General features: G+C 34.7%; 1 pseudogene across 2 annotated transcripts; it reads right to left on the bottom strand.

The window, feature by feature from the left end:
• Positions 1–46,416: 46,416 nt before the first annotated feature.
• LOC112622973 lies at positions 46,417–69,809 on the bottom strand (annotated as a pseudogene). Of its 2 annotated transcripts, XR_003119064.1 has the most exons (3): positions 68,079–69,809; positions 50,350–50,354; positions 46,417–46,448 (listed from the first exon to the last, which is right to left on the bottom strand). The product of XR_003119064.1 is annotated as a keratin, type II cytoskeletal 8 pseudogene, transcript variant X2 (transcript). The 2 variants fall into 2 exon arrangements; XR_003119063.1 differs by lacking the exons at positions 46,417–46,448; positions 50,350–50,354 and having other exon boundaries at positions 68,073–69,809.
• Positions 69,810–72,089: the final 2,280 nt, after the last annotated feature.

Raw genomic sequence — 72,089 nt, 5'->3', positions numbered from 1 at the left:
AATTATGATTTATACGTGATAGGGAGTTTATTATTTTAACTCACTACCTGGATTGGGAAGAGAGCTGATTAGTTAATACAGAGTGTTTATATATCCTGGTATAGTCAACCTGGTTTGGAAACCAGAATGATTTTTGTTAATTCATGTTATCCCTACATCAATCTGATTGATCATTTGTCTTATTTACATTTTTGATAAACATTACTATTTGTAGTTGCATCACAATAAACTGGAATAAATGTCCAGCTTTCGCTACACATCATTAATAGTATGTGAGATACATACAGAATGAATGGAATTCTCACTCAAATGCATAGTTAAATCTCAATGACCCAACTCTCTTTTCTCAGCTTTCTCCAAAGACAGCAGGCACAGTTCTTGCTGATAAAATGCTGTTCTGGGATAGCTTGTTCTTCTGATACTGGCTGGTGGTAGGAGAAGTATTTAATGCTACTCCTTTTTGAACACTTAACACACGAGTGAGTTGTGCCTTTGCTACCATTGCAACCTGAGAGCTCCACAGATATGCAAGACCGTTAGTCAGTGGAGTCAAAGGAAAATAAAAGGTATTACAGTTCAGGTACATGATGAAAATGCTCAAGAAAAATAGTTCGAGCTGTCTGTCTGGCAATAGAGAATATTGAGAATGCCATTTGCCATTTACCATGTGGCATAAATCTATAATTATTTATCTTATTATTTGGTAATTTTTTAATATGCAATTACCACTTTTGGTCACCATAAGTGCATAAAGATTCATGTTTAATTAAAAATTAACAAGGGATTTCCCTGTCCCCAAAAGCTGATGATGAACATGACAATATATTGTCCACATTCACAAGCCACCATGTAGACTTATGAAAACCATTAATCATATTCAATACAGATGACACAAATAATCTGTGAAAGCTTCAGCACCTATTTAATAAAATTAGTCCTTATGGTAAGAACACTTTGTAAGTGGCAGATAATTATAACTCTGATAACTGACTTATCATTTGGATCAAATAGGTATTTTAGTCTAAACCCATTTTACTCATTTGATTTCAAGTTTTCTTGTGCATTTACAAATAATGAGACAATTCCTGTTCATGTTGGCTCTATTAGCAGAAGAAAAACTTCTCAAACAGTTAAGTGACACCAGTTTTATGTTGTCACCATAAGCTGCTAGAAATAGAAATTTAAAGTATGGTTCATTTTTCTCTATCCATTTCATGGAAACAAAGTAAATCATGCTGGCAGTCAATTCTGTCAAAAATGAGACATCTGATTTTATTGTGCATGCCATTGTATATTCAATAAATGTTTCAATACTGTAACTATATTTTTGTTTCTTTGTGGTAATAAGTTTAAAAATTTGGTGACTCATGGTATTATAGAGCAACAATATATTTACTAAATTACTCAAGAAAAATAGTCTGAGCTGTCTGTCTGGCAATAGTATTTATGCCAGAATTATTAAGAGTGTTTATGGAACTTGGTTGTAAATGCACTTGTTTATGAAGCACATGTAGCTCATGCTCATCAGATGTAATATTACACAAATTAAAATAAATCTGTAATTATTAAAATTTTTACAACTTTTTGTAAAACTATCACCAAATGAAAAAGAAAACTTTTAACTTGGCAATCTGCACCGTTTCTTTTTTGGTGGCTGCCCATCCAGAAGTTAATTTAGATTACATTTATGTATTTATAGATGCTAGACAAACAAGTTATTTCACAACATATAATTTTTCCATAGAACTCTTCTTATAATGAAATAATTGCTCAAAATAGAAAATATAGTCAGCAGAAGGAAGAAGATGGGATGAAGAGAAACTGTATATAAGTCTTCTTCTAGGGTTCTTAATTTTGAAATTCATTCATTCAGAAGTTAATTGTAATATCTTGGAACATACTTTGAGAGGCTGGGTTTTAAAGTAAGTCCTGTCTGGAAGTGAGCTTATACCTAGTTTTGGAAAGCAAAAGGCAGCTTAACTCATTTCGGGAATCCAGAGTATGGAGCCATTGCTGATCTCCTGAACTCGACTGACCAAAAGTGTAGCCACATGGCTTAATTCACAACAAAATAATATACCAAAAAAAATGTGTTTCTCTTTCACAGATGTTAGTATCCTTGTAGAAATGCAAAGTTTTAGATAATCGTATCTAGAAAACAGTTTCCTTCTCATCGTAGAATTTAGAATGATGAAGATTATCACCTAATGTCTGAAGCACATGATTTACAAAAATGATTGGAGAGCATAATAGTTTGACAGGCTGTATAAATCAATCTTGGGGGAAGAAACAACTCAACAACCAGTAGAAATCCTGATAGTAACTTTGATCTCGGGTGTTGTTCACATAGTTCTAATACCTTTCTGTTTTCTCATCATAGGTGTTGATGAATAGGTTTGTGGTTTTCTTTGTCAATAAATAGGTGAGAAATAAGCTATCTGTAGCTGTCCATCAAGTTTTTATTAGATATAATATTATTGACCTTTAAATTTACTAACCATGGAAGATTTTGATTCATAAGACATATAGGATGATAAAGACTCTGAAGATCCTAGGAGGTCTGTGTATAACCACATTGAATAGATATGTAAACAAAAAGTCCTGTAAGTTAAAATTAATTTGAACTCCTTTAAAAATTTCTTTCCAGGCACATATTACATGTATTTACTCACATAAACCTTTCTATGTGGAACTACTTTATATATAACAATTTAGAAATTCACATGTGAAAGGTCAAATAATCACATCCCTACCATCATACAGAGAAGAAAACAGGTATATGAAAATTATTTGCTGTTCATAAGATCACATATTTTTCAGTAATGACAATTCTAGAATCAGGATTTGTCTCTTCTGAATTTCTGTTTACTATTATTTTTCACTGAATTTAATATGTAGTTCTATATTTGTATTTAGTGTCTGCTTTGGGAGTAAGCAGATACATTGTTTATAAAGGTAGTTTACATAGAGTAAACAATAATTAACCACTACAGTCCATGACAAATGACATCTAGACCATTTATTTTGTTGTTTATTTTTTACTGCTTAACTACTAGATATTTATAAGTGGAATACAGCTTCCTTTCCATCCTAGACATTTAGAAAAATGATGAACAGATTGTACCACATAAATTTTAACCATGTTACTTACATAAATGAATGAACAGGAATACAGTTTGGCAGGTTTTATAAATTAAGTTTGAGGGAGAAACAATGGGTTAAAATTAAATCATGCAATAATAGAGAACAATATTAATTTCTTCTACTTTTTCCTTTGAATCAGTGCTCCTCATATTACTGTGTTCAAGTGACTACCTTTTCCCATAATCTTAATGACATCCTCAAACTATATTTACATGCTTTTCTATATATGTCACTCTGTTCCTCTCAGTATAATGTTTATTTAATCATTTTCTCCAATACTTTTCTCATGTTTCTGGTTCAACCTGTTCTCTTTTCCTTTCTTGAAATTTTTTGTTTGTTTTTTGTTTTGTTATGCAGTCTCGCTATTTTGCCTAGGCTGGCCTCAATCTCCTGGGTTTCAGTGTCCACCCACTTCAGCCTCCCCAGTAGTTGAAACTACAGGTGTGCCTCACCATGCTAAGCATCTCTGGACACTCAGTACTAGTTCCCGCTTAGCATTTGAGAGAATATTCCAGTTTATTGTCACCCTATGTGACTAAGATGCCCTTTAACCTATGAACTCTAAGTGGTACATTTATAATTCAGAAATGGAAAAAAATGTCCTGTAGTAACACATATCCCCAGGAATTCAGTTGCTTAGCACAACAAACTTCTTTCTCTCATGCTGCTTTTCTACTGCTGGTTGTAAGTAGGACTCTACTCATAAGTACTCAAGACGGAGGTAGATAGAGGTTTCATTTCAACACAAGGCTTCATAATGCCTAAGGCAGAGAGAAAGGAATATGAGTTGTGTGCTGGCTTCTAAAACTTCCTCATAGAAATGGCACATGCATTTCTACTCTTATTTCATTGTCAAGATTAAAACACATTGCTGTACCTAACTTCAGATGGGAATTGGTAAGGAAGTGAAATTCTACCCTTTGCCTGGAGAGAAAGCTAGATCATTTATGATAGAAGGTCATGTTCTATGTACTTCAGACTACTCATTTTCATAGGTAGAATTCTGAGAAGACTTCATCATCCCTATATCGGAGTATAATTAGCATAATCTCTTTTCCTAAAGTGTGGACAGGATCTATAAATATGATAAGATATCACTGCTTTGATTAGGTTTCTTTAGATGGTAAAGGTGAAGGGATTTTGTAGATGTAATTAAAACTCCAAGCAAGATGATTCTGAATCAATTGAAAGAAAGATGATCATGAGTGAGTCTGACAGTCAGGAAAATTTATTAAAATAGGGACTGGTCCTTTTCTGAAGGAAGAAACTATAGCTATGAAAAAAGGAGCTTCCAAGTTGTGAGATGGCCTGTAAGAAGAATGTTTGGGAGAGGGCCTTGTGGCAGGGAACTGCCTCTAGAAACTGAGAGGTGTCTCTAGGTGATAGCCAGCATATACTGCAACCTAGGGAGACCCTGAACTTAGAATCCAGCTTAGCCGTGCCTAGACCCTGGAGTCACAGAAACTGTGAGATAGTAAATGTTTGTATGTTCATTTAAACCACAAAGTTTGTGGTAATTTGTTATATAATAATAGAAAAATAATACATACTTTCATGTTCTCTTTTATATTCCCTCTATTCTATCTATTATATATTTTTTGGAATTCACTGGATTATATCTTTATGAATGTAATATATATAGTATCAATGATATAAAACATTCATAAAGATGTAATTGAGTAAATTAAAAAGAATGTAGAGCAATTAAGAGACAAGGTACTGTGCCATTGCCTAAACTACAGTGTAGGAATATGATTACAGCTTATTGCAGGATTGAATACCTGGGCTCAAGTGATCCCAGCCTCCTGAGCCTCAGCCTCCTGAATTAATAGGACTACAAGTATGTACCACTACACTTGGCTACTTTTCAATTTTTTGTAGAGACAGGGTCTTTCTATGTTGCCCAGGCTGTTTTCAAACTCCTGGTCTCCAATGTTCCTGCCACCTTGGCCTCTCAAAGCACTAGAATTACACGCTTATGCTACCATGTCTAGCCTGTGAGTCTATTTTTAACAGATATGTCTTGATTGAATAATCCATCATTAACTAAACATCAATGTATGCCTATTATCAGCCAGAAATAGTGATATTGGTGATATAGGGCTCAAAAAACCAATGGCTTAAAGTTTTTGTAGTGAACAGGGATAAATAAATGTGTTATTAATAAAATTACATTAATAAAAACATTTTCAAAATGTTGAGTCTTTCATAAAGTGGAGTGATGTATTCATGTGTTCATTTGTTTCTGCTAATACGTACTGAGAATCTACTATATTCCAGGATATAAGGAGCAGCTAAAGTTTTATAGAATAGGTGATGCGTGAGCTGGTCTTTAAAAGGAATTTGCATCTGCCATATATTAAATAAAAAGATGAAAAGTACATGACCTGACATGTACACAAATAATGCACGCCCTTTACGAGATGAAGGTCATGGTAAATACTCTATGTTCTGAGGATGGAAAAGGCCAGAATCTAAGTGGTTATGGGATAGAGGCCCTTTTAAATCTTGATGCATCAGTAACTTTGATGTTATTCTACCAGGATCTGAGAGCACCAATGAAGGTTAGTTGAAGAAGTGTGTTTTAAATTCCTTCTCAGGATTTAGTCATTATTCATTCTTCTGAAGACTTTAAATTTGAGAAAGATCTCCCTGAGGATAGCCCAGGTCCACAGGTAAGAACATGGCATGAAATTCTCTAGTGAATTTTATTCTTGAGCTCCTGAGGCTTAGAGCAAGGCAGATAAAAAGCAGCTGAGCAAAACATATCAGAAGACAGTAAATTTTACCTTAATTTTTTTTCAATTGTTTCTATAACTTTTAAGAGTGTAATAGGAAAGTTGGTGATAGGAATGAGAATAAGAACTAACCACCCTGTTTTATTTTTCACCTTCGGTCAATCAAGCGAAAACATGTTGTCAATAGCCTTCACCTCTGATATCCAGTCAAGCAGCCTCCACTAGAGATCAATTCACAATTGAACTACGTGTTCACGCGAACCTACTCATTCATACCTGAGCCACATTATAACTATGAAATGGGAAACTTTCACTTTTTCAGGTCATTATTACTCCTGTGAAAACGGGCCTCACTATAACATTGCTCTCAGTCTTACAGCTGTCTACTAACAGGAAATTAACTTTAGAAGAAAACAGCATCAATTGCTAATTCTATTATTTAACATTTAATTTTATAAACTTATTTTCATCTTTACATACACATTAACTCCAAATTATACTTTTAATTTTTAACACCTGAAAAAAATGAATGTATATTAAATTTAACAAAAACGATTTAAAATTCACATGTGAGAAAGTTATTTGAAAGAAATTAAATCTAGAACTTCTTCTTCTTATTGATATTTTTGGCATTCTTGTAGATAAAATGCAATGTGTGGCCTTCTGAATGTTTCTAACGTGGTAAAATATTAACCTCATAGAAAAATAGTTGTACTATTGTAGAACTTTCTGATTAAATGTTTCTCATCTGTCACTCAAAATTTTGGAAACTGGAATTTAGCTTCTCATCTAGAGTTGTCACAATGCTTTTGAGCTAAGTAAAATTGGCTAAATTAAAGATATTATACTTAAATTAAAATTGTACCCAAATTATAAGAATCAGCTGAAACATAATCACTTCACTTACTTTTATTATAGTTTAAAAATTCAATAGATGCAATATAATTTCGTTCAGAAATAGTATGAATTCAAAGTCATTTGTGGGTGTAATAGCATTATTCATTTTTTTAATTTTTAAAAGAAATCCCAATCTCTGAACTGTAGTTAGAAAAATGCAGTCATGAAGCATGCTGACATCAGTTTTAGGTCCCAAAAGAAAGACAACAGTAATCCCCCCAAAAGAAGTGCCATTTAATCTCCAGTGGCTGCACACTGTGGTATGTCTCCTCCTCCCCAAATGCCTACTTTGGTGCTGGTATTGCACCCTGGCTGAATTTGTGCCAGCATTTTGGGTCCAGTTTTATCCCTTTGGTCAAATGAATGTATTTTCTACTCTAGGAGCCAATCACACTATTTCAGGAGAACTTTAGACTTTTCACCACTACCTCTAAAATGTGACAAGGTCAAAGGAGTGTTAGAGGTAAATAGAAATAATGTGTGATGTTCAGAGTCTTCATAAATACAATGTCTACTAAGTGGCTAGTATTTTGCATTTTATGAAAGTTATGATATGTACACAGTGACGAAACTTTGAGGTTAAAATAGCAAAATGCAAAGTTAAGTGACAGGAAAATGTTACTAATATGCTTTGCAGGGTAGAATTTAACATAATTTTTACAGTGTACAATCATCATATTTTAGATAACATTTTGAACAGAAACTAATATGTATAAATGTATTACTAGCCAAGTTGCAATAGAAGAATACTCAAGTTGTATTTTTTTGTTTTTGCTTCCACTTAGTTATAGGTTTCTTACATACCTTATTTCATTCTCTAATAATGATGCTTCAACTTGGGGATCCCCCTCATCCTTTATAGATGAGTAGACTGAGGTTTAGTATGATTAGGTGTATTTGTACTCATTTATTTATTCAAGAAGTATCCTTATTTACTTGCTTATGATTTTTTTTTTTTTTTCAGGTAATGATTACCTAACTACTGGCAGGGTACAGTGTTAGGTGTTGCAGAACCCTGACAGAATTCTAAATCTAGTAAACAGTAGTCCAAGAATTGTGAAAAGAGAAGTGCTTTCCTCAGATTTGTGATTCTAAAATACCCTATATATTATGAAGAATAGGCTACATTGAAATGTTCATTTAAAATATATGTGCTTAAATTGCAGTATTCTTTAGAACCTAAGAAGAATCTCAGTAACCCATATAGCACTTTAATGAAATAACTGGAGCTCTCAGGCTGCTGACCAGCAGAGTGCATTGATTTGTCCCCTGTTCTTGGGATTCTTTGATCTTGTCATAGGATAGGTTGTGCTGTTTGGGTTGTGCTTGTCATACGTTGTGCCCAACGTAGATTTGCTTCAATAAAGGGCAAATGTGAAGGATCACTTGCTGTCTTTTGATATATTGCTATACTCAAACAATCACTGTGGTCACTGGGATATAGCAATGGGTCTGGAGAATTCACTGAAAAGTAGAGTCTTTGGACAGGACAGGTTCCCTTTTGAATCCATGTCTCTGGCACAATGTACAATAAAAGCTCCAATGTGAAATTATAGGTCTGCTGGGAAATTCACCAAGGACTTATGTTAAAATAAAAAAAATCTCGAATTAGTAAAGGCAATTTCTGTGAATAAAATAGCTAAATTGACCCTCGTTTCCTAGGTTGAGGAATTCTGACAAACTGCAATGTTGTGATAATACACTTTACAAATAAACAATACTGTGAAATGAAGCAAGACTTCTTTTAAAATGGTAACAAAATAACTAATGTTTTAATATAGTACAGATTTTAATGTATCATAAAAGAAATGATGTGATAATATATTTTACTAAAGAGCTTAGTGGTGGGAGTAAAACTCACTTAAGGCCAGACTCATTAACATTTAATGTCATTTGGGCCTTTATTGCTTGTAAATGTATAGTTTCTTAACTTTCTCCTTCACTCTTACTCCAAATTCTAGTGAGCCTTACATCTTTCATGGATGACAGTGCTTCTCTATGAAACTCCCACAGATGAATTTTTCATTTATGGGAGACGCTTTTTTTTTTTTTTTTTTTTTTTTAAGAACTGACACATCCTGATTTAAGAGAGCTAAGCTAGTAGGGAAGCAGATACTTGTCATTGTGAAATGATCCCAAGTGAATTGAGATAATGGAAGGAAGATGCAATTTTGACATGTACCAGTAGTTTCATACACGTGGCATAAATAATGCTTGCAATTTTGGAATAGGCAAAATACCACTGGCTCTAAGCCAGTCTAGGATTTTAGGACACCTGTAAGTAGTCTGACATTCCATGTGAAGTACCTATTTCAAAGTTGGAAATAGTACTATTTTTTTGAGAAATAAAGTATTATAACAATGTTTGTATTGAAGTTAGGAGAAGGTATGTGCTACTCTATTACTTTAGTATTTCGCTACAGAAAACTTAACGTTCCAATATTCCATAGATAAATAAGAAAAGCAATGTATTATTTTAGGCTCTTATTAAAGCATATAATTATTACATATATGCATAAAAAACCCAAAGCTTAATATTACAAATACCCTTGTAACAACAGTCTAAAATAAATAAATGTTAAAGCTTCATCCTGATAATTTCAAAATCATTTTTCAGTAAATAAGTGTTACAGATAAAGTTGAGGAGGTAATGTTCCCTTGGTACCTGTCTTCAATCCTATTCCATTTCTTCCTTCACGAAAGCAACCCATACGGTGAGACTGATTGGTATCCATGTTGTAACACATTTACTAGTGTTATTTGTATACATAAGTAACATTTTGGATTGTCATATATGCATATTGTGGATAGCAAGGACTCTCTACATAGAATAGGATATCTTTCGAAGTCTTGTGTTATGGTGTCATGATATATTTTTCATTCTACAGCTTGCTTATTCACCTTAGTGTATTCGAGATCTGTAAGTTTATATGTATAAAGTTAAAAAAGATAGGTCATTCTTTACATATTCTTCTAGTTAATTATATTTCCAAGTATACTGTTTTTTTGTGATCTTCTATTTTATGCAAATGTAGAATATATTATTACTAACATCTAGATTTTTATATTTACTATTTTTTCCTATTGTTATTCTCATCATATCATCCATTGCATTTTTTAGTCTCATTTTATTTTTATTTATTTATTTATTTTTGAGACTGAGTCGCGTTCTGTGGGCCAGGCTAGATTGCAGTGGCGCTATCTTGGCTCACTGCAACCTGTCCCTCACTGGTTCAAGCGATTCTCATGCCTCAGCCTCTCGAGTAACTGGGATTACAGACACGTGCTACCATGCCTGGCTCATTTTTGTATTTTTGGTAGAGATGGGGTTTCACCATCTTGGCCCAGCTGATCTAGAACTTCTGACCTCAAAGGATCCACCCCCGCCAGGCCTCCCAAAGTGCTGGGATTACAGGGGTGCAAGTATATACTTTAAATGGTTACATTTAAATGTTTTAATATAAACAATAAACACAATAAATTTACTGATTAAACATAAAAGTTTTTTATATGCATACTTAAAATGTACAACAGGGTTATCTTAATTTATTTTTCTGATTTTCAATATATTATTTTCAATTTTATTGTTCTTGCTTTAATCTCTTTTTTAATACCAGTGGTTTTTTTCCTAGTAGTAAGTACTGATTAAGATATAAAAAAAGTCTTAGCCATTTATTTGCTTACTATTGCTTTTTTTCATCTATAACTTTTTTCTTGGTTCTTTTTTGTTTCTTACTAACATATTTTCATTCATCATTTTTTCAGTGAGGGTTCGTGAAATGTAAGATTTCTGGGTTTTTTTGTCTGAAAATATTCATTCCGCTTTCACATGTCAATGGTATTAATTTTAGTATGGATTTCTAGATTGACAACTATGTTTTCTAAACATTTTTAGAATATAATTACTTCATATACTAGCTTCAAATGTTTTGCTGAAAACTGCAGTAAAATTGGTTGTAATTTCTTTAAAGAAGTTTTTCTTTTCTCTTTATTTTTTTCCTTTTGTACTTTAGAATTTTTTTTCTTTGTGTCATGTTATGCATTTTTACCACAATGTAAACAGATATAGGCTTATTATTTATTTATTTACCTTGGTTTTCTGTGTGCTGTTTCATTCTGCAAACTATTTTTTTCTCTCTTTCTTTAAATTCTCTTTAAATTTTTAATATTTTCTTTTATATTTAAATCTTTTCATCATGCTTTAAGAATATCTACTTACATATCTCTATTCTCTACTTCTGGAATTCATATCAGTTGTATGTTGAAATGACTTCATCTTTCTTTAATGTGTAATAGCTCCATTATAGTTTCTAAGTTCTTATTTATCTGCTTTTTTTATATTTCTGTAACTCTAACTTCTAAATATGTAATTCTTCCTTCATTTGTGTTTACTGTAGCCATGTAAATTGTCAACACATTGTATTTTTTTCTTTAATGTCAATGACTTTATTTATTTACTCTATAATTTTTGTTTGCTTTTTCCCAGTACAAGCAATTTTTCTATATGTATTATAGTCTTTCTATTCTTTCTTCAAACACTTGAAGTTGATCTTTCTATATATTTAATATGTAACATGATTTTAGACCCCACATTCACAGAAAGCACATCCTGATGTCCCAACTCATTTTCGATGTTTCCTTTTTGCCTTCCATAAAATTAATGATTAAACAACCAACTTCCTTAGAATATCCTCTAGAGAAATGGGAAAACATATTTTTAGAATGATTTCACAAGGAGGCTTTATGATATTTCCAGGTAATACCAGATAATAGGTACCATAGTGGACCTATAGGTCCACTTACAGCTGGGCCATAGTGACCAGAAGACTTATTCTTTTTACACTTAAAATTTGCTGGTCAAGAGGAAACAAAAGATTAGCCTTCCGTTTTGCATCAGTTGTAAAGAATAGTTTATTTTCAGGGAGGAAATGAATATAGAGTCATATATTAGGATGAGGTAGTTTCTAATCTCAAGACTTAATGTTTGAAATGCTTGAAAAAGTCTGAGAATGAGTATAAACCTAAGTAAAAAATACATTCAAATTTTTTCATCTATTACAGTAAATAAATTTGCCTTATTTCCATTTTTGTCACAGATCACAAAAACTAATTTGAAAATAAAGCTCTCTATCATAAATGGGAATAAAAATTCAAATTACATACAACTCACAGTAGAGATAATTAACAAAACAGTAATAATACTAATCAATTTGGTTTTGGTATGATAATCATTAATCATATAATTTCATTATTATGTATTGAGTACTTAATGCATATTAGACACAAAGTCATGCACTGAATGTGTAGAGATGAACAAGACTTAGAATTTGTCCTCAGACATCTGAGATTCATGTGGTGTAACTTGGAGTGGGTGCTAAGAATGACTTGCCTGAGAATTCACTTATTGTATTCAATATTCCTAGAAATCACCTCAAACCTATGTCTGAGAATTTCTGGAGATGAAACCTTGTAATATTTCTGTTTGAAATTCATGTTCTACTGGATCCAGAGTCAAAATGATTAGGTTTAACTAGTTTAATTTGTGTTGACTGTCCTTTAAAATTCAACATTTATATTTTTTAATCCATCTATGCCATTTTATTTTTTCAAAATGGGCGATTTGAAATAAAGGGGAAATTTCAAGAATCATGATTGCAATTTATTACATTACCTTAACTTCTATACCATAAAAGCCTCTCCCAGAGAATAAATCCATTTATATAAGTATTACAGTAATGATAATTATTCATTTAATATATAGTATGCACTAGGATCTGTATGTGTATTGCCTCATTTAATTCTCAACAACTCTATGAAGTAAAAATTATTACCTCAATTTATAGATGATGATATTAAGCCTTGGAAATTTAATTAATGCTTGAATCTTGGTCATATATCTCCAAAGCTTTTATCTTCACCACTAAGCTGTATTATACATTACATATATTCCCGCAGACCAGCAGGATAGCACCATCTTGATCACCAGATCAGGTCTAAACTCACCGCTCTTAGCCACAGTGTATCCTTTGCAAGATGAAGGAAGATTTTTTCATACCAAAATGACCCTAGAAATCTAATAAAGAATAAATTAAAAAATAACTTGAAATGTTATTTTGTCTAATAAATAATTATGTGTAGGCTTATAATTATGTTTATGATCACATGTGGCTAATTTTTGACATACTTTACTGTTTTCTATTTATTTCTAGTTTCATTAGAAAAGAATGGAAACTATTTTGATCATTTAGTAAATTATTATTCCCTAAGAAAAATGGAAGTTAAAGTAGATACAAATAATAATTAGGAATGCAATATGAATTATCATGCTAAACTCTAATAATTGTACATAAAGTTTTGTTAATTATAGAGGATTTTCCCTCGTAGTCGACGAAGTTGATTAGAATCACTTGTAGACATGAGAATGCTTACACAATCAAATGAAAGTAATGTGGTATTTTAATTACCCACACCTGCAAACATTCGAAGGCAAACACCCTAGTGATTTTTTTTTTCAAGTGTTAGAAATGAATATACAACTTGTTATCAGTCTGAAATTTATAAGAATGCTTCCAAACTTTATTCTTTTATGAACCATGAAAACTAGTATTTCCTCATAGTTCTAAGATTTCTTCCTAATAGTTCACTTTTTATCTAGTTTCTCCTCCATCTCTTTCATTCGCTACTTTATTGTTAGAATTGTCTTTCTCCAATTACATTTTTTAAAAAAAAAACTGTACTATTATTCAATTTTATATAGAATAATCTGCAATTTTCTTGGCATAGTTTATGCAGTCATTCATAGTATATGTAATTACTTAAAATGGATCCAAACCCATTAATGATTATTTTGCTTTAAGGAAAAGAAACCTATTAAAATTAGCTATGAAATCATTGAAAGATACAAAATTGTTACAAGACTCAAGTCCAAAGGCACACATTGGTTTCACAAACCAGGACTACCCCTCTGGCTTCATGAGCCCCAGATACTGCGACTGATTGGCTTCTCATCCTGACTACTCTTTATATCTTCTTTCCTCTCTCTTTCTGCAGTCCAGATTTTCTCCTTTAGTTTACAGAAAATAGCTTTTTTATTTATGAAGATATACTTCCCCTCATACTTAAATCTTACTGCTGAGACTCAGTTTTTCCTAAATCCTAATCCTTGAGAGAGGGAAAAAAAAGTCAGTTGGATCCATTTGAGGGCCAATGTCTACATTGTTCTAATTAGTTACAGCTGACTGGCAGGAAGTGGCATGGTCACTCCAAGCTAAAATGGAGGTGTGAGCCAGCATTTTAGAAAGAACTGCAGGTAGCAATCAACTCTCACAGAAGGTAATGCAAGTCAGACATAGCCCCTTCCCCTCAGTGTCCAGTCCCCAAATGTGTCATCTCTAGGAGCATTTTCATAGCACCATGATCCTGGATCTCCAATCCTTCTCATTTGACAGACAGATACATTTCCTCATGCAATGCCAGCCACGTCCCTGAGATGTGATGCTGAAGGTTCAAGTAAATGGATTTGGCTGTATTGGGTACCTGGTCATCAGGGCTAACTTCAGCTAAGTAGATATGGTCACCATCAATGACCCCTTTCTTGACCTCAACTACATGGTCCACGGATTCCAGTATGTCAACCCATGGCACATTTCATGGTATAGTCGAGGCTGAACATAGGAAACTTGTCATGAATTAAATCTCATTTTCATCTTCCATTAGTGAAATCCTGCTAATATCAAATAGGGTGATGTTGGTACTGAATATGTTCTGGAGTCCACTGAAATCTTCACTACCTTGGAGAAATCTGCAGCTCACTTGAAAGGTGAAGCCACAAAGGTCATCTCTGCCCCTTCTGCTGATGTCTCCATGTTTGTGCTGGGCACAAACAATATGAAGTATTCCTCAAGATTATCAGTGATGTCTCCTGCATCATCAACTTTTAGCCCACTGGCTGAGGCAATTCATGACAGCTATGGCATCTTAAAGGCACTCATGACCATATTTTGTGCCATCTTTGCCACCCGGAAGATCTTGGATGGCCACTCTGAGAAAATGTGAGATGGCAATGGAGCTGCCCCTAAATTATCCCTGCATCTACTGGCACCGCCAAAGGTGCAGGCAAAGTCATTCTTGAGCTGAATGGGAAGCTTGTTGGCATGGCCTTCTGTGTCTGCACAATGTGTTGGTTGAACATCTGACCTGGTGTCTAGAGAAAACTGGCAAATGTGATGACATCAAGAAGGTGGTGAAACAGCCATTGAAGAGCTCCCTAAAAGGCATTCTTGGCTACACTGAGGACCAGGTCATCTACTATAAGTTTAGCAGTGACACCTACTTTTCCACATTTGATGCTGGGCTAGTTTTACCTTCAATGACTGTTTTGTCAAACTTCTATCCCAGTGTGGCAATTAATTTGGTTAAAGCAATGGAGTGGTGGATTTTTTAGACCACATGGCCTCCAAGGTGGCCTCTGTACCAGAAGCCCCAGAAGGAGAATAAGAGACTTTCAGCTACTGGAGAGTTTTCATATTCTAACATATTGAAATCTCCCTTCCTTGACATGGTTTCCATCCCAGACCCTCTGAAAAATGGGAGGGACTTTGGGAGTCCTACCTTGCCATTCACCATTAATAAAGTACACTGTGCTCAGCCAAACAAACAAAATAGAACAAAAAACAAACAAACAAAAAGAACCTCAAATCAAAACACTTGGCATGATCCCAGGATCCTTCCCCAAACATAGCCAGGCATTTGTGTGAAGTATCTATACCCAGGGAAGCATGGTTGAGTCTCAGCGCCCAGGGATTTTATGTGAAGTTGATCATCTAGCATGATAACAGAAACTCAGGACCTCAACAATGAAAGAAGGTATATCATCAATCTGGATGTGTGTACAAAACAATCCTGATAAATCTGATAATCTGTTGAAGCATGTCTAATTGCTCTAAGCTTATACAACATAATCAGTAAGTAACAGAAAACAATTTAGGGTCACATTCCCTGGGGTTGACCAAGAGTCAATCAGGTTTGCAGATTCCCAAGGAGTCATTCAAGGAGTGACCAGTCAGACCTGCTACGTAAACTCTTTCCTCACAGTCACATTGTCACTAGGCAGTACTCCTGGTACTCCTCTAAGGCGTTTTTTCTCTGTGACCCTTTTCATCACCTAATATTGTTCATTTCTTGATGGTCTCACCTCAAATAAAAATGTAAGAGGGCAAGGATTTATTCTCTCTCTCTTTCTTTCTTTCTTTCTTTCTCTCTCTCTCTCTCTCTCTTTCTTTCTTTCTTTCTTTCTTTCTTTCTTTCTTTCTTTCTTTCTTTCTTTCTTTCTTTCTTTCTTTCTTTCTTTCTTCTTTCTTTCTTTTGTGTCCACAGGGCCCTGGAATAGTACATATATAATCAATAAATATGTGTTGAATGAGTGAATGAACATAGCCTTTTTTATCTTATTAATTTTAATTACTTTTTATTTTAGTTACTTATTTATTCACCTATCACCCAGGAAGACTGGACACTCTTAAAGTTGCAAATATATCTTCATCTTTTTATGTTGAATACCTAAGGAATGTCAGACATATTGTGGGCTCGCCACATAGATTTGTTAGATCATTGAAGAACAAATGAACCAATAAATGCCTTATTATAAGAATAAAATAAAAGCCATTTTGTAATCACAGAAGAAATATGTTATTTCATCAGAAGGGGATAAATAAGTACACTAGAACCTTAAGGCTGAGGGAAAATGGTATGGCTAGAATACATAAATTACTCATACCAGCCATGCTGATGTAACATCTATTCAATTAATTTAAATTGTGTCACATTGTTATAGAGACTTCATTCTTAAGTTTTGAATGACAAAAGGAAACTTAACAATTACTTATTAATATTGACCACTGAAAAAAGCAACAAAATTTATGTTCAAGTAATAAGTTATTCATTTTTAATAACATGAAAAATTCCTCTGAAATGCTTAAGTGGTTCTTATAAGGGTATCACATTTTATACTGCTAATGTATTGGGAATACCTTTATGTCTACACACTCAGTGGCATAAGGAATACATTTTTCTAACTATTTTAATAAATCAAAATTCAGTCCTATATTTGAGGAAATTTTTCAAAATGTCAATCTTGTTTATATTAATTTTCCTCTTTCAGCATAAAGAAAAGTCCCTGAAATTTAGGTTGATTTAGGCACTATATAACATAAGCTTTCCGGATAGAACTTGTTTGGGTTCAAATCGTGTGTTTGTTCTTTAGATACTGTGTGAACTCGAGCAAAAAATCTTGGCATTTCTTTGCCTTTGTTCTCTCAGTTTTGAAATGGGATAAACTCTAATACCATCGGGTTGAGAGGATTAGACATGTTAATGCATGTATAATGCATGGTAAATGTCAGTAGACGGTAGGTCTTTTGTCAGCCCACAGGTTACCAACAAGATATGAACTTCTCCGTTTGTATGGGCATTTATAATTTGGCAGCATAGCTACTTCTGCAACACTTTTGATTCATTGGTATCAGAGAAACCATAGTGACAAATATTTTCTCTTTCTTGATGAAACGTCAAACTTTGTAAGCTCTGTGGGTTGCTGCCACTAAGCAGTACAAAGATCTCAGCTATTCTAGAACTTCTCAACTCCTGTCTTTTACCTCATTTTAGAAAGCCAGCCTTTTACTTTGTTCCCCAAAGTACTTCTCTTTCTCCTACTCATACACATAGTATCATCTCTTCTGAGTCTCCAGTTTTTAAAGGAGTTCGACTGTCTCTGTGATTTTTTCTGCAAAACATCCTGAGGCATAGAATTTCAAAGGGCCTGCTTTTAATACCCCTTTGAACAGGGAGAAAGGGAAACTATTAAGGAAAATGCAGACACTGATATGTTGAGAATGATCCTGCCATGCTGCAATGTTCAACTTTATATTTTTCCCTACTCACATAGTTTTAGCAATTACTAAGTTAGTTATATCCATACTTTAGTATTATGTTTTAATTTACCTCACACTATAACTTACTACTTTTGATCATGTTAATTTAAAAACAAAATAAGCAAATTCAAAGAGCTTATTTAAGATCATTCATGAATTAATAAGGAAAATTACATTCTGAAGAGATAGAAGCATAGAATATTTAGGAGTAAGAGTTGCAGAGTCAGACAGCTGTGGAATTCAATATGGGTTCCAACACTTATAGCCACTTACTAACTTCTAGCCAATAAAGATAGGTATCAGATTTGTGGTTGCAAAGGGGTTGTGGGTGGCAGGAGAAATTGACTACAAAGGGGAACAAGAGAACTTATGGGTGTGATGGATGTATTCTATGTCTTAGTTGTGGCAATTTGAAAACACACACACACACACACACACACGCAACACTATATATCTAAAAAGGTATGAGTGTTACTGAATAAAAATCATACCACAGTAAGCCTCAGTGAAAAGAAATGGGATGACGCATTTTCAAGGCTGTATTTAACACCCGGTGAGCATTCAGTAAATATTAGCTTTTATTACCATTATTACTTAGTTTTCTCATAAGAAATAGTATTTTCCTTGGAGAGATATGTGCAACATTTTGTTACAGTATGTAAAAGTATAAATTGTGGGGAACTGAGAGGGAATAATATTGGATATATTTCCTACAGTCTCTCAAATCTATGGATATGGAGAAATGATTGGATTGACATGATGTTGAGGCTGGTTCAAAGGTGGAAGTGAAAACAAAAACAAACAAACAAACAAAAACCTGGAGAAAAACAGAGAGAAAGTCAGATCATTAAGCGCTTTGTCTCCTTAGTTTTAAGAATTGTTTCTGGTTTCTCTGTCGCAGGGATTTTGGGAAGCAGGCCACTTCCACCTATTCATATACAATGGGATTTTTTTTTTTTTTTTTGAATGTCCCGGTTAAGCTGCCTCCTAGCTTAAAACTAGAAATATAGAGCTTCATTTTAGAATGATTATACAATAAAAATGGAGTAATATTTTAATATTATACTAAGCTACTTACTCAGAATTTAACTGAAGTGTGTAATTGCAGTGTTATGGAATGTATCTTCAATGCTTGTAGAATACTAGGGGTTTTTGACAACTTTCTATAAATTTGGTATGTTTATTTCTGGATTAGTTTAGTAGAAATAGCAAAAAATGTATAACCTCTTCAGTAGAAATACAAATCTTTTATTTTTAGATAGCTTAAGGCTTCTTACTGGCTAACAACAAATTATATAGTTGGGTTTTGAATAGAAGAACAAGTAATAAGCCAGAAACTTTCATAGGCTCATTCCAACAACTCCTAAATTTCTCTTACCTGGCCATTGGGTATTAGATTATTCATCGTTACTTAGAAACTGAAGATCTTTAGGGATTGTTTGAATAGGGGAATATACACCTTAACTGAGGAGGGTTTAATTGTAACTATGTTTTGATTTCAGTTCTTTTAACTTACTGACCCTATGACGTAGGACTTATTACTTAACTCTGAGCTACAATTTTCTCTTCTGCAATAGTGCAAAAATTACTGTATCTCCTTCTATCTAAGGCTGGGAGGATTAAATCCTATAAATCAAGTAAAGTACTCAGGAAAATGCCTAGACATAATAACTCAATAAGTGCTACTTACGTTATTAATTTTCTTGAAATAATTTGGCACAGGTCAGAAAAAGCAGATCTAAACATAAAATTTGAAAGAAAAGCAAATGTTAAACAGCAATAATACTTTCCAAATCACATCTATTAATTTTTTTTCTTTCTGTACTTTTCTTTTTGTTTTATAGGGGCTAGAAGTTTGTGTCTCTAACTTGAATGTGTTTATGGGGGTGAAAATATTACAAAAGGTAGCAATAAGTAACATTTATGAAATACTTATTTATTCCAGGCCCTGCTTTAAGCACTTTCCATGTGCTTAGTAAGCCAATCCTCACCAGTCTTAAGAGTTAAGTACTATAATTATGTCCCTTTTAGAGGAGAGACAGGCCTTGTACTGGTAGTTTGCTCTGATTACACAAAAATAAAATGGTTCAAAGAGTCTTTGGTCTAAAAATGACTTTGGAAAATAAATAGAAACTTAAAATTGTGTTATGTATGTTTGTGTTCTTAACACTGGCATTCCAATCTTCTTTTTCTTACTCTCTTCTTCCTCTTTTTTTCCGTTGCTATTTATGACTTGCTCACTATATTCCCTTAATGGTACCAGACAGTTTCAGTATATTATCTCAGCTGATGTACATGAGGAAATAATGTTAAAATTGTCAAGTTTACAGCTGAGGAAACTGAAATACAGAACTTAGAAACCTGCCCATGCTTATTAAGAGGTAATGTCAGGTTTCATATAACATCTACTTGCTTGCATAATCTGATACCACTACTGGTAGGTCAGCGAAAAATATGATAGAAATCTGACCACTATTTTAAAATACTGTGACATTGAAGGCACAACTGTTAAATCATATTGCCAATTTCATTCATTCATAATATGCAATATAACATAGTAAGATGGTGGCTGAACCAGTCACTATTATAATTAATATTATAGAGACTATGCTTAATAATTTGTAGACAAAATACGACTATTTATCTTATCAAATTTACCACTAGAGAAGCAGATTTGTGCGTTTCATTCCATCTTTGCATAGTGTTACCTGTTTCCATCTCTGACTTTAACTTCTTTTTATATTATATTAAATTCATACACTGCTAAAGGGATATGGACTCTCAGGGGCTTATTATTTTCCTTTCGCCAATGCCCTCAAGGGTGCTGCAGAACGACTCCTGCCTCCTCATCATTACCATACACCACATATGACTGGGAGCAGCTGCACATCCTTACACGTACACACACACACACACACAAACACACACCCCTACAGGTACATTTGTCATACTTCTTTTTCAACTGAATAAGATAATATTAAGAAACTTTACTTCTAAAAATGGCTTCAGATGTTACTTTTCTCATGTATAATGAAAGAAGAAATGTCTGACAAAATGATTTCCATGTTCTTCAAAATTTCCCAGTCGTTCCCACCTTGACCTGAATTCTATAATCCTTTATCCCTTCAGTCATCTCTATTCATATTCTATTTGGTAGATAATTCTCTCAAATATGTCAAAAATATCTAAAGCCTTGTGTTTCATTACTTTGTTCTTGTCAAGAGAAACAAAGGACACTCTTACCTAATACCAGATCTTGTAGCTCACATTGTAGTCTGACGCTTGAATCAAATGAAGATTTAATTTTAGATTTTTTTGTTTAGCTTATTAACTTCATATAATACTTTTTTAAAATTAATTTTCTTATTTATTAACTTTACTTAGTATTAATAGGCTTATGTTATAAAATATTAAGTAATGAAATAATTTAATGTTAAACTATAAAAATTACATTAATATTCTTTATAATCTCAGTTTTTAACCTCCTATTTTTGTTTCGTGGCTGTCCCATTTGTGGTCATTGCAGTTTTCTGTCTTAAATGCATTTTATGTTGAAGAAAAATCTGTGGGGTCTTTTTTAGCTGCTATCTTGGCTCAGTTGTTCACAGGTGAGGTCCTCATCTTGGAAATTCTCACTCTCTTTTAGTAATTCTTATGTTCTCTACTCCTGGAGATGGCTGCAAAGACTATTTTCTATATATGCTTATTTTACTTAGAATTTTTCAGGACTTACATGGTCTTAGTAAAAACTTTAAGGGGTAGATAATTATAACATTTTTAATATTAAAATATCCATGAAGTTGTTGTGATTCCAGTGACAACAAAACAAGAAATTCTTAACAAGAGAGACACTAATTAGTGCTATGTTATTAGCACACATGTTTAAAAATTGTCCATGATATGTTAATTTAAGCAAACTACAAAATGGAAGTGCCTTTGTGACTCTTAATTTGAGGCATTAAAACAAAACAACTAAAATGATAGATCTATGAAGTTGTATATTTTTATTACCTGTCTAAGCTCAGAATATATTGGTTTACAAGAATAACTTTTTAATTTGGAGATTGTCACACAGTGAATGCTCAGTAAATATCTGTATAATATTTTATCATTACAGAAGGGATAATTTTGCTGCAATGTAAAATCTGATGACGGTGGACAATATACTCAACTTCCAATTGTTTCCCTATGGTAACTGAATTACATTTTAATATATATATATTTTTTCCCAGCAGAAGGGCAGTAATTCTTTCAAATATTAAACAATAAGAAAGAAATTATGTACTTCACATGAATAAAATTTTGGAATAAATTAGCTAGATAATAATCTCACCTTCTTCGCATTAGAGATAAAAGGCTGGTCCAAGTGATGTGGCAGCCCTATATATCAAACCTTATGATCTGCCATTTATATGTTTTGGAATTTTTAAGTATCTGGCATGAGAAAATTCAGTTGGTATAAATCAACAGAGAGAACAGGTGTCAGTGGGGAAGCTATGGAGGTATTTCCTACTTCTATCAGATGTGTAAGATCCTTTAATTGCCACTGTTTTCAATGAGTTACATGGGAAAGAACTGCAACGTACGGAAGAATTTTTTATGTTACTATAACTAACGAAAAGTCCACCATCTACTACACACTACTTGATGGAACATGTTTTATTTTGTGATGCTAGGAATGATCAAGAGTTACTGAATTTGCCTTTTGTGTTAAATATAGAATTAATTGTTTCCCTACTATTTACTAGATATTGATAGGCAAAATTTTGCTTTCTTAAATTGAAAGTGAATTAACATAGATTATCTTTATAACATCTATTATACATTTAATATAAGCACGTTTGTATGATTAATGAATATTGAAAATTTTTTTTTGTGCTAGACAAAGTGGTGGGTAAGTCAGCAAATACCTTTATAGTCAGCAAAGATGTATTGCTACATTTACAAGCAAAAGTGTAAAAGGAAAATGCAAATGATTACTCTTAACGTGATGCCTCTTTCAACCAGCATGTAAACAAAAGTAAGATATTCTTCCATCTACGTGTTTATTATTAGAATATTTTAAGCAGAATTTAGAAAAGCTAAAATGCTTTACTAACTATATACATTTCTCTTTTAAAGTAAACAAAATGGCTTATTTTAAAAAGAACACCAAAATTCCCTATTTGTATTAACAACAAGAATTTTGAATGTAGTATTCCAAAAAAGATAATATTGAGAAAGTAGTCTAAGACTGGGTATTGCCAAGAGCTAAAAATTAATGCTATGGAATGATAGTTTATTTTGTTGTATTTTTAAGTAAGAAAAATAGGCCAGGGAGAAGATGTAGAAAACATGAACAAGAAAAACAAAACTTAAATATTTGACATATTTAGGACAAGGTATTCTTGACGGATCATTGTCTTAGCTTGTTTCTTGACCCACATAGTGCCTAATATCAATCAGAGAGAAAGTCTTCTGACTACAACCCCCTTTACAAGCATTTCTCTCCAGTGCTCTGTCAATAGAAAGAAAAGCTTTGATTTATTCACTGACAATTATTGGCTATTCTATCATTCTTTTCCTGTTCAAAACATTTATTTGATATTTCTACAAATACAAATTTAAAATTGCACATAGGGACCTGAATGTACTGGCCTTGGTATGGGTGTATATTCTATACAGATGCATTCTACTGGCAAAAATTAGTGTTTTCACAGGAATTGAGTATAAAGATACTAAAAATACAGATCTTTGCTGAGGAATTCTGATGTAAGATAGGTATCTCATAATTCACAGTACACCTGATGCTAACTAATTTTGTGAGATAATGATTAATTTGTTGAATTAACAGAATGTGTTTATGTTGAACATTTAGTTTTGCCCAATTACGAAAGTGTCCCTATTCACGTGGGTATTTGGATGTTATGTGAATATAACCCAGAACATAATGTTAATTCTAAACATTATCATGTTTAATGCTGTGTGCTACAAAAGGGTTCAGATATAAACATTATAAATACCAGTAAATTATTAGATATTTCGTCTAATTAAATATAAGCATGCATGTATTTGCCAACATTCAATTAATAGTTCTGTTTTTAAAAATTTCTTCTCGATGTTAAATATTTAAATCCTGAAGTTTATATCAAATTCCTATAGTAGATTTTGTAAGAGAAAGGAAATGGATTAAACAGAAGTTATAATGCCTCTATTAGTTGTTTTCCATTACATTGACTATATCATTTGAATTGCTGGAAATGAAGAATAACTATTTTACCTTTAAATGATTTCCTTCCCGTAGACAAATTTTTATGTATCAATATTACCAGCAAAGAAAGTCCTGAAGGATGAGTTTTCAGTTTCTTGTGTTATAGTTTCCCTTTAATTTCAGTGTGAAAGGCCAGAATTCCATCTATAATACATGATCTGACAAGAAAAGAAAAACATCTGCAATGATTTCATCTGTGATTCCATTTCCTGCATTGCGTTAGATGCAATATAAAACCTTTTATACAAAACATCAAAAATGTTTTATTTTGATGATTAAAATAAAAAATAAAAAATAAAGCACTCCCAGGACGAAAACTGATCATGTTTCCAACAAGCAGTCTCTGTTTATTTTATCTACCTGAAACATTTGAATCTCCAGATTAAGTAGTTTTGCTAATCGGTTTACATCTCCAAGCAGGCTGTAGTTCCTTAAATATTTATACAGTCTTAATGTACATCATGCTGGTTTTATTAATTTTAACCCCAAAGCCTCTTCTACCAATTACTACTTAATTACTATATTGCTTTTCCTGTTGATCGCCTTTGTTCTTTACTACAATATTAAAAAAAAAAGAAAAAAAAAGGTTGGGGGAGGGTGGAGGCATGAGTCTTAAAACAGCTAAACAAAATACCTCTTGGAGTGATTCAGTATGCAGGACCTCACTCCTCTGACTCACCTGTCAATTGCAGGCAAACTTTATTGTTTTGGTTTTGTTTTGTTTTTTCTTAATCCAAAGGCATATGCTTTCTTTTATCCTAAGAAAACAAAATAAAAAAAAAAAATTTGTTTGATGGTGTTGAGTTTAGTCTTGATGTACCTTGATAAAAGCACATCAAAGTCATTGAATCATCCCATCTTTCAGCCCATCAGCCAAAGAAAACACGCCTCATAGGAGCTTACTAAAATACCTCAGCCAACAAAAATTAAAATATTACCCTGGTGAAATTCATTTAACATTTTATTTTACAAAATGTGTTTGTGAAAGGCGTTTGTTTCAAGTGCTAAATTTTTAAAAATTCTAATATCTTTCTAGAATGTGAATTATTTTAGAATGTAAAATTATACTTGTGAAATGCAACGATTAACACACACACATATGATTGGAATATTTGCCATTTAAAACGTTAACTTTATATGAAATAGTATCATTAAATATAACAAGGAAGTTTATTTTTTAAAATTTTGTATTTCCCTAAATAATCACAAAGAAATATTTTTTACTGCAAATATGAATCCATTTTTAAATCTACTCAAAGGATAAAATTCCATACTATCATATTTTAGACACTGGGAATTGAAATACTCAGTTCTGGTTTCTAAAGAATATAAGTTAAAAATTATACACATTTGATATGTTTACTTTTAGTTTAGTGATTTTAATCTTTTATACTTATCATTTATCTATTTCAAAGTGATATATATATATGCACATGTATATATATCTCACACACAAATCACACTTATTCTTTCATATATATGTATATATGTCAATGGAGGGACAGTCTGAAACAGTAAAAAATCACTTTTTTTAAAAAAGTGATTTATTATTTATTGTTCCTTGTCTTACTAGAAGTCACTGGTTGATATTAGTTGCCAAAGTTTTAAGATAATTTCATTTAATTTAAAATGACTTACACTCATTGTTTTTCATATCATTTCAATGCCTCACAATTGTTTTAGCTTTTTAATGGCAGTTCTGTTTAAGAAGTAGCAACTCAAACTAGAGTAAAAAAAATATTTTTAAAGTAAATTATACATAAAATATCTGAATTAGGCTTTGTAGTTAACTCTAAACCTTTTTTTTTCAATTTTTAATCCAAGTTTTTTACAATTATTATACTTTAAGTTCTGGGATATATGTGCAGAAAGTGCAGGTTTGTTACATAGGTATACACATGCCACAGTGGTTTGCTGCACCCATCAACCCATTATCTACATTAACTTTTAGAATACTTGAGTATTGATTCTACATTGTGCTTTACAGTGATGAAAAATATATATTCTTTATGTTGCCATTAATACATATTATTTTTCTAACATTTTAAATAGCATTTAAATGTAAACCCTAAATACTCATACCTGTCCCTAGCACATAGTAGATGCTAAAAGTATTTGATGCTTATATGCATGAGTCAATAAGTAGGTTCATAGCACAACTTTTCAGTTTATCCTGATCAACTAACTACTGCACGACTCTCATGGTTTTTATGTAAGTAAACAAGCTCTTAATAATTTTTTTCTTTCTAGTCACCTTGCAGGAATTGGCATGTTATATTTTCCCATATTTGTTTTATACCTCCAGTGAAAACTCATTTATCCAACCTCAGCTTACTCAGCTTTCTTGCGTGTCGAGGCATTCAGGACACTTTCTAGTCTGGTTCAAACTACTTTTCTAACTCTCTCCCACTGTTCCCTGGCATGAGTCTTCTCTATTCTTGAGAGAATAATCTGCTAACTTTCCCTCAAACATATCGAATTTGCTCAGAACTTAGCATCCTTGTTTCTGTTGAAGCCATGATCTTCTTGCTTCTAACACAAATCACACTCATTATTTAATCTTTAGATCAAACCCTATCACCCCCAGGAAGCTTTCCCAACCACTGTGGTTTCCTACTTCCCTTAGAATCCCGACACTATGTTATGACTAGACCACTCCTTTGTTTGGAGTTATGATGCATGCTTCTCTTGTCTGTTGAATAGTGACATAAACCCTAGATTTTTGCTGAACACCAGTATGGTATTCGTATGGAGACGCTCAATGTATTTTAGTGAGTAAAATAAGTAGATATGCTCTGCTGGATAATTAGCTCACATTTCTACTCACTGGAAAAGAGTGAGTAGTTATATCCAACTGCATAGATACTATGAGGATTTAATTATATTTGTTTACATGGAACTGGATTTCACCATTATACAAGGTTCCAATTAATCCAACATATGTAAATGTACGACATTATACCCACACCAAGCCACATGTTGCTATGCTAGGACAAGATTTAAAATCAAAACAAAACCAAACCACTTCCTTTTGCTGAAATATGAAATGGAATTTGTTTTCTTTTCAGTTTCTTTGTTTGTTTTTGAAAATCAGGTATCATTAACACAACCAATGCTATTCTAGTCTGCATTTTGGTACAAAAAATAAAGATTACATGATAAAAATTTTAAAGCATATCTTATTTTAAAAACTGACAGTCTTAATTTTTCTTTAACAAGGATTTGAAGAGATCAATCATCTATTTTTATACTCTGGAGTTCAGTTGTACACAGAGGACCTCATTGCTTGAACTTTCCTTCTCTTTATACATAGACATTTTTATAAAATATTCATAAGAGATTGTTGACTATAGAACTATGGCAATCCTCTTGAGTGATCCTGGGAGTTTTTCAGTCAATGAGCTCCATGCGGCTCTGGCAGCATGAGCTACGCTCCATAAATCAGACTAAAACCATTTTATGCTGCTTTTAAAATTACTGCTATCAACAAAACCCATGAGGCTGAATTACTTAATCTATGCAGATGTTGTTAACTGCATTAATTATTTAATTCTGACAATAAAACAGCAGTTCCATTTGCCTTAATGCAGACCATTCAGGCTGCTAAGTTTTGAAAGGAAATTTAACATTATGACCGCTAGATGGGAGTAGACAACTTTTTAAGCTATATACAGCCAGTTTGAAAATGGTAGTTGCTAAACTTAGATGTAAGGTAATTCTAGGTTACTGTATTACATTTCTAACCAAAGCTCACAAAATATCTTTTGTTAACTAGTGTAGGTTACATTAAGATTGAATTGCTTTCCTCAAGAACTAAATTGATTTGAGGGAACTTTCTTCTTTGTTGTTAGTATAGTCATTTCTATGATTTCATGATGAATACACAATATAGAAACTTTAGTGTCTTTATTGACATGAAAACCAATTTCACATACCGGTTAAATAAACACTAGTTCCATAAATTAAGTGGTCCTTTTGAAATCTGATGGTATTTATTTACTCATATTAATTAGAAATTGACACAAGGAATTGTATAGATTATTGCTACCTTCAGACTGCTAGTTAATGGATTACTTTATGCACATGTGTTGAATATTAAGCTTCTCCAATCAGGCATGAGCATGAAGCCAGACATGTACAGAAAGCAAAATTCTTATTACTTTTTTAACCAGGACATAGTGAACTATGGCAGGACAATGAAATTATAATTGGTTCTAATTAGCACTCTTCAAACTGTTGATTTTTTAAAAATTTCATTGTTTTTGTTGTTAACCTGAATCTAAATCACACAGGAAGAAAGGCAAAAGCTATCTTAGGACATAACACAAAGACGACCAAAATTCATGGATAGCTCCTTCAGTTTGAGTGAATATCTCTGAAGCTTATATTTGGGGTGTGTGTGTGTGAGTGTGTGTATGTGTGTGTGTGTGAAGGCTGGGGGTAGGTCGGTGGACGAACTCTGAAATAAAAGTTTATTTTAAATTGCAATATTTTTCTCAAGAAAAAGCATGTCACTGTAACAGCTATGCTCTTTTTGTTATTGTTGTTATCATTTATAGCTACATAGGGAGTGGGGTCATTAACTTGAGGCAAATGTCACAATTTCTGCAAAAGCTTTGAGCTTTCTTACTTTGCTTTGTTTCAAGAATTGCTGGAAATCTCTCTGATTCTAGCTCCAGTTGTCTTCAGTGAAGCCTGCCACACATGTGAGATGAACATGAAACTGATTATCTTCTTTGTACAATGCTAGTCGACATAAAAAAAAATTTAGATATCCATTTCTCTTACATATGTCAAAAATAAAAAAATTACAGTCTTTCAAATGCATGGTCATACTGTGTAACAAATTGAAATCTCTATGAATTTTTTTTTTCGTGTGCTCAGGTTCACCTCTATTTTTAAAATGTGAATTTTTCAATGTCAAAACTTTGCAAAATATCTGAACAGAAATGAAAATTGGAACTGTTCTTTCAGGCTTATTTTCTCTATAATGCCAATAGGCTCTTTAACAACCAATTTTCATCGAGGTATAATAGCATGTTTCACTTTATTTACGTTCGTTTCATACAGAATTTATTACAAACAGTTTCTAATAATGTTGTCTTTGTTTAAGAAATTGTTCATAAATATAATCTCTCACAGCAGGTTTCTTCCAGTTGATCCTTTAACCACAATTTTCCTCTTTCAGTCTCATCTCACAGTTATGTTTTCGTCAAGTTTGCACTAAATCTGCAAAATTACTTGATTTGCGCAAATGCTGAATTGTATTCCAATGTTAGTGTTTTTTTTTTCAAATTAAATATTACACATTTTAATCTAAGTAAAAATACCAAAGAAAACTATAAAAAGTTGTTTTTATGAAAATTGTGAAATGTTAAAGAATACAGTAACTATCAACTATGTCTACTATCCTATTAACTTGCAATAATATGTCTTTCAAGTGATGAACAAGAAAAAATGTTCTTTGTAATATAAATAAAATATGCAATTTCAGAAGAAAGTTCTAAACAAGTTTAAATGTCTTCAGTATTCCTCTTAAGAAACTTGAATTATATAGCATCATTTTTAATAGTAAAAATAATACTATGACTCTTCAATATATTTTAAAGTAAATATTTTCATTCATACACAAGGTGTAAAAAATGCTTATTAAATCAGTTTGGAGAACGAAATACATCTCATTAATAACACCTCATTTTATATGGCTTGAGAGCTTCAAAAGGTTGATAAATTTATTTCGGAAAAAAAATATAGCAACAAGACAAGTTGAAAAGAAGACATCAATTCAAAAACAGATCTAATTTAATTTTCTTGTTTTTATGACCCTGACGACATACTGGCTACAGAAAATATTTCAATTATAATTTATGTACTTCAATAGAATAAGTAGAAAGTAAAAGATTGTTATCAAATGATGATTGCTACTTCTTAGCCTTATTTTTCACTAAAATGCAAACAGATATTTTTCAGGTTACTGTGTCTTGTATTATTATGTGTAGGATCTTAAATGATGCTCAAATTTTCATCTGTTTATGGAAGCATGTTTTGGCACATTCTCTGCATCCTGTATTTTCCAGTTAACTAATTTTTATTCTTCTTTCTTAGTTGTAAATATCAATGAAGCAAATATATATATATATATATATATAGAGAGAGAGAGAGAGAGAGAGAGGTATAACTATTTATAGGATATATATTTTAATTTCTATGAAGTATTTCACTTTTTGCATTTATATAAAAGTTGAATTGTCTTAAAAGAAACTCCCCATTGTCTCTCTACGTGTGTTCTAATGCATTGCCTCATAGCCAATCATAAAATCTGCAGAAGATACCAAATTGAAATTGCTGGGGACAATTGAGTAATGCCACATGGGTTTTGACTCTGGTTTCTGCTGTTTGAAAGTGTCCAGTTTGTAAACAATGTGCTAATCCTGGAGAGAGCAAGCCATTTTCAATTTAACTATATAAAATGCAAATAAAGTCAGGTTATATTTTTCTGTGCAAATAAAAAGGTAAAAAAATAACAACGAGCTATGAGTGCTGCTAATTTTTTGCTTATGTTTTACTTATATTTTGTTTTCTTGACTTCAATGTATTATTGTCTGGGAAACTACATAAACTTCTGAATGTCTCAGTTTCTCTATAAAAATAAAGAAACCACCACCTGCCCTCTCTCTGTCACTCTTGGTTCTTTTTTAAAAATCACAGAAATATTAGAAGAATTAATGAAATCAGTTTTGCAAAAGCACATTCAGCCCTGGGGGAGAAAATGCCCTGAGGAAATATAACATGATAATATCAAAGAAAATGTCTCTCTAACAACAACAGAAAAGCTACAGGTATGTGTATGAGGTGAACAAAGCAACTAGTGCACATGCAAAGAAAACATGTCTTAAGGTATCTAACTTTACTGTCTGCAAACCTGAAGCTCTGGAGGTTCCTCTCTTGATTGCCAGTTAGTGCTAAGGATTATACCACTTCAATAACTGAAATAGCTTAATTGCTATAAATATTCTTTGCCAAAGCTTAACATGAACCTGTTTTTTTTCCAGTTAAACTAGAGCAAAATTTTGTTATGAAGAGGTAGAATAGACATTGTCTTCTGCTTTTGCTATTGGCAGTGGTAACAGATGTTATATGCTGTTTTGTCTTTTCTGTTTAATGATATGTGTGCGCGTGATTTAAATATAAGTTATATGTTTAAATATAACATACGTATCTTAGACGTGTGTAAACCTCAGAAAGTGAATATATCCAAAGCCCGACCTACTAGATTTTCAATCTATTAACTTTTAAACAAGAACTTAACAAAATTCAATATTTCAAAATAAAGTAAATGAAATATAAGACAAGTATATTTATTGAAATTGACAATCTCAATTAGTATGAACATCAAATATACATACCTATAAAATATTGTATAGGAAACATTTAAGATTTATACATATTGATCTAATTAGATATTTTAGTTAACCCAGTCAAGATACAATCTCACACCCTATTCTGTTAAACAAACAAAAAGTAGTGAAAGAGATTTCCCCTTGCCTTCAAAATAAAATATACTACTAATTTTTCATAGCTCCAGAATTTAATAAGTAAACACATATTGTGCATTGTATTACATTTTATAGTTACACTCAGCATATCTCATTTGTAGAGAAGTCTTATTCAAATTTCACGGAGTTCAGTGTGAATGAGAACATAAGAGTACATTACAAAAGTCACAGGGAACCAAGGTGGAATAAAGTTGTGGCTTCAGTATTTCTAAAGAGAGGAGAACAACCCTTTCTAAACAAGTTTATTTGATTTGGGAATTTTCCAAGCTTGCTTAACATGAACTACATTTTAATTCCAGAATAATCAGCCAGAGGGAATGGTTTTATAGTCGACACATAAGGTTTGAAATACTTGGACTTCCTGCAACTACAGGTTCAAATCCCTGTAGTGCTCCATTCTTCGGTGGTGGCTGAGTTAAGTACCACGCACGTGTATACACATGTGTGAGGGGATTTTTTACAGATGAGGCATCCAAAACGAGAGCATTGGTTGCACTGTGTGAGGATCCCAATGCAATTTTCCAAAGAACAGAGTGTGTGGCTCATGAATGCCTGCAGCTTCTGGGAATCTTGCCAAAAACCTAGGGCAACAGAGAGTGTGGCTTTGCTCTAAAGGAGATTAAACTCCCTATTTAAAAGCTCCCCATACTCCACCATTGTGAGGGTTACACGCATTACCTTTTCCATGTTAGATGGTGAGTTAATACACATGCCTAAACGCAATATCTTAATCGTCCTCTCTCCTTGTCTGACAGAGTTGGTAGACTTGCCACTACACACAGCATTCAAGGTTATTGATTTTCAACAGCACACACAAAGGCTATTGTAAGGGAAAATATTACATGCACTGGATGGATAATCATGTAAAAGGCAAAAAGTGGAGTTAGTTTAGTAAGAACATAAAAATAAATATTTTTAGTAAGCTAATGTAATGAGATTAATTTATCTGTGATTCATTTAGTTGCATGTTTTCTAACTACGGCCTGTGACATATCAATATCACTATTTTTCACAAGGATTAGATATGAAAATATGTATAAATAAAAACTTGATACCTAATTTTGAGGTTATCCCCTATTAAACACTAGTTAAAATACATTTACATATATATGAGGAATTAGACCAACAAAAAGTAGGCATCAGATCAACAAAAATACGTCTCTCTAGGTTATCCATCAGCTTACCAATAGCTTATCTATTTAGTGTCAATCAGTATAACCTCTTCCTCTCTCTCTCTATATGTGTGTGTATGTTAAATATATATATATGTGTAATGAATATTTATATAGCCCTTATAGATATTTAGTGGAGAAATTTGTTTTATTTAACAAATCATTTAATAAACCCAATTTATTTTACAATATTTAACCTCTAATATTTTTGAAATTATTCATAAGGATGTGAAATAGGAAATAATGAGTAACAAACAATGTTTCTCCTGCTGTTGTTTTCTTAATAAAATTTTTATTTTTGGGGTTGCTGTTATAATTTAATCATGCTGTGACATTGCAAATGCCTAACATGAAATAAATATGATATAGGCTTCTAACATCAATTTTTTCTTTCTTTCTTTTTTTTTTTTTCTTTTTGAGAGGGAGTTGGGCTTTTGTTGTCCAGGCTGGAATGCAATGGCACGATCTCCACTCACTGCAACCTCTGCCTCTCTGGTTCAAGCGATTCTCCTGCCTCAGCCCCCCTAGTAGCTGGGATTACAGGTGCATGCCATCACACCCAGCTAATTTTTGTCTTTTTAGTATAGACGGGTTTCATCATATTGTCCACGCTAGTCTCGAACTCCTGACCTCAGGTGAACCACTCGCCTCAGCCTCCCAAAGTGCTGGGATTACAGGCATGAGCCACCATGCCCGGCCTCTAATTTTTTATAATTTGTTAATAAATCCACTAAACTATTTACCTGAGAAGTAGTGTAATGACATCTCAGCGCACAGAATTCCTATGAATTGCAGTTGACGTAATGAATGCAAATATTCTCTGAAAAATATAAAGTATTGTGAAAATGTGTTTTTTCCCCTAAACTTGGAACTTGTATTAAAATTAGCAGTTTTTGAAGCAGCCAAAGAAAACAATAAAAAATGACATAAGATAGTGAACATACAAGTATTCCAACTGAATTATTACGTTGTAAAACAAATCATGGTAAATATAGTTAATTTATATTTAGCTTCAGGGGTCTTACTATTGGTGACACAATTTGATTTTCCAGAACGTTAGTTTTGTGATTTTTTAAAATCTGGTTGTGGATATAGACTATTATAACAAGTTTGGGTGTATATATATGTATTTTTTTTGGCGTTGCTGTTATAATTTAATCATGCCGTGATATTGCAAATGTCTAACATGAAATAAATCATGGAATAAATACGATATAGGCTTCTAACACCAATTTTTTCTTTTTTTCTTTCTTTCTTTTTTTTTTTTTTTTTTTTTTTTTTGAGAGGGAGTTCTGCTTTTGTTGTCCAGGCTGGAATGCAATGGCACGATCTCTGCTCACTGCAACCTCTGCCTCCCTGGTTCAAGCGATTCTCCTGCCTCAGCCTCCCCAGTAGCTGAGATTACAAGTATGTGCCATCACACCCAGATAATATATACACACACACACACATATAGTATACATATATATAAAACATACATAAATATATATGTATACATATATATGCGCACACACACACACACATATATATACACTTTTTTTTTTTTTTTTTTAACAGAGTCTCATTCTGTCACCCAGGCTGGAGTGCAGTGACATGATCTTGGCTCACTGCAGCCTCTGCTTCCTGGGTTCAAAAGATTTTCATGTCACAGCATCTGGAGTAGCTGGGATTACAGGCGCACACCACCACACCTGGCTAATTTTTTTAGTATTTTTAGTAGAGACAGGGTTTCTCTATGTTGGCCCAGCTGGCCTCAAACTCGTGGCCTCAAGTGATCTGCCTGCCTTGGTCTTCCAAAGTGCTGGATTACAGGTGTAACCTACCATGCTGGGCCTTAGTATTTTATATTACCATATTTTTTTTTTTTTTGCATGGCTATTTTTTCTTTTCTTTTTGTTTTTAATTTTTTATTATACTTTAAGTTCTAGGGTACATGTACACAACGTGCAGGTTTGTTACATATGTATACATGTGCCATGTTGGTGTGCTACACCCATTAACTCGTCATTTACATTAGGTTTATCTCCTAATGCTATCCCTCCCCCCTCCCCCCACCCCACGACAGGCCCCAGTGTATGATGCTCCCCACCCTGTGTCCAAATGTTCTCATTGTTCAATTCCCACCTATGAGTGAGAACATGGTTTTCTGTTCTTGCGATAGTTTGCTGAGAATGATGGTTTCCAGCTGCATCCATGTCCCTACAAAGGACATGAACTCATCATTTTTATGGCTGCATAGTATTTCATGGTGTATATATGCCACATTTTCTTAATCCAGTCTGGCATTGATGGACATTTGGGTTGGTTCCAAGTCTTTGCTATTGTGAATAGTGCCACAATGAACATACGTGTGCATGTGTCTTTATAGCAGCATGATTTATAATCCTTTGGGTATATATCCAGTAATGGGATGGCTGGGTCAAATGGTATTTCTAGTTGTAGATCCTTGAGGAATCACCACACTGTTTTCCACAATGGCTGAACTAGTTTACAGTCCCACCAATAATGTTTTCCTATTTCTGCACATCCTCTCCAGCACCTGTTGTTTCCTGACTTTTTAATGATCCCCATTCTATCTGGTGTGAGATGGTATCTCATTGTGGTTTTGATTTGCATTTCTCTGATGGCGAGTGATGATGAGCATTTGTTCATGTGTCTGTTGGCGGCATAAAAGTCTTCTTTTGAGAAGTGTCTGTTCATATCCTTTGCCCACTTTTTGATGGGGTTGTTTGTTTTTTTCTTGTAAATTTGTTTGAGTTATTTGTACATTCTGGATATTAGCCCTTTGTCAGATGAATAGATTGCAAACATTTTCTCCCATTCTGTAAGTTGCCTGTTCACTCTGATCGTAGTTTCTTTTGCTGTGCAGAAGCTCTTCAGTTTAATTAGACCTCATTTGTTAATTTTGACTTTTGTTGCCGTTGCTTTTGGTGTCTTAGACATGAAGTCCTTGCCCATGCCTATGTCCTGAATGGCATTGCCTAGGTTTTCTTCTAGGATTTTTATAGTTTTATGTCTAACATTTAAGTCTCTAATCCATCTTGAATTAATTTTTGTATAAGGTGTAAGGAAGGGATCCAGTTTCAGCTTTCTACATATGGCTAGCCAGTTTTCCCAGCACCATTTATTAAACAGGGACTCCTTTCCCCATTTCTTGTTTTTCGGAGGTTTGTCAAAGATCAGATGGTTGTAGACGTGTGGTATTATTTCTGAGGGCTCTGCTCTGTTCCATCGGTCTATATCTCTGTTTTGGTATCAGTACCATGCTGTTTCAGTTACTGTAGCCTTGAGTATAGTTTGAAGTCAGGTAGCATGATGCCTCCAGCTTTGTTCTTTTTGCTTAGGATTGTCTTTGCAATGCACGTTCTTAACTTCAGCAAAGTCTCAGGATACAAAATCAATGTGCAAAAATCACAAGTGTTCTTATACACCAATAATAGACAAACAGAGAGCCAAATAATGAGTGAACTCCCATTCACAACTGCCACAAAAAGAATAAAATACCTAGGAATCCAACTTACAAGGGATGTGAAGGACTTCTTCAAGGAGAACTACAAACCACTGTTCAGTGAAATAAAAGAGGACACAAACAAATGGAAGAACATTCCATGCTCATGGATAGGAAGAATCAATATCGTGAAAATGGCCATACTGCCCAAGGTAATTTATAGATTCAATGACATCTCCATTAAGCTACCAATGACTTTCTTCACAGAATTGGAAAAAAAACATTAACACTTTTTAAAGACTTTCGGTTTGGGGTAGTAGCAAGTTCAAAAGCTCTGAGTGAGACATACAAGTTTTCAGATTTGTTTCGCCAGTTGGTTTTTATACCAAAGGTTTGAAGCTATCACTATGCTACAGGATCCTTAGGTTGTCACTTCGCTAGCCGGAAACCTCTGTGACTGGCATTGCCTCTGCTTGGATTTTATTTGTACCCCCTGGGCTCCTTCAGCCCCTTTGGTCCAGTAGGCTGCGCTCAGTTCGCGCGACCGGCCGGGATCCCACGCCTGCCAAGGGCAAGCCAGACCCACAGCGGCAAAGGGTGTATGAGCAAGTGAACGAACGTGGGGTCCTGCCCTGCCACTGTGCACAGCCAGGCACGCCGCACTGGCTGTGGTGTGGCGGGCTGTGGTGGGCTTTGGTGGGCCCGGCAGCTCCAGAAGCCAGAACAGGCGCTGACTCTGTGTGAAGCTGTGGCTGGACCAGAGGTCCAACAAGCAGCTTCCGGGGCAGGCACCCTCATCTGGACAAGGGGAACGTGATGTTGCTTGAAAGATCAGAGATGCCAGGAACTGCAGAACCCGAGAGCGGGTGTTACAGCGTGTCACAGCCCTGGCTCAGGAAGCCCCAAGCTCTGGCCTCCCAGGAGGGCCATAGCTATTCTCTCCTTCTCGGCACCCTTAACGTGGCAAATGGTTAGGGACAGGGGGGAGTGTTTCAGCCCTATTTGTGTTACCGTCTTACAGTTCTTTTTGTACCTCTGTTTTTTGAAACGGAGTCTCACTCTGTCGCCCAGGCTGGAGTGCAGTGGCAGTGGCGCGATCTCGGCTCACTGCAACCTCCGCCTCCAGTGTTCAAGAGATTCTCCTGCCTCAGCCTCCCGAGTAGCTGGGACTGCAGGCACCCGCCCCCACGCTCGGCTTTTTTTTGGGGGGGGGGGTAATTTTAGTAGAGAGGGGGTTTCACCGTGTTAGTCAGAATGGTCTGGGTCTCCTAACCTCGTGATCCACCCGCCTTGGCCTCCCAAAGTGCTGGGATTACAGACCTGAGCCACTGCGCCCCGCCTGTTAACAGCTCTTTCAGTCCCACCATTCGGTGGGTCCTGCGTTCTTGTCTTGCATCAGGGGAGAGTGAGGTATGCAGAAAACTGGAGGGTGAGCAAGGCGGAGAGGAGCTTCATTAAGCTACAGAACAGCTCACAGGAGACCTAAAGTGGGTAGCTCTTTCCACAGTCAGGTAGTCCGGACATGTGTCTGAGTCTGGCTGAGTCCTGGGATTTTTATGGACTCAGAAGGCAGGAAATACGTGATGATTGATCCATAGGTGGTCATGGGCAACCTGAAGAAGCACCATAACTTCTCACTCCAGGCGGTGGACTCCACCCAGAACTGGCCGTTCAACCCCAGGCTTCAGACTGTCCCTGGCTTGAAGGTGGAGGTTTTACTGGGTACATTCCTTTCTGCCTAGGAACCTGTCTGCCTCCTGTCATCAACATGCTGTCCATGGTGCTCAGGCTGTTCATGCCAAGGGAGGCCTTCTGGCCCTTGAGGAGCTGCCCTCAGCCCTCCTCCCCTCCCCGCGCACTCGTCAGAGCTCGAAGTCCAGAGCGGGTCAAGGTGGCAGGGGGCTTGCATGGCAGCATGCAGGTACTTCTGAGCCTGTAGGGGCCAAGGGCTTCCCAGGACCCCAGGAGCACAGGGATGTCCGGGTCTGAAACCACAGCTGGGCAGCTGCAGCTAGGCCCAGGAGCCTCGGGCTTCCACTTGGCCAACTTAGTAGGGAGCAGGGCTCCCACCTGTTTCTGGCTCCCGCTGACTCCACGGAGGACACAACCCTGGCCATGCCTCCCTCGGGGCAACTGGCATCCTTCAGTGGCTTCTCCAGGTGGGCCACTGTCATCATCAATTATTCACAGATGACATAATTATCTATATGTAAAAAACAAACACATAGAAATAAACTGATTTCTAATAAGAAATGTTACTGAGTTGATTGTATTAAAAATCTTAACATAAATCTCAGTTGCATTTATTTACAGGAGCAAAAACTAAAAAACCTCTGGGACAATATAATTTTCAAATGATGTTACTTGTATCTACCTCAGAAATAAAGTGCCCTGAAGATTATTAGCATGCTTTTTCTGAAGAAAATAAAAATGTTTTGTTGGAAGCATTAAGCAAGACCCAAATAAATGGACACATATGCCAGTGTTATATGGGACGAGTCTATAACCCTTAAATGTCAATACTTCCCAAGCTGATTTATAAATTTGATACACTGAACGTCAAAATCCCTACAGTTTATTTTGTGTATCATATCAATAAGATTCTAAAATTTATAGTAAAGACAAAGTGCCAGAATTTTCTAAGAGATACCTGTGAAGAACAGGAAAAGGGAATTGCATCATCAAATATTATAAATTATTATAGTCTTTTGATAAATAAGACAATAGTATTAGTCTAGGAATTAAGAAAACATCAAGTAGTAGAAAACAAAGTCCAGAAACAATCCACATATACATATATCACAAATTGGGCTTTGTAGGTCTGCGTAAATTGACGAAGTTTTAAATGGATGATGTTGATATAATTTATTATCTATGTGGATTATAAGTGAAGCTGGAACCCTATCTTGTACTAGGCACAAAAATTATTCCAGGTGGATTAAAAACCTTAATATTAAAGGAAAAACAATAAAACTTTTAGAATTCAATACAGATGAATACCTTTATGACCTCAGTTGACAGTAATTTTTTTAAGAATCAAAGAGCAAAAGTAAAATAAATCAGTTTGATATCACTAATGTTTAAAATTATAGTTGTTCAAAATATCATGTATATCATGTACAAAATAAAACAAGTGAGAGCAGAAAATAAATTGCAACATATGTAGCTGACCAAGAAAATGATGAATAAAAGAAAAATGATTATTCAAAGAGAAAGGGGCAAAAGTCCTGAATAGATATATGAAACGTGATCCAACAACACGTTGATATTCTAAAACTGTTAATAAGCAGGGGAATGAAACGTAAGACCAATAAAATACAACTTATCACCAACGATTTACAGAAAATTAAAAAAAATTGACAATAGGAAGTAAGGATGAAGTTGTGGAGAAACTGGAATGTTGTTATACTGTTGAAGAGTTTAAATTAGTAAAATCAGCTAATTTTGAGCAGAATTGATGTCCTATAAAATCTGTTTTTTAGTATTCACCCTAAGAGAAGATATACACCTGGAGACATGTATCAGTATAACCTTGTCAGTATTATTTGTCTTAGCCCCCCAAAAAGAAATCAGTTTTTCTTCAATGGTAGCATATGTAAGTAAATTATGATATATAAGTAAAAGTGAGCAAATGACAAGTATAAACAATAATATGACTGAATCTCAGGAATAACATCGAAGGCACAAAAAGCATGTTGCAGAGAAACATAAGGTTACTTTAATTTATTAGTAGAGTTAAAAATATTTAAAAACGTTTTATTAAGAGGAAAAATAATTTTAGTATAATAATAAATAAAATCAAGAATACAAAAAGAAATTTAAGAAAGAAGTTGCCTCCCTAAGGAAAACAGGATGAGGTAGAAAAAAGTTATGCAAAGGGTTTCAAGGTAATAGAAATATTTTATTTAGAGACGATGGTTGGTGATGAGTATTCTTAGTATTATTCTCCTACATGTTCAATGAATATATGTCAATGCAAATATTCTTTTTGATATTTCAATATTTAATAAATGTCTTGTATAGTACAGAAAAATGACTTATCGAATAGTCATACGTTATTTGTTTTTTACTGAAAACATTTTACTCAGGCTGTCAAAACATTTGTCAGATTGGATCATTTGTACTTGGGCAGCGATTTGGATACATTCTCGGCTTCTTGACTGACATGTGAATGGAAACTGTCACATTGAACTTTCCTGATAATATAAGAGGAAGCTGCACTGTAATACTTATGGTATTAATAGTCAGGATGTTCTTGAAGACAGCATTTATTACATCATTCAGTGAACCCTCATTAGGACCAATGAAAGAAATTTTTCTTAGCACTTTGTTAAAAAAAAAAAAAAAGCAGATAAGAATAATTAACTGTTGAATAAATTTCTCGTGAATTAATGTTGCAGACTTGGAAACAACTTCTGATAGCTGTGTAACCTAGTCTAAATCTTTTCCTTATTTCTTCTAAATAAATGCTGGAAAATAATGTGAAATAAAAGATACTATCTCACATTACACAAAATAACTACTAAATTCTTATTTGGTGGCTTAAAGTTGGCCACAACATAGACTCTATGACGCCATTAATAAGGCCAGAAGAAATAAGGAATGTTCACATAAAGCATGTAGACATGTTTATTATGGAAAATAAGATATAAAGAAATAAAATACTTAAAGATCTTCAGGTAAAAACAAATTTTTTAAAACTCTATATCCCTCGATATTTTAAAAATGGAATTGAGAGCTGTCTATTCAAATTGGCTTCAAATTTTTACTGGAGTCTTAATTCACATTTTAAAAAGTCAAACAAATTTTAAAAACATTTTTGAAACTAACTCGATGACTTAAGCCATACAAATGCATCAACATATTTGTGCAGGGAGGCATAGCCAACTTTGTGGTGTTTGGTATCATGCAGATGGTGGCTTTCAGTATGAGCCTTTGCTTTCCTTCAGCAGTGATTAGGGAAGTGTATACACTCCTCCTGGCTCAGTTCTGAAATAAGCTGTCAGACAAGGACCCCGATATCCATTATTGTGGTAAAGAAAGGTAGCACTGAACTTTACATACAAAGATAGATCATCATTACCATTTCACCAGTAATAGGTCATGACAAAGTTTTGCCAGATCTCAGAATCAGTGCTATCATTGGGTCTTAGTGCACAATGTCCTGTGCATTTTCATAATGTGTTAGAGAAAAAGCTGTTGTGCAGTGTTTTCAGTGATACTGTTTTCTCTCTGTCTCTGTTTCTCTGTCTCTGTCTCTCTCTCCTGATTTGCTTTCTTTGCATTTTTTCTTTATCTTTTCTTTCATTTTTTAATGTCTTTTCTGCTGGTGATTTTAACTGTTGTAATTCAATATATTTATAAGTATCATGTCCTCATTCATACCAAAAGTTGTTTTCTAGCATTTTTATGTCTACTAATGAGTCACACCAACTAATAATTGGTATGTTCTAGAAATCTTTTTCAGCCTTGGGGATTTTCATAGTTGATTCTGGTCACATTATCTTAATCTTTGGCCATAATTTTAAAATCTGTATTCCAGATAGTATTATACAAAATAAGTCCATTTTAATTAAACTGTATGGAAATAGTAGAATAGATTCAAGACTGACTCTTATCAGATGGCTCTAAAAGCTTTAGAAATTATCAGAGTGCTTCCAATAGGATATATTTTTTTGACCAGTCTCAAGCTGTACCCAGCTTTGTTTTCATACTCTCTCTGGAGTCATTATACCAGTCAGACAATTAAAGGTATATATGTATGTGGATGTGTATTTATATATATACACACACATATATATGTATATGTGTATATGTACACATATATGTGCATATATATGGGTGTGTATATATACATATATGTGTATATCTATCTATCTATATATAAAGGGTATATATATAATTTATTTACTCATTCCTTCAGGCTCAGTAATAAAGTCAAGATTTTTTTAATAAATAACCTTGCATTTGGGGTTCAACTCATTTTTATTTATTCATTCTTTATGTATTGAGAATGTTTTATATCTTAGAATTTCTTCTATGTTTCATGAATATATTGGTTGGAAAAAAAATGTTGACTCCATTGAGCTTACATTTCACTGGGAGAAAAAAATAATTGCTTTCCATGTGCCAAGCACTAAGCATTTTACATGCAATAACCCACTGCATTCTCGAATCAACCGCAGGTGTCACATAGTATTATCTCCATTTATTTACCCAATAACTGTTGCTTGCCTTTTACATGTCACACACAGTCACTACTCTTATTTTGCTTACAGCACAGTGGAAGGGATACATATTAATACGACTTACAATAAAAATATAGAATGTTTGTGGTATTTAACTTAAACAGGGACGGTTTTCCTGAAGAAGTTATGATTGAGGTGAAAGCTGAATAAGTATTAAGAGCTAAGCAGACAATTAGAGGTTATTCTAAGCATTCCCACAGAGGGCCTTAGTGTATGTGAGGGCTCTTTTCCTCAGATACTGACCCTTCAGAACAAAGTATACCATTTCATGGTCAGTGGTTATTTCATGTTTTCTTCAAAATAAAGCAGAATAAAGTATAGGATAGTATCAAGTTTTGTTTAATATAAAGCCTTGCTTAGTTAATAAATGATGCAGAGTAAGATAACTTGGAAACAGATTTATTGTTACAAGAAAATATTTGGTTTGGGCACATGCAAACAACCCAAGCATTTGTTTCAGTTGAAAACATGTGTTTCAGCAGAATATTTGGCTTTCATATTTGTATGTGAATTTTCGAATTGGTTTCCAATTGTAGCGAAGTTAGCATTTGGTTGGTGACAGTTAGGATAGCCAAATGCTTCTGCACATGTTTATGGAGTCCTGGGGGCTCTCCTAAGGTTCAGGGCCTCTTACTGTGTTTTCACTGGTTTTCTGATGGAAGATTTGTCATGTAGTTGTAAATTAGAATTACCCAGACTTTCATTTAAACACAAACAAAAATTTAGAGAAACTCAGCAAAAGTGAAAAATAGCCTCCACACCCTTAATAAAAATATTTATGCTTTCCTGATTCTTAAACATTCAAGAGACACAATACATGTTTAATTATATCTGTATTTATTTGCCGTTCACAAAAGTGTTTTTTTAAACAGTCCATAAACCTAGACCTTAGAAATAAGGTCAAGTATGGCAAACTGGAGTTTAACATTTGTTCAGGTTAATAGTAGGATAGTTGTATGTAAAACCTCCTCATTTCTCCTTATGTTTATAATATAGAAAAGTCAAGTTTCGGCTAATTGAAGAGAAATCTAGAGTAAAATACTGCAAAGTTATGGAAAGTTCCAGGCTGCCTCTCATATCTGTTCACTCATTTTCCTTTGTATATGAATGCCCAGTGATACACAACATCTTCCAGCCCCCTCGTGGCTAGATGTGGCCATATGATTCAGTTATCACCAAAAAAGACAGAAAAAGAAGTGCAAAACTTCCATCTGGTTAACTTTATAAAATTTATTGTCCCGAAATTCTTGCCTGTCTTTTCCTCTATCTACAAACTGAATATGGATGTAAAACCAATCTAGGATAAACAATGAAGCCAAGAACAATGTCATAAGCCTTAGAATGACAGTAAAGTGAATTGTTTCATGACAGAGAAATCACCTGTTTTAGTAAAGCTGTTGCATTTTGGGGCCTGCTTTTTATAACAATCTAGCTCTTACATGAACTATTATGATAAATACTATACCAACCAGGTTATCAAGTTGGTAATTTTGTAATAATGGGAGCTGTTTCCTATATCGATAATAAAGACTATTTTTAAAGTGTAAGACAATATCTGAATGTATAAAAATATTACTTATATCAGTCAGTCCCTACTGTTTAGGTAACTAAATCTCAGTACATGTATGTGTGTATCTGTGTGTGCATGCAATACCATAAATATAGAAATACACAAAATTGTACCCAAGATTTCTTACACAATGTAAAACTTTTAGTTTGTAGTATAACTAAAATAAAAATAAATTTGCCAAAAATTATTATCATATATGAACCATTTTTGCCGGAATATTGAAATAAAATAAGATACATTATAAAATTTGATTAAGGAAACTTATTAAAACCAAAATTAATAAAGAAATAAATATTTTATCTTAAATAGAACCTAGAATTTGACAGATTATATCCTCAAGGATAAATTACTTTCCACAGCAGGGAGCATAGAGTGAAAATAAAAATGCACTGAAAAATGCAGTGTTTTCTGTAGTAAATGCCACAAATTATAGAGAATGTCAACAGACAAGCAATCTAAGGCAATCCAGTTATAAATACCCAATATATTCTGAAGCTAAATAATGAACATTTAAAAATAACTGAAAAACATATTTCAAGCCAGTTTCTTATATTATATCAGAATATGGTTCTGCTGTGTGTTAATTTTTATAGATATATTGAAAGGACATATTAATTTTATGACTCAATGCAAAAACATTTAGATAATACAATATCTACATTAATTAATATACCTGCAATTAAACAGAGATGAAACTCCTATCTGAAAATGCCTATTATGAAAAATAAAACAAAACAAAAGTCCACTTAAACAAAACGCAGGTACATTCTGGTCTCTCTGGCCAACAAAACAGGAAAAGGAGTAAGTTGATAGAGATCTAATGGGAAATTCAATGTCTAGTAGCTGTATTGGCGACATCTGCCCTCTGTCCCTGGCCTCACACCTGCGACAATGGGACTGACTGCTCAGTGGCAGCAGCAGAATCTGGGTGGGCCAGCTCACATTCTCCCCTGGGTCCTCCAGCAGAGGCAATCCAATGTGCCTGTTGTTCCCACCCAAACCATGTCCCACATTTGTTAGCGGCAGATGGGCTTCTCCATTTGCCCTGGAAGTGCCAACAGGCCTGGTGTTTTTTCATCTTCTGCCCAAAAATAAAAAGCAATACTTCTAGCCATCCACTGCAATGGAAGAAGTAGTGCTAAGTCAGGCATCCATTTGTCCTCTATCCAGTGGGTTAAAGAGTTGGGGTAGGCACCTCGCTCCCTTTGGTGCCACCACCAGAGATATAATGGGAAGCCCAATGCTCTGCATGAAATATTCTCCATCTGCACATTCAGCATGTCCTACATAAGAGATCTGGGTGCTTAGGGAAGCAACTTCCACCTCTGCCATCAGTACCAGCAGGGAATAGCGAGACATTAAGCTGAATCAGAACAAAGCAGTTCAGAATAGCATTGTGAGGACTCAGAAAACTAAATTGTTATTGGAATTACACCCCACAAAACTAGACCACTACCTGTACACTAAACCTAAGTAGGGCAACTGCCTGTTAAAATTGAAGATTTAAATAGGATTAAGAGTCTCCTAACATACAATCTCAAATGTCCAGTATGTGGTCAAAAATCACTCATCATAACAAGAACTAGGAAAAATCAAAACTTTTTTTTTTTTCTTTTTTTTTTTTTTTTTAAATTTATTTATTATTATTATACTTTAAGTTGTAGGGTACATGTGCATGTGCATAACGTGCAGGTTTGTTACATATGTATACTTGTGCCATGTTGGTCTGCTGCACCCATCAACTCGTCATTTACATCAGGTATAACTCCCAATGCAATCCCTCCCCCCTCCCCCCTCCCCATGATAGGCCCCGGTGTGTGATGTTCCCCTTCCTGAGTCCAAGTGATCTCATTGTTCAGTTCCCACCTATGAGTGAGAACATGCGGTGTTTGGTTTTCTGTTCTTGTGATAGTTTGCTAAGAATGATGGTTTCCAGCTGCATCCATGTCCCTACAAAGGACGCAAACTCATCCTTTTTTATGGCTGCATAGTATTCCATGGTGTATATGTGCCACATTTTCTTAATCCAATCTGTCACTGATGGACATTTGGGTTGATTCCAAGTCTTTGCTATTGTGCATAGTGCTGCAATAAACATACGTGTGCATGTGTCTTTATAGCAGCATAATTTATAATCCTTTGGGTATATCCCCAGTAATGGGATGGCTGGGTCATATGGTACATCTAGTTCTAGATCCTTGAGGAATCGCCATACTGTTTTACATAATGGTTGAACTAGTTTACAATCCCACCAACAGTGTAAAAGTGTTCCTATTTCTCCACATCCTCTCCAGCACCTGTTGTTTCCTGACTTTTTAATGATCGCCATTCTAACTGGTGTGAGATGGTATCTCATTGTGGTTTTGATTTGCATTTCTCTGATGGCCAGTGATGATGAGCATTTTTTCATATGTCTGTTGGCTGTATGAATGTCTTCTTTGGAGAAATGTCTGTTCATATCCTTTGCCCACTTTTTGATGGGGTTGTTTGTTTTTTTCTTGTAAATTTGTTTGAGTTCTTTGTAGGTTCTGGATATTAGCCCTTTGTCAGATGAGTAGATTGCAAAAATTTTCTCCCATTCTGTAGGTTGCCTGTTCACTCTGATGGTAGTTTCTTTTGCTGTGCAGAAGCTCTTTAGTTTAATGAGATCCCATTTGTCAATTTTAGCTTTTGCTGCCGTTGCTTTTGGTGTTTTAGACATGAAGTCTTTGCCCATGCCTATGTCCTGAATGGTACTACCTAGGTTTTCCTCTAGGATTTTTATGGTATTAGGTCTAACATTTAAGTCTCTAATCCATCTTGAATTAATTTTCGTATAAGGAGTAAGGAAAGGATCCAGTTTCAGCTTTCTACTTATGGCTAGCCAATTTTCCCAGCACCATTTATTAAATAGGGAATCCTTTCCCCATTTCTTGTTTTTCTCAGGTTTGTCAAAGATCAGATGGCTGTAGATGTGTGGTATTATTTCTGAGGACTCTGTTCTGTTCCATTGGTCTATATCTCTGTTTTGGTACCAGTACCATGCTGTTTTGGTTACTGTAGACTTGTAGTATAGTTTGAAGTCAGGTAGCGTGATGCCTCCAGCTTTGTTCTTTTGACTTAGGATTGTCTTGGAGATGCGGGCTCTTTTTTGGTTCCATATGAACTTTAAAGCAGTTTTTTCCAATTCTGTGAAGAAACTCATTGGTAGCTTGATGGGGATGGCATTGAATCTGTAAATAACCTTGGGCAGTATGGCCATTTTCACGATATTGATTCTTCCTATCCATGAGCATGGTATGTTCTTCCATTTGTTTGTGTCCTCTTTTATTTCACTGAGCAGTGGTTTGTAGTTCTCCTTGAAGAGGTCCTTTACATCCCTTGTAAGTTGGATTCCTAGGTATTTTATTCTCTTTGAAGCAATTGTGAATGGAAGTTCATTCATGATTTGGCTCTCTGTTTGTCTGTTATTGGTGTATAAGAATGCTTGTGATTTTTGCACATTAATTTTGTATCCTGAGACTTTGCTGAAGTTGCTTATCAGCTTAAGGAGATTTTGGGCTGAGACAATGGGGTTTTCTAAATATACAATCATGTCATCTGCAAACAGGGACAATTTGACTTCTTCTTTTCCTAACTGAATACCCCTGATTTCTTTCTCTTGCCTAATTGCCCTAGCCAGAACTTCCAACACTATGTTGAATAGGAGTGGTGAGAGAGGGCATCCCTGTCTTGTGCCAGTTTTCAAAGGGAATTTTTCCAGTTTTTGCCCATTCAGTATGATATTGGCTGTGGGTTTGTCATAAATAGCTCTTATTATTTTGAGGTATGTTCCATCAATACCGAATTTATTGAGCGTTTTTAGCATGAAGGGCTGTTGAATTTTGTCAAAAGCCTTTTCTGCATCTATTGAGATAATCATGTGGTTCTTGTCTTTGGTTCTGTTTATATGCTGGATTATGTTTATTGATTTGCGAATGTTGAACCAGCCTTGCATCCCAGGGATGAAGCCCACTTGATCATGGTGGATAAGCTTTTTGATGTGTTGTTGAATCTGGTTTGCCAGTATTTTATTGAGGATTTTTGCATCGATGTTCATCAGGGATATTGGTGTAAAATTCTCTTTTTTTGTTGTGTCTCTGCCAGGCTTTGGTATCAGGATGATGTTGGCCTCATAAAATGAGTTAGGGAGGATTCCCTCTTTTTCTATTGATTGGAATAGTTTCAGAAGGAATGGTACCAACTCCTCCGTATACCTCTGGTAGAATTCAGCTGTGAATCCATCTGGTCCTGGACTTTTTTTGGTTGGTAGGCTATTAATTATTGCCTCAATTTCAGAGCCTACTATGGTCTATTCAGGGATTCAACTTCTTCCTGGTTTAGTCTTGGAAGAGTGTAAGTGTCCAGAAAATTATCCATTTCTTCTAGGTTTTCCAGTTTATTTGCGTAGAGGTGTTTATAGTATTCTCTGATGGTAGTTTGTATTTCTGTGGGGTCGGTGGTGATATCCCCTTTATCATTTTTAATTGCGTTGATTTGATTCTTCTCTCTTTTCTTCTTTATTAGTTTTGCTAGTGGTCTGTCAATTTTGTTGATCTTTTCAAAAAACCAACTCCTGGATTCATTGATTTTTGGAGGGTTTTTTGTGTCTCTATCTCCTTCAGTTCTGCTCTGATCTTAGTTATTTCTTGCCTTCTGCTAGCTTTGGAATGTGTTTGCTCTTGCTTCTCTAGTTCTTTTAATTGCGATGTTAGAGTGTCAATTTTTGATCTTTCCTGCTTTCTCTTGTGGGCATTTAGTGCTATGAATTTCCCTCTACACACTGCTTTAAATGTGTCCCAGAGATTCTGGTATGTTGTATCTTTGTTCTCATTGGTTTCAAAGAACATCTTTATTTCTGCCTTCATTTCGTTATGTACCCAGTAGTCATTCAGGAGCAGGTTGTTCAGTTTCCATGTAGTTGAGCGGTTTTGATTGAGTTTCTTAGTCCTGAGTTCTAGTTTGATTGCACTGTGGTCTGAGAGACAGTTTGTTATAATTTCTGTTCTTGTACATTTGCTGAGGAGTGCTTTACTTCCAATTATGTGGTCAATTTTGGAGTAAGTACGATGTGGTGCTGAGAAGAATGTATATTCTGTTGATTTGGGGTGGAGAGTTCTATAGATGTCTATTAGGTCTGCTTGCTGCAGAGATGAGTTCAATTCCTGGATATCCTTGTTAACTTTCTGTCTCGTTGATCTGTCTAATGTTGACAGTGGAGTGTTGAAGTCTCCCATTATTATTGTATGGGAGTCTAAGTCTCTTTGTAAGTCTCTAAGGACTTACTTTATGAATCTGGGTGCTCCTGTATTGGGTGCATATATATTTAGGATAGTTAGCTCTTCCTGTTGAATTGATCCCTTTACCATTATGTAATGGCCTTCTTTGTCTCTTTTGATCTTTGATGGTTTAAAGTCTGTTTTATCAGAGACTAGGATTGCAACCCCCGCTTTTTTTTGTTCTCCATTTGCTTGGTAAATCTTCCTCCATCCCTTTATTTTGAGCCTATGTATGTCTCTGCGTGTGAGATGGGTCTCCTGAATACAGCAGACTGATGGGTCTTGACTCTTTATCCAGTTTGCCAGTCTGTGTCTTTTCATTGGAGCATTTAGTCCATTTACATTTAAGGTTAAGATTGTTATGTGTGAACTTGATCCTGCCATTATGATATTAACTGGTTATTTTGCTCGTTAGTTGATGCAGTTTCTTCCTAGCCTCGATGGTCTTTACATTTTGGCATGTTTTTGCAATGGCTGGTACCGGTTGTTCCTTTCCATGTTTAGTGCTTCCTTCAGGGTCTCTTGTAAGGCAGGCCTAGTGGTGACAAAATCTCTAAGCATTTGCTTATCTGGAAAGGATTTTATTTCTCCTTCACTTATGAAACTTAGTTTGGCTGGATATGAAATTCTGGGTTCTTTAAGAATGTTGAATATTGGCCCCCACTCTCTCCTGGCTTGTAGAGTTTCTGCTGAGAGGTCTGCTGTTATTCTGATGGGCTTCCCTTTGTGGGTAACCCGACCTTTCTCTCTGGCTGCCCTTAAGATTTTTTCCTTCATTTCAACTTTGGTGAATCTGACAATTATGTGTCTTGGAGTTGCTCTTCTCAAGGAGTGTCTTTGTGGCGTTCTCTGTATTTCCTGGATTTGAATGTTGGCCTGCCCTACTAGGTTGGGGAAGTTCTCCTGGATGATATCCTGAAGAGTGTTTTCCAACTTGGTTCCATTTTCCCCCTCACTTTCAGACACCCCAATCAGACGTAGATTTGGTCTTTTTACATAATCCCATACTTCTTGCAGGCTTTGTTCATTTCTTTTTCTTCTTTTTTCTTTTGGTTTCTCTTCTCGCTTCATTTCATTCATTTGATCCTCAATCGCTGATACTCTTTCTTCCAGTTGATCGAGTCGGTTACTGAAGCTTGTGCATTTGTCACGTATTTCTCGTGTCATGGTTTTCATCTCTTTCATTTCGTTTATGACCTTCTCTGCATTAATTACTCTAGCCGTCAATTCTTCCACTTTTTTTTCAAGATTGTTAGTTTCTTTGTGCTGGGTACGTAATTCCTCCTTTAGCTCTGAGAAATTTGATGGACTGAAGCCTTCTTCTCTCATCTCGTCAAAGTCATTCTCCGTCCAGCTTTGATCCGTTGCTGGCGATGAGCTGCGCTCCTTTGCCGGGGGAGATGTGCTCTTATTTTTTGAATTTCCAGCTTTTCTGCCCTGCTTTTTCCCCATCTTTGTGGTTTTATCTGCCTCTGGTCTTTGATGATGGTGATGGACTGATGGGGTTTTGGTGTAGGTGTCCTTCCTGTTTGATAGTTTTCCTTCTAACAGTCAGGACCCTCAGCTGTAGGTCTGTTGGAGATTGCTTGAGGTCCACTCCAGACCCTGTTTGCCTGTGTATCAGCAGCAGAGGCTGCAGAAGATAGAATATTTCTGAACAGCAAGTGTACCTGTCTGATTCTTGCTTTGGAAGCTTCCTCTCAGGGGTGTACTCCACCCTGTGAGGTGTGGGGTGTCAGACTGCCCCTAGTGGGGGATGTCTCCCAGTTAGGCTACTCAGGGGTCAGGGACCCACTTGAGCAGGCAGTCTGTCCCTTCTCAGATCTCAACCTCCGTGTTGGGAGATCCACTGCTCTCTTCAAAGCTGTCAGACAGAGTCGTTTGCGTCTGCAGAGCTTTCTGCTGCTTTTTTGTTGTTGTTGTTGTTGTTGTGTAGCTGTGCCCTGTCCCCAGAGGTGGAGTCTACAGAGACAGGCAGGTTTCCTTGAGCTGCTGTGAGCTCCACCCAGTTCGAGCTTCCCAGCAGCTTTGTTTACCTACTTAAGCCTCAGCAATGGCGGGCGCCCCTCCCCCAGCCTCGCTGCTGCCTTGCCCGTAGATCACAGACTGCTGTGCTAGCAATGAGGGAGGCTCTGTGGGCGTGGGACCCTCCCGGCCAGGTGTGGGATATGATCTCCTGGTGTGCCTGGTTGCTTAAAGCGCAATATTGGGGTGGGAGTTACCCGATTTTCCAGGTGTTGTGTGTCTCAGTTCCCCTGGCTAGGAAAAGGGATTCCTTTCCCCCCTTGGGCTTCCCAGGTGAGGCGATGCCTCGCCCTGCTTCAGCTCTGGCTGGTCGGGCTGCAGCAGCTGACCAGCACCGTCGTCCGGCACTCCCCAGTGAGATGAACCCAGTACCTCAGTTGAAAATGCAGAAATCACCGGTCTTCTGTGTCGCTCGCGCTGGGAGTTGGAGACTGGAGCTGTTCCTATTCGGCCATCTTGCTCCGCCCCGAAAAATCAAAACTTAAATGAGAAAAAGAAGCCAACCAACTGTTGCTGACACGGACATAAATAATATAGTAGAACTGTATATCAAAGATTTCAAAGTAGTTATCACAAAAATGCTTCAATAATTAATTATGCATCTCTTGAAATTAATGAAAAAAATAAAAAGTCATTAAATAAATAGAAGTTATAAAACAGAATCAAATGGGAATTATGGAATCAAAAAATGTAATAACCAAAATAAAAACCCATCAAGTGAGTTTTTAATTGGTTATTGCATTTCTTGGTTCCATAATTTCCATTTGACTCTATCTTATACCTTCTATTTGTTTAATGGGTTCAGTAGTAGAGTGGAGATGACAGAAGATAGAAGCAGTAAACTTGAGGGGATCAACAGAATTTACTCAATCTGAATCACAGACTAGACTGAAAAAAAAACCTGAATACAGTTTCAGGGACATGTGGAACAGAACATAATATCAAATATTTCTATTATTGGAGACTCAGGCAAAAAGCAGAAAGAATACAGGCATGAAAATATTCAAAATATAATCGCTGAAAACTCCCCAAATTTGGCAAAAAAAAAAAAATGAATTTACAGATTCAAGAAGCTGAGTGAATCCCATACAAGATAAATTCAGCGCAATCCTCTCCATGACACATGATAAGTGAACTTCTAAAAATGAAAGACAAAAAAAGATATCTTAAAGGCAACCAGAGAGAAATGATGCATTATCTGTACGAAAACAAAACAAAACAAAACAAAACAAACAAACAAAAAACTTATTCAAATAAAAGTGAAGTTCCGATTTGACCATGAAGGTCTGAAGAAAGGGGCATGATAATTTTAAGTGCTGAAAGGAAAAAGAACTGTCAACCACAAATTCAATATCTTGCAAAACTGTCCTTCAGGGTTGAAGGGGAAATTAAGATATTCTCAGGCAAAGAAATATTTAATTTTATCCTAGCAATTTACCCTTAAAGAATGGCTAAGAAATCTATCCAATTAGAATGAAAATGATGACAGGAAATCTGGGATTTCACTTAAAAATAGGTATATTAGGGAAAGATTTTTTTTTCTCCTCATGAGTTTTAAAAATCATATTGGATGGCAGAAGCCAAAGTTATGTTATAGTGTATGCAGAGAAATAATTGAGACAAATTTTTATAATGAGGCAGTACAGAGATATTAATAGAACTACAGATACAGTACTTACTTGAAGTGGTAAAATATCACTAGATACGGTATTGTGCACCTGTAATCCCAACTATTCATGATGCTGAGGTGAGGTAATAACATGAACTTGGGAGTTGAAACTCAGCCTGGGCAACATAGACAGAGTCTTGTGTTAAAAAAAAAAAAAAAAAAGTAAAATGTCAGTAACTGTTGATTGTGGTAAGTTATATATGTATATTGTACTGCTTAGAACAACCATTAAGATAACTATACAAAGTGATATATTCCAAAACACAATGAAAATATGGAATTCTATAAAATATTAATGTAATCCAAATGAAAGGAAGAAAAGAAAAATAATGAGAAATAGAGAAAATAGAAATAAATGAAATCACAGATTTATGCAGTACCACAACAAAAAATTACTTAAATGTAAATTATGAAAATACACTGATTAAAACACTGAGATTGACAGAGTGGATTTTAAAAATATCCACGCTTTATATACTGTCTTTGGGAAATTCACTTCAAACACAATGTCATATGCAGGATGAAACTTAAAGGGAAAAGATAAACCACATTAATATTAAAAAAACAAATTGAATGACTATATTAATATCAGATAAAACAGGTTTCAAAGCAAAGAAAATTATCAGAGTTATAAAAAGATATGTTATAATGATAAAATAATTAATCCATTAAAATGTTTTTATTGACTGAATTATGTTTACCAAAATTTATATCTTGAAGTCCTAATGCCAGTGTGACTGTATTTGGAAATAGAGCCTTTAAATAGGAAGTTAAGGTTAAATGATATCAGGAGAGTGACATTAATTCAATATGATTGGCATCCTTAAAAGAAGAAGAGACATCAGGGATGTGCATGCACAGAGAATAGGCTATGTGAGCACATCACAAGAAGGAAGCTCTATCTGCAAGCCAAGAAGAGAGCCCTTAGAAGAAACAAACTTGCCAACACCTTTATCTTAGATTTCTAGCCTCCAGAACTGTGATAAAATAAATTTCTGTTGTTTAAGGCTCATTGCTTTTGTCTTTTTGTTATAGCAGCCCTAGCAAACTAATACAGAGGTCATAGTGATCATTAGTGGGTATATCCCACACAATAGATCTTCTAAATACAGGAAAGAACAAAAGATAGAGTTAGGAGAAATAGACAAATCTACAATTGTAGTTGGAAACTTCAACACCCCACTCTCAGTAATTAATACAATCAATAGACAGAAAACTAGCAACGACACAGAAGAGCTGAACACCACCATCAACTATAGGAACTAATTGACACATATAGAACTCTTTAATCTACAAGACAGCATGTGCATTTCCTTCAAGTCCCATACTTCACTTCATATGGTGAGAACACTCACCAATATGGGTTACATCTTGGATCATAAAACAGTCTAAACAATTTAGAGAAATTTTAAAATATGTGGCGTGTCTTCTCCAACCATAATGTAATCAAACTAGAAACTGGTTACAGAAAAAAAAAAAAAAAATCTTAAAACATTTGGAAACTGAGCAACACATTTCTAAATAATCTGTAAGCCCAATAGCAAGTTTCAAAGGAAACAAAAAATACATGAAATTAAATGAGAATTATAATACAATGCATCCATATAGGTGAGATACAGCTAAAGCACTGCTGAGGAAAAAAAAAAAAATAGAATTGTTTACATAAGAAAAAGAAACAATTTCAAATCAATAAGTTAAGTTCCTACTTTTAGTATTAGAACAAAGAGCAAATTAAGTCAAAAACAAGGAGAAAGAAAAAAGTTAGAAAATGACAGCAAAATTGTCCGGGCGCAGTGACTTACGCCTGTAATCCCAGCACTTCGGGAGGCCGAGGCAGGCGGATCACGAGATCAGGAGATCGAGACCATCCTGGCTAACACCGCGAAACCTCGTCTCTACTAACAATACAAAAATTAACCTGGCGTTGTGGCGGGTGCCTGTAGTCTCAGCTACTCCGTAGGCAGAGGCAGGAGAATGGCTTGAATCTGGGAGGCGGACCTTGCAGTGAGCCAAGATCGCGCCACTGCACTCCAGCCTGGGCGATAGAGTGAGACTCCGTCTCAAAAAAAAAAAAAAAAAAAAAAAAAAAAAAAAAAAAAAAAAAAAAAAAGAAAAAGAAAAAGTAAAAGTAAAAGAAAATAATAGTAAAATTAATAATAAAATTAAGATTATGAAAACAATAAAAGAAAATCCATGAAACAAAAAGCTAATTATTTGAAAATATCAATAAAATCGATAAACCATTAGCAAGAATGATAAAGGTAAACAGAGAAAAATGCAATGACTAATAGCAGAAATGAAACAGAATATATCACTAAGGATCTCGAACTTACTGAAAAGATAATAAGGAAATTCTATAAACAACTTTTCAGTACAACTTGACAACTGAGAATAACAGAACTGATTCTTCAAAAACTGCAAAGTACCAAAATTCAATAAAAATAAATTGATAATAGCATTAAAATCATTAGGAATTTTAAATTTCTAATTAACACCTTTCCTAGAAAGAAATATTTGAGTACACATGGCTTCACTGTTAAATTTTACTAAGCATTTAAAGAAGAATTTACACCAACTTTATGTAACCTTTTGCAGAAAACAGAAGAGCAATGAGTATTATCCTGATATCAAAACTAGAGACAGTACAAAGAAAATAAAAGGAAGAAGGGAAGGAAGGAAAGAAAAAAGAAGAAACAAAGCAAAGAAGGAAATAGAAAAGAAAACCGCAGAACAATATCTCTCATAAACTTAGACCCCAAAATTCTTAAAATATTAGGCAGTTAAATCCAGTAAATTTTAACAATAATTCTGTTTGTTAACCAAGAATTTAATACTATTCTACAACAGATTTTTTATTGACACATGAAGAGTTGGTTTACCATTTGAAGCACTATATCATATCAATAGGCTAAATTAGAAAACAACATGATTATATTAATTGATACAGAAAGTGCATTTAATGAAATTCAATACACATTCATGATGAAAAAAAAGTCTGGCAAACTAGGAATAGAAAATAATTTCCATGACTTCACAGAGAGCATCCATGAAATATCTACAGATGATTTTATGATTAATAGTAAAGACTGACTCCTTTCTCACTGACATCAGGAACAAGGTGGGGAATGACACTCTCACCATTCTTATTCAACATAGAACTGAACGTTGTAGTCATTGAATTAAATAAAAAAAAGAAGAAAAGAAAAAACATCTAGAATGGAGTAGAAGAAATAAAACTTTCCCCACTTTCGGGTGACATGATTGTCTACATAGAACATCCTAAGATGTTCTATAATATGTATATTCCTTATATATATATGGATCCTTGTGAATATATGTAAAAAAAATGTATATATATATATCAGAAACAAAAGCCTTCTAGAACTAATAATTGAGTTCACCAATGTTGCAGGATACAAGATCAATTGATAAGCAAAACTCAATCACATTTCTGTAGATTAAAAATGAACATGTGGAAACAAAATTAAAAATACAACATCATTTATAATCACTCCAAAGAAAATAAAACATTCAGGCAAAAACATAAAAAAAGTTGTATAAAATATATATGCTAAAAATTACAAAAAGTTGATGCGAGAAATCAAAGAAAACCTAAGTAAATGGGGAGATATAGTGTGTTCATGGATTGGAAGACTTAACACAGTAAAGATGTCTATTCTCCCTCAAATCAATCTATGGATTTAATGTAATTTAAGTCATATTTTACAAGTTTTTTATAGACATAGATAAGCTTATTCTAATATTCATGTGGAAATATTAAAGTCAGAGAAGAGCTAAAACAATCTTGATGAAAAATAAGATGGGGGAAATGACTCAACTCATTATTGAATAAGTCTGTTATACAGCTATAATAATAATCAGGAATGTAATATTGGCAGATAAATAGACATATCAATCAATGTGTTAAATAAAAGGCAGAATAGAGAACTTATAAACAGATTCACACAAATATACAAATATAGTCAACTGATTTTTTGACAGACTCATACTTAAATAAGAAAAAATAGTGTCTTTATTGCATTGTTCCAGAGTAATAGGATATTCATAGGAGAAACTATGAACCTCAAATTAATCCACATGTCTTATAAGAAAATATATTAATGTACTAAAATATGAAATTATAAAACTTTTAGAAAACACATAAGGCAATGTATTTGGAATCCAGGCCTAAGCAACGAGGTCTTAGATTTGATACCAAAATTATCATCTAAAATAGAAAAATTGATAAATCAGACCTAATTAAAATTAGATGATTTGTGCCTTAAAAGACCCTGTTAAGAAGATAAGCAACCCACAGACTGGGAGTAAATATTTGCAAACCGCATGTCTGTCAAAGACTAACATCTAGAATACATAATGAACATTCAAACATCAACAGTAAAAAATAAATAAAAAACAAAACATACAAATCCAAATTGAAAACTGGCAAAATACATAAGCAGAATTTCACCAAAGAGTTTATACAGATGGCAATAAGGCATAAAAACATCAGTAAAATTCCACAAATAATTAACACCATTAACCATTGAGTAAAAGCCAATTAAAACCACAATGAGCATTGTACATCAGAAAGGCTAAAATTAAAAAAAATAAATAAAAAAAACAGTGACATCACCAAATCCTGGTGATGACCTGAAGGCACTGGATCACTCATACACTGCTTATGGGAATGTGACGTGGTACATTCACTCTGGAAAACAGTTTGAAATTTTTTAAATAAAATATCACATGACCCAGAAATTACATTCTTGAGCTTATATCTCAGAGAAATCAGACATATCTTTATACAAGACCTATACACAAGTACTTATAATAGTTTTAATCACAGTAGCCAGAAAACAACCCAGAACTGCAAACAATGCAGATGATCACCAAATACACAGATAATTAAACCCACTTTGGTCTTCCATGCAGTATAACAATACTCTGAGATGTAAATGAATGGATTATCGATACAAAGAACAGCTTGAATAAATCACCAGGGAATTGTACTGAGTGAAGATAGTTAATCTAAAATGTCACTATATGGTTTAATTTTATAAAATATTTTGCAATGACAAAATTCTAGAGATGAAGGGCAGATGGAGAGTTGTCAGGGCTCAGGAATGGAAATATGAAGGGATGAAAATGTTGCTGTAAGAGGGAAACAGAATGGATCGCTGTGAAGATGGAAGTGTTCTGTATCTGAACTGTATTAATGTCAATACCCTGATTGTGATATTGCACTAGATTTACATTGTATTTCAAGATGTTATCACTGGAGGAACCTAGGTTTGGTGTGTAAGAGATGTTTGTATTACTCTTTAGAGGTGCATGTGAGTTTACAGTCATCTCTCAAAATGAGAAGTTTAAATTAAAAAATATACTGCAAGAAACATAGGTCAAGTATTAGTTTCTCTGTTACATCCTTGAGGAAAACAAATTTCAAGACTTGGATTACTTTTTGAGGCCATGCAGATAATATATTTAGAAATTTTGATTAATGCACAGGCTGCCTTAAATACAGAGCAGCTTTTTTTTTTTTTTTTTTTTTTTTCTCCTAACCAGTTCCATTACAACACTTATTTCCCATGGTAAAAGGTCTAATATTAAGGCCCAATATTAAGTGTTGCTTAGACAAATGGGGGAAGCCAGGAGGGCCTCAAATGGTCTAACCACAACTTCCCATCCCCATTCTTCCCTGATGGATAAGGTCTTCTAGCCAACAACCCTGCTTAATAAATTGACTAGATGTGCTTCCCACTTATCCCTGAATAGCAGGTTTCAGTTCTTTGTCAGTCTGTGAAACTATTCAAATAAACCAATAACAATCTCCGGTGGAGACCCTGGTTGTTCACTTTGTTCTGAAGCACAGATCCCCTGTGGCCCCAGGTGGTCCTGCATGACATGTGGTCTGCTCTTCCTTCAGGCTATCAGTAGATGTGACTAATAACTGCAGCTGATTTTATCATTCCAGTGTCAGATGTAGTGTGTTTGGCTATCCCTCCAATCTTGGGATGGGAATCTCTTCCGCACCAATAGTATGACAAGAAGGCAAGTAAAATGTTTCCCCTTGTAACAAGCACACCTTTTCCTGTCCTTACCAATTAAATAGAGCAAATTACTATGGTGAAATTCCATCACATTCATGAATTTCCTAAAGAGTTTTGCTCTAGAGCAACTATGTAACTAGATAGAAAAGATTTTAAGCATTAAAATCATTATAGTCTTCACATGTCAGTCTTCTAGAGATATACAGTTGATACCTGAACAGTTTGTGAGTTAAAAGTACTGACCCCTAAACAGTCAAAATTCTATGTGTAATTTTGACTCCCCTAAAAATTTAGCTACTAATAGCCCACTGTTGGCTGGAAGGTTTCCTGATAACCCAAACAGATGGTTAACACATATTTTGTATATTTATTTTATTACTGTATTCTTACAATAAAGTTAGAGAAAATAAAATGTAATTAAGAGAATCATAAGGAAGGGAAAATCAATACCATTAGTTTACAGCATCTCTTTACAAGTTTTATTGCCTGTCTGAAATAGCAGGCAAACCTCAATCTATGGTACATATCAAACAATTCAACTTTTCTTGTAATGTGGTGACTTTGATGCTTGGGAACACTTCTAGCACCGCTAGTGGCATTTTGTATGGCTTTAATGGTGTTATTCAAGGTTTATGGTATGGCACTAAACATGATAAAAAAAATACTCAAGAACCGCGGGAGATTGCTTTTTACAGTGAATCACAATTTGCAGGAGGAGGGAACTACTGACACAAAGATGACTAGCATCACATGGCATTTTAAGTGAATACTGGCAACACTTGAGCCCACTGCAACAGCAACAGAAGGTGGTTACACAATTTTAAAAGTAGTGGGGTATGTACCACTGTTAACTTTATGCAGTTATGATTTAATATTGCATCTTTAAGTTTGTTACCCTTTCTCTTGGCAGCTAATGGAGCCATGTGTGGTCTGTGTTCTATGTTTTGATAAATATTTACTTTGTATAACAGATTTATTATATCTGATTGTAGCAAATAATAAAATAAACTAGTATCTACTGACGTTCTATGTATTCGTGACATACCTAACTTTAAAAAATAATTGTTGATATTTCTAGGCTAAACTGATTATCTGTGTGTTTTTCAAATTGTCACAAATCTCCCCCAAACTTTCCAATATATTTATTGAAAAAAATCATGTTTAGTGTTCTCATGCAGTTCAAAATCATATTTTTCAAGGGTCAACTGTATATTATTATCATTCATATAGAAATGTTATATATTATTATCATTTAAATGATAAGTCTAGATTATTTCTCACTGGAGATGGGCAGCAATATTTAGGAAAAAAATCTAAAATAACAAAAGGCATAGAATTTTGATGCTATAATTGTGACTATGACCATTTATACAAAGAAGACAATATTATAAGTATAAGCAGTTTACTAATAGCACTTGATTTATGATTTATATTGGTCTCTTAGTAAATCTATTTTTACAGTACATAGTTTGTCCTTATAGCTTCCTGTTTATATTTGAAAATATGACAAATTATTAATATCTTAAGGAAAGTAGTACTGCATTTTTAATTTAAAAACTAGATGACATGCACACTGAGTGGAAGTGCCACAGAAAAAAGTACATAAATCCTCTAAAGTAGCTCACAGTGACAGGTGTGTTAACATCATTTGTTTTCTAGGTTTTTCAAATAACATTGAGTTTAATTCAATGGATTGAAAAGGATTCTGGTATACTAAGTTAAATAAAGTGGGAGTAATTTCATCATTTTATGCAAATATAGGATGTAATAAGCAAGTGATAAGTAGGACAATTTTCACTTATGCAACAGGAAACACATACTGATTTGTAGGAAAATAAACCACAGATAATGTGAAAATAACAAATTGCTTACATGTAAAGTTCTAGGTGTTTTTGATCAGCTGAGAGTATTCAAAAGCGTTTAAAAAATACTTTTAGCATTTAATGTTATGGACATTTTTCTCTGCGAAAATGTTTAATAAAAGCTACACAGAAATTTACTAAGGAAAATCTTTCCAATTTTGTGTTTATGATATTTGGAAATTTGAAATAGACAAATATCACTTATTCCTCCTTCCAGCCTGGAACATGTTACTAGCACCCCTCTTACTTGATTTTTTTCCTCCTGTTATTAAAACCAAAGTAGTATTAAGCTGACAAGAGCTATTTGTAGATATTTGTAGATCTTATAATTTAATAAAATTGTTTCATCGCATAAAATAAATAAACAAATAAATAAATAAATAAGTTTGGATAGCTACCTTGATTACCTTCGACTGTAAGAAATACATCTCTTTCACTGTCATTGTAATATTTCTGTGTACAAATTTATCACTGAACAGCTATCTACAGTCAGGTACTGAAGGCTAGTTTCTGTGGTCAGAAAGAAGTGCACAACAACAGAAACTACCCTAAAGGGCTTTACAAATACTATAGAAGTTTGGACGACTGGTTTTTTAGAAATTTAAAAGGAAATTATCAGTTGTCATAAAAACTCAAAGAATGCAACCTAAATAATATACAAACCTCTAAATGTGTTTCTAGGAGTCAAAAATTTCAGCACAGATATAGTCATGCTTATACATTAAATCTTGAAAATATCTGTTCTGAAATGTTTAAAATAGTTCTTACTTTTTTTTTCTTGGATGAATAATTAACCTAAATGCTAAGACATTTCTCAGGTTTAGAATTGAATAATAAGAATTTCTCAGATTATAAGAGAATAAATTCAGTGAAGTCCTGAGGTCTTTACCAGAAGTATTAAGGACATTTACTTTTTATATTTTTGGGCCAGGAAATGAGTTTTATAGTTTAATGGCTATACAGTCATTTGTACAGGTATGTTGGAATGAGTATATCCAGAATCATATCACCAGGCAGTCAAATTTTTATGCTGTTAAAAAATTTTAAAACACTTAAAAGAAAGCAAGAAAAATTTCTTCATTTGAGAATTTTGCTAGCAACTGTTAAATGTCCACAAAATTATTATTTAAAATTGCCTAGTAAATGGATCAGTGTACTTTACTTACCATATGGGCATCCATAATAAATAATATAAAATTTTAATATTGTCTAGCAAATGGATCAATGTGCTTTATTTACCATATTGGCATGAATAATAATACAAAATTCCAAATTGTAATTTGAGCCAACAATTCTTATAAATAACAAAATGTCTCCTATTAAAAATGCCTAGGAACTGATAGCTTCATTGATAAACTTCCAAAAAATTGAAGAGAAGTTATTACTTCCAAACTCATTTTATAATGTCAGCATTATCCTGATATCAAAGCAAGACAAGGATACTACATGGAAAAACAGCAACAACAACAACTACAGGCCAATATCCCTGACTGATCTACACAGATGCAAAAATCCTCCATAAAATACCAACAAAGATCAACAATATGTTAAAAAAGATCATTCATCTTGAGTAAGTGGGATTTATCCCAGTGATAAACTGAAATGATTTCTGTTTACTGATGACATAATCTTATATATTCAAACCCCTAAAATCTCCACCAAAAAACTGTTAGAATTAATAAATAAATTTAGTAAGGTCATAGTGTACAAAATCCATGTGCAAAAATCGATATTATTTCTATTCATTAAAAATCAACTATCTGAAAAAATGAAGAAAACAATTTTATTTTCAAAAGCAATAATAATAATAATTAGAAGTAATGTATCCAAGGAGGTGAAAGACCTGTATACTGAAAGCCATAAAATATTGATGAATGAAATAGAAGACACAAATAAATGGAAAGATATCTCATTTTTACCAAGGGAAAAAATTAATATTGTTAAATTGGTCATATTACCCAAAACCATCTAAAATTATTATAATCTCTTCAAAATTCTAGAATTTTTTTTTTTTTTACGGAAATAGAAAAAAATCCTCAAATATGTATGGAACCATTAAAGACCCCAAATAGCAAAGAAATCTTGAGCAAAAAAGAATAAAGCTTGAGCCATCACACTATGTGATTTGAAAATCTATTATAAAGCTATAAAAATCAAACAGATATTGACATAAAAATAGACATATTGGCCAATGGAACAGGATAGAAAACCCAGATATAAATCCATGTATTTACGGTTAATTGTTTTTCAACAAATGTGCTAATAACACACAATGGAAAAATTACAATATCTTTAATAAATGATACTGGGAAAACTGGATATCCATGTGCAAAAAAAAAAAAAAAAGAAAAAGAAAAAAGAAAAAAAAGAAAATGGGCACTTATACCATAGACAAAAATCAACTCAAAATGATAAAGAACTTAAATGTATGACATGAAACAGTAAACCTTATAGAAGAAGACATTGGGGGTAAGCTCCACAACCTTGGTCTGGACAGTTATTTCTTAGATAGGACACCCAAAGCACAGGTTAATAAAAGCAAAAATAGATTATTGGGATTGCACCAAACTAAAATCTTTCTGCACAGAATAGAAAACAGTTAATAGATTGACATGATAACCCACATATTAGAGAAAAATATTTGTAAACCATACATGTGACAAGTGGCTAATATCTAAAATATATAAGCAACTTGAACCACTCAATAGTAAGTAATCAAATTGCTGGATTAAAAAATGGGTAAAGGGGGGGCGGGGGGAGGGATTGCATTGGGAGTTATACCTGATGTAAATGACGAGTTGATGGGTGCAGCACACCAACAAGGCACAAGTATACATATGTAACAAACCTGCACGTTATGCACATGTACCCTACAACTTACAGTATAATAATAATAAATAAATTTAAAAAAAAAAAAAAAAAATGGGTAAAGAATCTGAATAACTTTCTTTTCAAAAGGGGTATGAATGACATATATATATATGTCATATATATATATACACACTTTAAAAAATGTTAAAAGTCTCTAATCACCAGGAAATTCAAATTAAAATCACAATAAGATATCACCTTACACCTGTTAGAATGGATATTATCAAAAGTCTAAATGATAGCAAGTGTTGGTGAGAATGTGGAGGAAAGGGAATCCTTGTAAAATGTCGACAGGAATGTAAGTTACACAGTCATTTTGGAAAATAGTGTGAATGTTTTTCCAAAATCTAAAATTAAAATTCCCATATGATCCAGTAACTCCAATTCTGAGTATGCATACAAAGGAATTGAAATAGGTATGTTGAAAAGATATCTGCACTCCCATGTTAATTTCAGCAGTATTCACAATAGTCAATATAAGAAACCAATTTAAATGCCCATGAATTAATGAATAAGGTATTGTGGCACATGCATATAATAGAATAATCTTAAGAATTAAAAAAGAAGGAAATTCTGTCATTTGCCACAGCATGAAACAAATGGAACTGGAAGACATTACGCTAAGTGAAATAAGCCAGGCACAGAAAGACAATTATTATGATCTCATTTATGTGTGATATCTAAAAAAGTCAATGTCATAGAAACAGGAAGTAGAAAGGTGGTTACCAGAGGCTAGATGTGGGGAGGGAGAAGAATTGGGGAAGGAGAGCTGATGATTAAATTATGCAAATATGCAGTTAGACTGGAAGATGACGTTTTAGTGGTCTAATGCAGTGCGTGGTGACTACATTTATCAATGTATTAATTAAAAATTGCTAAAATAATAGATTTTTGGCTGGGTACAGTGGCTCACACCTGAAATCCCAGCACTTTGAGAGTCTGAGGCAGGTGGATCGCTTGAGCTCAGGAGTCTAAGAGAGACCTGGGCACCATGGCAAAACCCTGTCTCTACTAAAAATAGAGAAACAATCTGGGTGTGGTGGTGGCACACACCTGTGATCCCACCTACTCGGTAGACTGAGGCACAAGAATCACTTGAGCCCAGGAGGAGAGGTTGGATCACACCACTGCACTCCATGCTGGGTGACAGAGTAAGACCTTGTATCAAAATGATGATGATGATAATAATAATACTAGATTTTCATATCCTCACCATAAAAAAATGAAATTAGTGAGGTGACAGATAAGTTCATTAGCTTCACTGACACTTTCCACAATGTCTACATATTAAAGCATCCCATTATTTCTCATAAATACACATAATTTGCTTCAGAGCAAGGAGACCAACAGAGTACCTAGGACAGCAGGAGCAGGAGGAACCAGATAGGAAGTGACAGCAGTAACAAGTAACACAGACCAGAGATGATGTCAGTGTGTGCCAGAAAATACAGTGGAGGTGGAAAGATGTTTTGAAGCTCTAGAAAAGAATTTGAAGAGTGTGCCAACACAATTTATTGATGGATAAGATATGGTGTCAAAAAAGGGAATATTGGCTGGCGGGTGGCTCACTCCCGTAATCCCAGCACTTTGGAAGCCCAAAGTGGGCGGATCGCCTGAGGTTGGGAGTGTGAGACAGCCTGGCCAGCATGATGAAATCCGTCTCTACTAAAAATACAAAAATTAGCCAAGCGTGGTGGCAGGCGCTTGTAATCTCAGCTACTCGGGAAGCTGAGGCAGGAGATTCACTTGAACCCAGGAGGTGGAGTTTGCAGTGAGTCTAGATCGAGCCATTGAACTCCAGTCTGGAAGAAAAAAGGGGAGGAGGGAATATTATGGAAATAATACTGCAATCACTTTCTCTCAAAACAACTAAACTCTGTGGGGAAGAACAATTTCTCTTTTCCCACCACTGCATTCTCAGTACCTACAATATGTTCAGTAATCTTTAATACATGAATGAACCAATGGATGATTTGATCAATCTAATAAAATAACTAAATGACGTGGAAGCATATCAAATGAAAATCAACTCATATTTCATAATAATACTATCAAGACAAAGTTGATTAGGAAAATTATAACATTTGGTTGCAAAGACTTCAATATCATACAATGTCAGTAACTTTTCAAAAATAATTTATCTGATTGGATAGTGTAATGAGTGACAGAAATAGGTGATATGAATACATATAGCATGTGCGTGAAGACCAAAGTGAATATCAATGGTAAATTAAGTTTCCTGAGGTGTACATGTCTTCAGAATCATTGCGACTCAATATGCCATACTTAAATAGTTAAAACTCATGAATAGGGTTTTGTAAGTCTGATCAGGATTGTACAACTAACTCAATATTTTCATATTTGGTTAAGAAATTTACAAATCTTTGAAGCTATACCATTGGAGGGGTTACTTTTTCCATATTTTCATTTAGTAAATTACTATATTAATTTGGTTATTACAATTCTTACGAAAAGAAATGCCAGCTTCTTTTTATAGGTAGCGTAATAGTTAATTCTATACGTCAAAGTAATAGTTAATTCTATATGTCAACTTGGGTAAGCTATAGTACCCAGTTATTTAATCAAACAATAATCTAGGTATTTCTATAAAGGTATTTTGTAGATGTGGTTAACATCTCAAACAAGTTGACTTTAAGTAAAGAAAATCACCTTCAATAATATGAATGGGCCACATCTAATCAATTAAAGACCTTAAGAGTGAAATCTGAAGATTTCTAGTGAAGTAGAAATTTGACTTCAAGACTGAAGCGTTAACTCCCACCTAAGTTCCAGCCTGTTGGTCTTCCCTACAGATTCTAGATTTCCCAACCCCCACAATCATAAAAGCCCTTTACTTAAATCTACACGTATATAGCTATAACTATAGCCATAGCTATATGTAGATACCTGTGCTACAGGTAGCAATGAACAATTTTTTCTCAAACATTGGTTTTAATCCATAGTGATTGTGAAAAAAAAATGTTAGGGATATTTGCCAGCAGGTTACAATGAGACAGTCATCATAGAGCAGTTAAATTTGAACTTCTGATAAAAGTGAGAAAGCCAAAGGAAATTGTTAGTAAATTCTTGATGAGATCCTGCCAAGCTCAAGCTCTAGAATTAGACAGCCTTTGTACAAATTTTGGCCTTGCCAATTACAGGGGCTCTTGGACAAACTAATAACTTCTAAGAATCCCAGCTTCTCATCTACATTATGATATTATTAATGATTCCTACCGCATACAGTGCTGCAAAGATTTAATGATGTTCCTGGATGTAAAATACCACCACAATGACTTGAATATAAAGAACACTCACTATATTAATGGTAATTATTATTTCTTAGTTTTAGAAGGGGAATTATACCAACTGTGGGTGCAGAGATAAATAAAAAGATATAAATTTAATTATAAATATTTACTAATATCTGAAGGGGGAAATGCCAGATATTTGAATAAAACAATTTCTAATTAATAAATTGAAGACATACTCACAGAAGAAAAAAGCCTATCTTTCTAACTTAAACACATTCCTCAATTGAAGAAAACATCTGGATCTAAAATGGCAAGTCAGGTGCCAATTAGAAATTGAAGAACCAACAATGAACTTAAGGAATACTCTGTAAAGAACCCTGGAGGCAATAAAAGATAATGGGTAGTTGGTCAGGTTAAAGTATAACAGACAACTTTCCTTTCAGCTCAAATTGTTTTGTTAAGTATGAAGATGCTAACTAGTAATCTTGCCAATAAAGTATCCTTAGTCTATGGATTTTCTATCAAATGGGGGTCACTCTTATCCTATAGTTTGCTTTTCTGTTTTGGAAGACATTGGGAACATGATTGGGGCAAGTAGAGTATTAGCAGTCAAGTGCTCCAGGGTATATTTGTATAAAATAGTAAGAGAGAGGGAGCTGAGGATGATTAAATTCCCTGGGATTGGTAAAGCTCCCTGATAATGAAACCCTGGGCGTTTACTAGAAGGTAAAGCATTGCTTCTGATCTTACCACTCCTTCCTAGCAAGCATCATAGGAAGGTATTGTCACAGTCACTAGGTTGAGATATAATGGAATAATAGCTAAAGTTAGTAATAGCTAATGACTTTCCTAGATTATAGTCATCTGCAAGAAATTACTGAAAGTATTCGAAAATTGCAACTAAATTTTGCAAAGAATTTTCCCTAATGTAGTTTGAATGTAAAAAAAAAAAAAGTTTTCTTTCGTTTTGCTTTTAAATCTATCCTCAATTTTTCTGCTCTACAATACACTTCTTGATACAACTGTCTTAAGTAGCCTATCAGACTTTTCTTGTGTGTTCATTTTATTTTATTATTTATTTATTTATTTATTTGGCAGAGCTAGCTGAGGTTTTATTTTGGACCAAAAAAAGAAGCAATTGAATTGTTTTATAGCTGGAGACATGGGCAAGGGGGGTCCCCACGTAGTAAACTCCCCTGTGGGTGGGCTGAGGGCCCTCAGGTGGGTCTCCTGCTCCCAGTGGTACCCTACATAGCGGTCTCCCTCCCAGGCTCTGGGGCAGCACAAGAAGGGTAGGCTGGGAGGGGGTGCCGCAGCTGTTCACTTGGGCAGGACGTCAGAGGACTCGGACACCAGCTTCCCATCGCGTGTCTCGATCTTCTTCACAACCACGGCCCTGGAGGAGCTGGTGCGGCTGAAGGAGCTGGAGCCCGCGCCAGAGCCAAAGCTGGAGCCCAGGCCGTAGCTGAGGCCAGGGCTTGTGAGGCCCCCATAGGCCGAGCTCAGACCACCTGCATAGCCGCTGGTGGTCTTCGTATGAATACTCATGTTCTGCATCCCGGACTCCAGCCGGCTCTCCTCGCCCTCCAGCAGCTTCCTGTAGGTGGCGATCTCAATGTCCAGGGCCAGCTTGATGTTCATCAGCTCCTGGTATTCACGCAGCTGCCGCGCCATATCTTGCTTGGCCCGCTGCAGGGCGGCCTCCAGCTCGGACAACTTGGCATTGGCATCCTTAATGGCCAGCTCTCCACGCTGCTCAGCATCTGCAATAGCCGCCTCCAGGGAAGCCCTCTGGCCTTTGAGGCCCTCAATCTCAGCCTGAAGCCGGCTGATGTTCCGATTCATCTCGGAGATCTCAGTCTTGGTGCGCCGCAGGTCATCCCCGTGCTTCCCAGCCAGGCTCTGCAGCTCCTCATACTTGATCTGGTACATGCTCTCGGCCTCAGCCCGGCTGCGGTTGGCGATCTCCTCGTACTGTGCCTTGACCTCAGCAATGATGCTGTCAATGTCCAGGGAGCGGCTGTTGTCCATGGACAGCACCACAGATGTGTCCCAGATCTGGGACTGCAGCTCCCGGATCTCCTCTTCATACAGCTGCCTGAGGAAGTTGATCTCATCAGGCAGCCCTTCCAGGCGAGACTCCAGCTCTACCTTGTTCATGTAAGCTTCATCCACATCCTTCTTGATGAGGACAAATTCATTCTCCATCTCTGTACGTTTATTGATCTCATCCTCATACTTGTTCTTGAAGTCCTCCACCAGCCCCTGCATGTTGCCAAGCTCTGCCTCCAGCTTCTGCTTCTCCTGGCCCAGAGTCTCCAGCTGCCGCCTAAGGTTGTTGATGTAACTCTCGAACATGTTGTCCATGTTGCTCCGAGCCGTCTTCTGCTGCTGCAGGAGGCTCCACCTGGTCTCCAGCATCTTGTTCTGCTGCTCCAGGAACCGTACCTTGTCTATGAAGGAGGCAAACTTGTTGTTGAGGGTCTTGATCTGCTCCTTCTCCTGGGTGCGCACGGCCTGGATGTTGGGGTCCACCTCCAGGTTAAGGGGACTCAGCAGGCTCTGGTTGACCGTGACTGCGGTGATGCCTCCCATGCCGCTGGCCCCACCATAGCCGCCGCCCAGGCCACCCCGAAAGCTGCTGCTTCCCACTCGGGAGAAGCTTGAGGAGCTGATGCGGGCACCGGGCCCACTCGTGTAGGAGCGGCTGCTGAAGGCCCGGGGGCCAGAGGTGGACACCTTGTAGGACTTCTGGGTCACCCTGATGGACATGGTGGAGGCAGGAGTGGAGGCAGGTGGGCCAACCAGGAGGAGATCCTAGAAGGAGCGGAGATGTGTGTTCATTTTAATAATGAAATATAGCAAATTCTTTTTCATGAGGGAGCTTCTTTTATATGCAAATTTTTGGTAATAGAAACAGTCATAGAATGATTAGATGAATTAATTGTAAATTATATTTTAGTTGAAGATTTATTTTTTGAAAAACAGTAATGACAACTATGTTTGACATACAGAAAAGAGTGTAATTTGATGTAGCTACATGAGTCCATTTAAACACACACACAAACACACACACATTTTGCCTGCCCCTTTACAAAGTGTTTTAAAAAATCTATCCAGATGTAGAGAATAACCTTGAATAATTATTTGAAACACTAGAGATAATTTTAACATGCTCAGGCTCCAGCACCCTTGACAAGCTGCTGCCATTTCCCACCCTGCACAGACTTCCTCCTCACCCCACTTGGTTGCAATGCCCCATGACAAGATGCTGTCACCACCTTCCTTTGAAGATACCTGCCTTGCTCATCTGTACCTAGCAGCATTTTATGTGAATTATTCAGGAGAAAGAAAGTGGTAATATCTTTAGGGACTCTCTTAGTGAAGCATAGTGGCTATCACTTGAATTCTAGCAGTCCCAAGTCTTCACTTTAAGCAGATGAACGGCTTTATAGAAAAACACCAAGCAAAACAAAACACATTCTGAAAGGGCTATTGTACTAAGCTAATCCTGGACACAAATCACACTGTTTGAAGCTTCTTAAAAATTGTAATATAAGCAGCGAGAGTTGTTTCCTTACCACACCGAACACACAGTTTATCCAAGGTTAGAAGCATACCAATATTATCTGTGCTTTTTCTTTTATTTTCTTTTCCTCAAGTGGTCAGAGAAGATTGTAGAAATTAATGGTTTCTTGTGTAAACTAATCCATAAATACAGTTATGCTCTTAATATTAGGGATACTTTCTGAGAAATGCATCTTTAGGTAATTTTGCCATTTTGTAAATTTCACAGTGTGTTTACAAAAACCTATATGACATGGCTTACTACACATCCAGGCTATATGGTATAGCCCCTTGCTCCTAAGCTACAAACCTGTACAGTATGTTACTGTACTGAATACTTTAGGCAATTGTAACACAATGGGACATATTTGTGTGTCTAAACATGGAATAGGTACAGTAAAGTTACAGTATTAAAATATCATGGGGTGGCCTTCTTATATGTGGTTCATTGTTGACCAAAATGTTGTTACATATGATTGTACTGGCATTTGTTAAATGATATGCAAATCTGTTCCACTGTCTTTCAGCAAGTCTCATTTATCAGAATTCCTCTGATTATTTCTTTGCTAAAGAGTTTGTATAATGCAACTATTAATGTGACTATGCTATATAACAAACTATCCCAGAATTACAATGGCTTATAAAAACTAGCAATTTTTTTTTAAATACACAAGTTCAAGAGTTAATGTGGATTATGAACAGCAAGTGTGTTTTCAGAACAGATCCCTGTTTTTCTCAGGTAGAAGTAGCAATATGGGGCAGGCCTTTCTCATGGTGAAAGGCATGAACACAAGTAGATAAGGAAAACACTGCCAACATATTCAGGATTTTTCTAACATCCCATTTTCCAATGGGGCAGGGATATATATTCCACTGAAAGTGTACCATGGTAAAAATGGAGAATGATGAAAGAATTTTGAAAAAAATACACTTGATTTCACAGTTTTTCTCCATGTGAGACACAGCTATTACATTGTTGACAAACTATTAAATTACTCAAAAAAGAAATGGTTTCTCCTAGGTTTTACAATACGATATAGTCCTTGATGCGAAGTCTTTTTGATTCTAGAGGAAATTTTAATTAAACTTCAGTATGACAACTGTAATTTGTAATAAAAACAGTATTCTACTTTAGTGAAGAACTGTATTTTTTTTTTACATCAGTGATATTATCATCTCCTCATGCTTCCAGGCAATAATATCTAGTATTACATTTTTAACCACATTTATATAAATGCACTCAACAAACATTATAGACTAAGTAATGTAAAACTACTTGAGTTTCAATAATTTCCTTGATATGTTTCCAAAGGCAAAATATTTTATATTAAGATTTGTGGAGACAGTATGCTATTGTTTGGTGACAATGTCATAATTGCTCATTACTTTGAAGAAAGTGGCTCCCTAGCTGTGAAATTCTAGGTGAGTCAGCAATCTATTAGGAGAAGTCAATCCTTCTGGGATAAATTACTCTATAGATTTATTGTCAATAAACTCATTATTAACTACCAGTGTTTCCTTTTTATATGGGGAAGAAGAT

Source organism: Theropithecus gelada, chromosome 4 (genome assembly GCF_003255815.1).
Source record: "Theropithecus gelada isolate Dixy chromosome 4, Tgel_1.0, whole genome shotgun sequence".
NCBI classification, from domain to species: Eukaryota; Metazoa; Chordata; class Mammalia; order Primates; family Cercopithecidae; genus Theropithecus; species Theropithecus gelada.
Note: the sequence above shows the minus strand (reverse complement) of the source record. Positions and strands in the feature narration are given on the sequence as shown.